This window comes from Populus alba, chromosome 7 (assembly GCF_005239225.2).
Source record: "Populus alba chromosome 7, ASM523922v2, whole genome shotgun sequence".
Lineage (NCBI taxonomy): Eukaryota > Viridiplantae > Streptophyta > Magnoliopsida > Malpighiales > Salicaceae > Populus > Populus alba.
The window spans coordinates 3,991,604-4,060,979 of NC_133290.1; the positions used below are offsets into that span (position 1 = coordinate 3,991,604).

Sequence of the window (69,376 nt, forward strand, 5' to 3'; positions counted from 1 at the left end):
CATCATCGTAATATTTGATTAACATCTCACTACAGTACCGTATCAGAGTACGGTATATTAATATTTTTTCAAAAACTACATTCTTTTTTATGATATACGAGTGAAATTTTGAGGGGTAAATGGAGAAAAGCAAAGAAAAGAAGCAAAATAAAAGTCTGAATAATTGAAATCATGATGGGGCCCATTCTAACAAGAGCCTGGAACCAATTACCAATGCCAGAAGAAGAGCAGAGAGGGGAGCCATTCTGGGCCCCAAGTGTTCGCCACTTTATCAAAAAAGTCATCATTCCTGGACATAATTTTGCATAATCAATATGTTTGTTGAATAATTAAATACATTTTTTCTGGGTATGATAACGAACGCATACCCTTACTGTATCAGTAAAGCTAGGTCTTCAAGGTTTGAAAATCTTCATAAAATGGGTTAATCAAGGCTGTGGCTCACGCTTCTGCAAAATCTTGATCTTATAGTATAGTATTAATATAATAGAAGATGATGCTTCTTGCTCTGTACAATGTGCTAATGGTCGGCATGCTTAGTGGGGGGCACAGCGCAGCATAAACTTGGACATTGAGGCTCATTTAATCATAAAAACACCAGACTTGTATTATATTAGCACCACTGTGTCGTGGAATTTAGTAAAGAATTGGGTGGCCATGAACAAGTGGGTGTACGTCCGTGTACAACTTGGCCTGCAATTTTGTGAGCGGGAGAGCATATTCAAGCTGGATGTTTCAAACCTGTGGGCACCAAGCTTCATGTGTGAAACCAAATCCCGACGGCAACTGTAGATATAAAACCGGCTCGGCCTGTCGTTGAATTCAAATCTCGAGTCACAAGTTGGATAGATTAAATCAAATTGACCAAGATTAATTCAAGAGGATGTTATTTCAATATTTGTTAAAAGATTAAAACAATTTTGTTTTTTTTTTCAAAAAATATTTATTTAAAATCAAACCAGGTTTTATTTGGATTTTGATTGAAGCGACCGAGCCGCGTGACTTACCATATCAATCATGTTTGATTGGATCAACTTGCACCTTATTGGATACAAAACTTGGTTTGGGTCAGGTGTTGGATTGGCGGGTTGTACCGGTTTTAATAGCAATATTCCAGCTTTGCAGGGGTAACTATTGACTGAAGAAGATTGCTTCCAGTTTTTTCAATTTTTTGAACTGGCTAAGGTGAGCTAATCATGACTTAAGATCTAAACAATGTTTGGAAATACAATTACAGTTAATTTTTTAAAAATTATAAACGTATCAAAATAACATTTTTTTTATTTTTTAAAAAATTATTTTTGAAATTAATACCTCAAAATAATTTAAAAATATCAAAAAATATTGATTTGAAGTGAAGAAAAAATTAAAAAAAAATAATTTTTTTTTAAAAAATATTTTTAAAATACAAAAAAAATATAGTAAACAAATAGTTTCTAGTTAAGACACCTAGCCCGACTGCGTTTGTGAGCTGAACCTGGGGTGACCCAACAGATAGAAACGCCCACCCTTAGGCTGTCATGCCACTGTCAACCAGGGAAATCATGGTCTGACTTGGGCATTGATGATAAATTATTCTCAGTTGAATTTTAAAAAATTATCTATGATCTAGACTCCAACAAAATACATTGATGATTTTTTTTTTTCTCTGGCCCCTTTCTTTGGTAGAAGTTAGAACACAGACGATTCGAACTGGTGAAGGGCTTCAGTACTTGGGTGCTTACTTTTTTGCAGGAGAGAACAAAATAATGGGCGGAATGAATCCACATGCAAAAGCAATATTGTAAAAAGAAGTAGAAAACAAGTTTGCCCCACCGTCTACAGGTGTTGTTTTATGACCGCCACTACACGTTTGCTTGCTCGTTTCAGTACCGTATGAATTAATCAAAGAAATACGGCAACCGTTCGATTAGCTAGCATGATGAAAATGTGTGAGCTGCCGGCAATAGATGAGCCATTGACTTTCCGACTACGCTTGTCCATTTTTATCACACTGCTAAGGTCACCGGTGACCGGACTGCATACATGGATACCGACCATCATAACATATCCACGCATTCTATACAAAGTTCTCGAGTAAGAGGTTATGGACAAAGGCGATCAACTGCATATGCAGACATGATCACTTGTGTTCATATACTGCAACAAAAACTATAATTCTTTCCATTCTAGTAGGAAAATCTCTTTGATTTGCCCCAGCTAACTGTTTAATTTCACAGCACATTCATCTCCGTTGCCAGTCACTACAAATACGAATGCTTAGTTGAATCATTAGCTATATATAGTATTCCTATAATAGAAAATGGGAAAAAATCACTCTATGAACCAAGACCCTGTTGAAATGATATATATTTTGTTCCAGAAGCTGCAACGAGCATCTGGTATTTCTATTGATTAGATATAAGCATAGTATCAAACACAAGCATGGGTGACCCATGAACTCCGGTGAATATTAGAAGCACTGCAAACAGGCATTTATCAAGAAGTCTAGCCTTTGCATGATTGACACTAAGTGGTGCCTCATCTATCAGCCATTCACCTAACTAATCTTCAGTCACTGCCTCAGACCTTCAACAATGTAAGATGCATACAGATCCCTGGAAAAGAATACAAAAATCACAAGTAAGAATAGTCTATTATACAAACCAGAAATCCATCATAGACTTTAAGTCTGACAAAAAACACGCCACAATTTTTTACAGAAGAAAGGAAATAACTCACATGGAATACTTGATGGCATCAATTGCAGAGGCAGCTGGCAAGAAGTCTTCAACATCAACTTTCTTGTTCTCATTCTTCTTATCTATTATTCATCATAAGTAAAGGATAGACAGTATTGCAGTGGAGATGTTGTAAATGGATAATTAGCGTACATTGTATGTAGTGGATTCAATAAGTTTTGCCCGCTTATTCAATGGAGGAACTAGTTACTCTTTCTAACTTATGACTACAAGTAAACCAAATTATGAACTTGTATGAATATGGATACAGTCCTCGAAAAAGCGGCGAATTTCAGCCAGGCGATGCGGAGGAAGTTCCTTGATGTCCTTGTAATGGACGAACTCAGGGTCATCAGCACACACTGCAATGATTTTATCATCCTTTTCACCCTGCAATGCAATTCTAGTTAGTGATTGCTAATCCCTATCCAGCGCTTGAATCAGGTACAGATGAGGAGAAAAAATATGCAGTAAATTTCATGTAATCAAATTTCTTGTAGAATATCAGGGAGTAGCGAACAAAATTCCTTTGTTTTTTACAAAACCACCTGCCAATGCACCACTTAAAAATATGGCTGCATATCTATACAGTGATGCCAGGATGATGCATAATATGAAAATAGTTTTGTATACCAGTTTCTGTTCAGACTCAATAGAGATAGCCAGAGCAGCAGAATAATTCATAGACTGAAATGTTCTCCAGGTACAATATTCAATAATCTAATGCAATATGAGAAAAAAGGTGGAATCATTCGACAGCCCTTTCTTTTGTATCCCCAATGGCCCCAAAATCTGTTATAGTAAGAAGACCGAAGCAATTATGGGTAAAATTAAAAGTTGTACCTGATCAATCATGGGCATTAAACCAATTGCACGAGCACGAAGGAAAGAACCGGGTAGCACAGGCTCCTATGGCAAGGAATAATCAAACAACTTGTTAAAGTAGTGGAGCTTTGAAATTGAAGTCAATATTTTTTAATGGACAGATTTTTTTAAGGCCAAAAGGGCACTACCTGCATCAGTACCAGAACATCCATAGGATCACTGTCCTCACAGAGAGTTCGTGGGATGAAACCATAGTTGTGTGGGTAAACAACTGATGAGTAGAGAACACGATCAACCTGTTCTTAAGATGAGGAATAAGTTTTTTCTTCATGTAACATAACAGGGAGTAAAAACATACTTATGGCAAAGCAGGAGCGGATGTTCGTCTTAATAAAGGACATAAAACAAAGGAAAACATGACACATGCAGAAGTTGACTTTGCAGTGTTAATTGCACTTGAAGAATTCACCATAATGCAGCCTAAGAGGTGAATCCCAGAATTTTAGACCCTTGCAGAAGACCTATAGTTTACAGGTTCATCTTTCTCTCTGTGTTTTCTTTGCCTAACAGGACAACATATTCAATGTACATGACATTATTCAGTTGGATTTCTAGTCTATTCCCCATTAGGCATGGCATCATGCAGAATGGAAAGATGAAAGAGTAAAACCACATGGTTCTTGTTTTTCACTACCAATGTATTAACAACCCTTCTTTCTATCATGAACGACAAGGTTAAAAAAAATTCATCATCAGAGAGAATACATTTAAAGTTACATTTTCTGTTAAGGGAAAAAACATAGATTAATTATCTAAAAGGGTAAAAAAAAATAACAGAAAAAATGAAGAACAAGATCATACCTTTATAAGGCCACTTGCCTTGTCAAGCTCATACTTAACCTTACTGCCCTTGCTGATCTCAATCACCTGTCATGCAAATCCACTATAAGATCTAATTCAAAGTATCTTAATGTAACAAGAGCAATAAATTATAAGTCCGGACTTCATGGTCAAGAATCCTGTTTCGATTAGCATCGGGGGATAACATTCCATAAATGCAACTATATTCCAATTTTCTGCATCATCTCATAAGGTATATATTTCTTGAATGTACTTCCTTATCCAATGCACCCATTGCCAAACATAGTCTCAAACCTCACTAATTCTCTTGAATGAAGTTGAGAGTTACTCATGAAGAAAAGAGATAAATGCATGCATTCTCCATGACCATGCAACAAAATGAGAGAAAAAGAACTTACACAATTGAAAACACTTGGAGCACCAGGTCCTGCATAAATTGAAACATATAGCATGATCAATGGAAAATGTAAGAAATGCAATAACACAATGGGACCATGCCAAGAGAGAAGTATCTGTATAAACATACTCTACTAATACAACTGTGGCATGTTAAGCAACGAGAGTTACTGTTGGATAAGCTTCAACATTACGGAAAGCCCAAGATATCCTAAACAAGAGTGGTTAGGATAAGATAGGCTTGATGTAATCCTAATAGAATTAGGAGTTATCTAGTTCTAATAGAAATAGGAAAGCTGTGCTAGTAAGATATAAATATCATTGTTGAGTTGTAACAATGATCACAACGAAAGCTTGTGGTGTTTAGTTTTGAGTTATTTTCTAAACATAATAAGAGAGCTATTCTTATACACAAGCAAAGGGTCTTTATTTCTCAGAAACTAGAGTTACCAATCTCCAAGTCATGCCAGGGATGCGCAGCAATAGATCTCCGGGACATTGAAGAAAGGATCCTTTCATTGAGAGCAGGAGGCCATCCTGGATGTTTCCCGGTCACTTCCCCATCGTTGTTAGCCATGTTTTAAGTGTTGCTGCGGAAAACAAAACACGCCCATAATCATAACACAACCGTAATCATCCGCCATAAAACACAATCATTTTGATTAGGAGGAGCTAGGGAAGACAAACAAAGGCATAAATACAATTACTCAATTAAGAAAATAAATTTTTCATAATGAATGAAATGAATAAATAAACAGGTCAGATAAGAATCAGCAAGATGTTGACTAGGACAAATTGTACACACACATACATAACAAAGTTCAAATTGATACGAATTCAAACACCAAATATTAAAGCAAACCAAGAAATCACAGAAGAGAGACGGAGCATTTTCTTTTTCAGAGGAAAAGAAAAACCTAGTACAAAAAAACGTATATTTTTTTTGCTCTATTTTTCAGCTACATAACTCTGAATCATGCAAAAAATCACAACAAATAAAGAAGCCACAAAACATATTAGTTTATAATCACCAGATGATTAAAGCAAATCACTCGACAAAAAAAAAATCGTAAAAATGAACAAAAACACAAAACAAAACCTCAGTCTACATGCGTACCAAAATCAAACAAAGAACCAAGAAAAACACAAAAGATAGTTCTTGCAAACTCAAAAAGAAAAAAAAAAAAAACAAAAGAGAAAGATAATACCCACGCGCAAGACTAGAATGATGAAACAAAATCCTGAAACCACATGCAGCATACACTAAAATATAAATGCTAAAAAAAAACCCATTTGAAAATCTAACAAATACCCTTTATTTTTTATCAAAAAAAAAAAATCAAGATTCCATTAAGAAAAGCATCAACAAAATAAAACCAGCTATTCAAACCAAACTTGAAATAAAAGAAAAAAAAAACGGAATGTTTAAAACCATTAAAAGAAGAGAAAAAGATAAGAGGCTCACAGAGAGATAGAAGAACTGACGTTACACTCTGAAAAGCTTGAAATCAAGAGAGCATATAATACTGCGTACGTTAATGCGTGTGTGTATATAAATGCAGAGAGAGAGAGAACTTGGCTTTATTGAAGGAAGGTGATAGAAGACGCTACTGTGACTGTCACTTCCCTTTTTTCAACAGCCAGTCTACGGTGAATCTGGACCGTTCGATATTGCATTAATTTAATCTTACGGCTTATGGGAGGAGTCAGTGCTTGATTTTCTAATTCTCTAATTAATCTCCCTTGACATTAGCATTCTAACAGAAAGCGAAGTGTGAAGGTAATAATAAAGGAGTAATTGAGCAGTTAATTAAATTAAATCACGGATTATAGGGTTAAACTCCCAATATTAATGCCACACGTAGTTAGATAACATGATTGTCTTAAATTTAAAGATGTTTAGTATTATTAATTATAGTTAGGACGGTGTGATGTTAGAAAATCTTTCATAATTAAAACGCATCCCACGTGTCTCGAGATCGTTGGACGAGTTGATTTGATTGAGCTTAATTTTAAGTTTTAAATTTAAGAAAAAAATTAAAACGATTTAATCTTGATAAAATAAGAAATATTAGATTCTTTTACTAACTTCATCTTGAATTGACAGGTCACTGTATCGAATATTATAGCATTATATAACATTGTCCGAGTTTAGATTTGAATTCTTGTTGTCTTTTCGGAGAAAATGATTAGTGATGTTTTGATTTTCGTGAAATTTGATTATTTAAATTAGAGAAAAGAAAAGATATAATAAATGTAAAATTGTTTTTATTTTTATCACGCACTGAATTATTCAATTTAAATTCAATAGTTTATATTCAGTAAATACAAGATTCGTGCTTATTAAGGAAAATGATGATGAGAACATTTTAATCCATTATATGCTGTTAGTTTTTGTATGTATAAGTCCTAATTTATAATAATGATAATAAAGAAAATAAAATCATACGTGGTGTATTACGTAGTTGAGCTTGCCACGTCATCTGTGGACTCTCCTTTATGTGTACATTACTGAAGGAATATGCTCTCAGCTTGTGCTAAATTCTTTTTTCTTCTTTCGATAAAAAGAAAAGCGTTCTCAACCTTTATTTGAAGATTCTTCCCATATTCTCTTTCTTAGATATATATCCTTCTGGGTTTTATTTGTATGATTTGTAAATTTCATAATTATAATCTTCCAAGAGAAATTCTAGTAAAATCAGTATTGATCATTTTATTTGCATATGTTGGCTGGAAATCATAAGGCTACGATCATGTTTGGAAATGCGTGTTGGATCATATTCTAAAAATTTTAAATTTTTTTTGTTTAAAATTAATATTTTTTAGTATTTACAAATCATTTTGATGCACTGATATCAAAAATAACTTTTTAAAAATAAAAAAAAATATTTCTAAATAAAAAATACTTAAATCACAACTGATATTCCAACCTTAAACAAATCCTATAACTTGATTTTCTATGGCTATCATAGCTTTTTACGTGTTCAAGAATGAGATTTGGTTTTTTGCCTAGTGTATTTGCATCTTTATTAATGTAATTAACGTGAAAAATAATGTTTGCTATATATAGAAAAAATTATCATAGCTTTTTGAAATTCGAAAAAATACATTAAAAAATATGCCAAAGCAGGATTGAATATACCGAGATCAATGTCGAGCTGAAATTCTAGCTGATTGGGTCTGGACAAATGGCCGGTGGTTGAATTTTTGTTTTTGAAATATGTCTATTAATTATTACAATGGGAAAAGTATTACATAAATCTCATCTCACTTCTTTGTTAATATCTATATCGCCATAAATATAATTATGAAGAATATTAATTATATCGTATATATGATTATGAGTTGAGATTTTTTTTTATGGTATCTAAAAAGTGAGAGTTGAAATGGCTTATAAGCTAAAATTATAATTATTCTTTCAGAAAATATTTTTATGGGCTCGACACCTCAAAGTTTAAGGGCTTATACAGGGTTCGAGACAAAATTTTGGAAATGTGAAATCGATGAGTTAAGAGCCAACCTGTATAGATTATTTGATATAAGGGCTGTTTGGGTAAATATTATAGTTTTTTTTTAGTTTTTTTTATTAACATAAATGTTCGAGTCAATTTATATACACTTTAACTAATCATACAAACTCTAAAATTAATAATTATAGAAGCTTTTAGTGATCATAAGAAAATTTCAACTCATAACCATTAAAAAAATAACTTAAAATTTAATTATTTAAGTTATTTTTATGTTAATATTATAGTTTTTGTTATGGTTGTAGCTGCGATTATGACTGCTGTTATAATTATATATAAAAAAAGTTATTAGCTTGTGAAATTATATATATATATGCGCATCAATCAAGACTTGACGACTGTTTTTGGTCGAAAATGTGGTAAGAGAGATTGGGGCCACGGCGGTCCGGCGCATTAAAAAAACAAGAAAAGGGGCAATTTGCCGAAGTCAGTATCGAACTTCCATTGATGGAAATAGCCAATCCTCGTCAACCCTCCACCCACACCAATGTGAGTGTGTTCCTCCTCCTCCTCCTCCACCACCTTCATTGAGTGGCCACCATAACTCCATGAAAGGAAATGCATCCTGTGGAATTACACCAAGCTGGCAAATTCTACATGGAGCAAAACACTTTGGCTGGCTTATTTTGGGTTCTGCTTCAATCCATGTGGCCATTATGACTTGAAGATCACATTTGAGCGGCCATCCCTTGTGAACAATGAACTGTGGATGGAATTCATTTACACAGAAACATCGCCATCTTGCACCTGTTGAAAGCTTCGCCACTGTGCGTTGACTGGTGGTTCGTGCAAGCATTGGCTAGCTAGTTGGAGTGCAAGGACTCTGTCCTTGGAAGGCATCCGTATGAACAATTACTTCTTGTATCTTGGTTTACTTACAATAGGGTCCAGAAATTGGGTGCCTGTCAACGTCACTGTCTGCGAAGCATCTAATTTGGTTCAATGAATTTAAGACTCTAGCAAACATGGGAGCACTGCTGCTGCAAAAGAGATGGACGGGAGTCTCGGATTCTCCATTATAGAGGAAAGGGAATCGCATTCTCTTGAAAAATGATTCATGAGAATGCTCAGATTCATGACGATCTGATATTTCCTTAGAAAGTTGGAATTTGAGACCCAGATTTTCCATGGTAATTAATCTTAAGTTTTCTAGAACAAATGCCTCCTGATCTTGCAATTTGAGTTTTGCTTAGTGACTGCTTGGCTAAGCCCTTGAAACTGTGTTTCCACCAATGAAAGATATTGAATGAATGCTTTTCATGCAGCTGAAATGGACATAGCCAAACAAAGCTTATGCTCTTCTAAAAAAGTGGTGCAAACCGCGTTACTATTAATTTTGATTTTTTTTTTTATTTTGTTAAAATTGAGTGTGATTTGTATTTTTTGGATCGTTTTGATGTGCTGATATCAAAAATAATTTTTTAAAAATAAAAAAAATATTATTAACATATATTTCAGTATGAAAAATTATTTAAAAAGTAACCATTATTACACTGTAAAATACGCTAATCTCTAATGGCTTAAGAGTATTTAACATGAGTGGCAGGAATTATTGGAGAATAAAATAATGTGGAAAGTGATTCTTTTTTTCTGCCTTTTCTTTGAAAAGACAAGCAAATAAAGAAGTCTTGGTTTATGCTAGGATTGATGGCGACGCTGTGTCGTGGCCAGATTAATTATTTTGAACGTAAAAATAAAAAATTTAAGATTAAGCTCATTAACTATCGATTTTTGATAAGTTCAACTAATTTAATAATATAAATAAAAAGTACAACAACAATAAATAATTAATTAATTAAAAAAATAAATATTTATCAATACTATAGAAATATATCCACCATAAAAACATGTTACATGAGTGAGAAGAATTATTGGAGAATAAAATAACGTGGAAAGTAGAATTTTTTTTGCTTTTTCTTGGAAGAGACACACAAATAAAGAAGTCTGGGTATATACTAGATTGGTGACCATACTAAAAAGATGTTTATGCATCACAATCATTTTGAAAGAAGCAAAAAATAATAGGATTTGGGTTATTAACTTGATTGAGTTTAAGAAACTTAATTAATTTAATAATATAAATAAAAAATATAACAACAATAAATAAATAAAACAAAAAAATAATAGTGATCAATTAAAAAAAATAAACATTTGCTAATATCATAGAAAGATATTCCCCAAATATTCTTAAAAAGTCTCAATGATTGTATTTGATAATGAAGCAAAATAAAATAAGAACATTATAACTTCATAGAAAGCAAAATGAAAAAAAAAAAAAAAACTTTAAAACTCAATCCCTAACAAATTAAATATTTAAAGATAAAATTGAAAAAAATAATAAAATTAAGAAAAAATAAAAACCTCGACTTAAGCTTATTCGAGCTAGCATGTCAACTTCACGACTTGATCATGAAACCAAGATAACCATATAGAAAGCAAATTGAATAAAATTATCAAATTCAATTATCAATCAACTTAATATTGAAAACCGAAACTAAAAAAAATCAATTTTAAAAAAGCAACGAGAAAAAACCTCTGGTTAATGTAGGTTAACCTACCAAACTCGTGTTTCAGGACATGAGATTGAGATAACTCCATAGAAAAAAATTTGAAAAAAAGCATGAAGAATAATTCCCAACTAACTTTATGTTAAAGGATAAATTGAAAAAAAAAATCAATTTAAAAAAACAACATAAAAGAAAACCGACGACAACTCAGGTTAATCTTCACATTATTCTTCATGACGATCATCATTTAGATTACCCATCAAGTTTTTTACTTGTTTTTTTAGTCATGATCAACATGATCGTTAAAGTATTAGAACACATTCCTTTCCTTTTCATTATCATATCCATCCATTTTTTTATAAAGTAGTATTGATAACTATCTCCTTAGTTACTGTTATTACAGTAAACCAAGTATTAAACATCTTTTGAGTTTTTTAAAATTATCAATCAACAGTGATTATCATTTTCTTGCTACCATCATCATAACATACCAAGTATTGAATATTCTTTGAGCACGTCAATATTATCGACCAACATCGATGACATATTAAGTGTCGAACATAAATCTAGTCCATTAATATTATTGACCAACATTGATAATCATTTTCTTAGCAACCGTTGTCATGGCATACTAAGCATTGCACATCCTTCGAGTTCATCATTATTATTGATTAACATCGGTCATCTAACCGGAGGAATCGCCGTCCGTCCACGGGACCCTTTTCACCGCAATAGGAAATGCAATCGATCTGCAACACATGCAGTGCTTCAAGATGGTAACGACAGTGCATGTGCTAAGATGGGATTTGTTCAAGACAGGGCCAAGGTTCGCTTCTGCTAGGAGATGCTTACATTGTCTCCTTCGTAGATTTTAGTTGTTTTTTATTCATCCTTTATAGATAAAAGAAATCTTCTTAATCCCTTGCCTGTACTTGATTAAACCACGCAAATTTATAATCTGAACAAAAAAAAATTGTTAGAAATTGTTATTAATTATTAGATCAAAGAAAAATCAACCTTTCACAAACCATGTACATATTAATTCTTATATCTATAGAAATATTATTTGTTTCTTATTCCTCTTGCTTATACTTCAGAGTTTGTCATCGTTTTCCAAATGTATTAGTGTATAAGATAAATGGAATGGAAAGAAGAAGAAGAGATTTTGGCAGAAAACATTCTACTTTTGTTGTTGGTTTTTATATTAGATGTAATGTGTGTGTATTGTTTTAACACTTGAAAAATATATCTCCAACTATGACATGAAAAATGCAGAAGAATATATGTTTCTTTTAAGGTTAACAAGTCTAGGGATGATTGCTGCATGATTATCAAGCAGTTCTTCTGGATCATCTTTCGTCAAACCAACACACACAACAGCACATTATGTACAGAATTTTGCCTTCTTTCATGTTATAATCAACAAAACGATGTATTTCAAGGAAAAATCAGAAGTACTTCGAGTAGCTTTAGCATCCATAGAAGCAACACCTTAGTGTGGACATACAAGTATGTGGCTAAGGGATTATATAAAGACCAGCTCCACTATACATACTGACGAGTGCCAGAACTCTTCCTGTACGTGCTCATGAATTTGGCCACAAATTCTGCAGAATAAGTGCATGATTTAGGCTATGAACTGTCCAAGTGCTTAGAACAAAAATTTCCATTTGGATATTGAGTTATATATGATGCTAAACATTGTTGCTTCAATGAATTGCAGAATCTTTAAGTATGTGTAACTATAAATGATTGTCCTGTTAGAGTTTTTATCCATTTTACCTTCTAATTTGAGTAGAGCAGTTGTTCCTGTTGGGAGCCTCTTATCCTGTAAACAAAAACCTCGTTTATTTTCAGTTTGTTGACAAGTCGGCATTACAACTTAGACTTGGTCTTGCAGCACCGGAGCTAGCCTGAAGACACCACTTGGCCGGAAAACCAAAAGAAAGAGACCAACAAAATGGTAAAAGAGAACTTACATAATAAGCATGCCAATAATAAAGCTCCCTTCTTGAATTAGCCTCTACTCCCTTCAGGAATTGCTCCACCAATTTCTGTTGGAGATGCAGCTCTATCAGAAATGTATATTTCTAGAAGTTACATAAAAAAAAAAAAAAAACTATTGGTAGTGATAGTGAATTGAATTATTTCAGCCTAGAGATATCAAATGCATCACCAGGAGAATCAGTTTGGGGAGAACAAAATCCACAAGAAGCCTTTTCAACTTTCCCCGTGCAGAAAACAATCTGCGAAATCCATAGAAGCAGAAAAGGATAGTTAGCATTCATCAGGAAAACGGAGTATGGTAAATTCTGATTGCTACCCAGTTGGATAAATTATACTTATTAGGTGATGGATCAATCAGGATTTCTGTTGCGAGCTCTACCAAAACCTCTTCCCATCCAAATGGAATTGGCTGATCATCGGAAAAAGGATAGCTGCAGAAGAAGATTGCCACAAACATTATTTATTGGAAGTTGATTATGTTCATTAGTTCAAGTCCTTACTTGTGTGCTTTGCAGGCTTCAAGAGCCATGATTGCTTTTCTCAGGTTCTGCTTCGATTTGGCAGCGATCTTAGCTGCAAAGTTCATCGGTAGATCAAACTCTTCTTTCCTTGCTATCTGAATGAGAACCTCCATGATCTGGGAATGAGGTTGAATCAAGAAATGAGAGTTAATACATATTTTTTTTTGCAAGGTCTAATTTGAGCAAGACTAATTCAGTAGGACAAAGGTATTCAAGTATTGACGAGGGTCATGATTAAGGGGCTTGGAAATCTTAATTTTGGACTTTGTACTGAACAAACTGGATAGAGTAGACCAGAAAAACTGTCATTATATATCATCAGTTCATTCAAGCAGTGACTGCACTGATTTTAATTGGAACATTCTTACCTCATGGGTCACAGGAGCATCAACTTTTAAAACCTTGAACCAATTTTTTACGGTTTCCAGAATGTCTGGATCATCTGCACAGCAGAGAATGAGTTTACAAGCATCTGTGTAACAGTCCATGATCCATTTTATCAAGGGCTGGATGTTCTCTGGTGCTTAATTTGTCAACGTCATAAAGAACTAATACTGAAATAAAGAAGACAAAAGAGTTAGCTTCAAGTGGATGAATGAAACTGTTGAGCAGGAAGGCAATCGTGCTCATGTTTAAAGAGTTCATCTTTATAATCTGGCTTAAAATTGACATTGCTAACATCAGGGGTAATAGCGTAAGAGTTACTTATTTCCTCCACTAAACCCATTAATGCAGTTTTAGCATTTAGCTCCGAATTTACATTGATCTCTGCATGATGAGCACTGGATGTTATTGGAACCACTACCTATGATGCTCCCCTTTGTTCCTGTCCTCAAGAAAGTATAAAACACGGAAACCCTAAGTTCTCCAGAAGACTAAAAACGAGTTAAATGTAATTGATGAATCTTCAACTTTCCACCAACTTCATTTTAAAATATAAATAATAAAGAGATATCGAGCTTTTAGAAATTTCAGTTCTGCTGATATGAGATGACAAATCTATAAGAGTGCTCATATAACCGAACCTGGAAATATCTCAAATCATGTGTTTTCTGCAAGAAAAACAGTGAATTAAGTTAACTTAAGCATCCGAAAATACTGTTCAAGAGAGAAAGATCTTTAATGGTATTGTGGATAACCAAGGACATACATTCCAACATGCATCGCCAAATATTTCGCCTATCAGAGCCATTGCTAGCGCTTTTTTTCCAGAACCGGTTGGTCCCTTGAGCAAAATGTGAGGAATGCTGTCATGTGATACCTATGGTAATACATAAAATGATTTAACAAAGCCTGCTGGTAAAACAGACTACCCAAATGTGTTTTTATTATATGTCTTCACTTGAGAAACCAGGTAGCAAAAAAGTGTAATTTTGCTTCATCCCTCAAATTGCCAGAGCATACACTGTTGTAGCTGGTGAGAAATGGAAACCCAATGTTTCTGGTTTTTGCTGCAACATGATTCCTGTGTGATGTTTGAGCATAATTTGAATTGTCAAAGATTTATAGTAACTAAGAACTACACGCTGTAAAACTTCTTCAGAGGCTTCAGTACAACTTCCTGCAAGATTGATTCTTCAGATTCATTCGTTTTTTCATTTGGATTTCCAGACTGACCAGCAGAATTTAGCAGTGCAAGTCTAACAACTTGCCCAGAAAAACCCACTGCTGCAGACAAAGCAGTAAGGCTTCCGATGCTGAAAAATTACCATGATTCATATAACTCCATAAGCAAAGAGAAATCATAAATATTCTTCAAACAATTATCACCTTATTATCGATTTTCAAATGCCATGTTTAACACCTTGCAATGATTCCTCATTCTCTACCCCTTCTCATGAAACATTGCCTGTCATTCCTGTTGTTGCCATTAATAGGCAACAACTTTGCAACATATCCTAACAAATAGGGTTATTATTATTAAAAAGCTATAATGAAAATTGCACCAATTATTGATAAAAATAGCACAACCCATGTGTTGTCATCATTAGTGTCATAATCTATGGCTAAATTGTCTTACCATTGATACTTATAAATAGAGGTATTATTTGAGAGCAAAATGAGAGAGTGTAGAGAGTGAAGTAAAGAGAAGAAGAGAGAAATAGGAGTTGTTTCCATGGGCACCTGCTGTAATGTGCATCAATGTGTGAGAAAAATGAAAGTGAGTTTGAGTGAAGTGATTCTTTTTCTTTATGTGTGTTGTAATTATTTTTTTATATTTCAAATAATATTGGCTCTTCTCCTATAGATATAGATATAGGCGATTCACCAAACCATGTTAAATATTATATTAATGTGCTTAGCCTTCATTAGCAACTATCAGTATATCACTGATATGATCGGATTCCCCAACAATTCCTCTTAGCCGCTCATCAGAGCATCCAAAACAGTCTGTGGCCTACCTTTGTTAGTGCTCTTATTCAATGCCATCCCTTGCTGAATCAACACATTTCATCATTGAATCGTCAATCAAACTTGCATCGGTGCTGTTTATTTGCAATGAATCATTTCTACATCATGTTTTTACAAAGCCAGCATTTCTACATCAGAGTTAATATTATTGATATGTTTTCTAGTATTATAAAATTTATGTAATTGAAGAATAGAAAAATGATGTCTGCGTTTAAGATAATAAATCTAAAAAATATATAAAATGATAAATCTTAAAACACAATTATGAATATAATTAAAGACTAAAATAGGAAATTAATCTTTATAATAAAAAACAAAAGTTAGATGTACATACAAATATTTTACTTTGATTGTTCTTTTTATTTTATATATTTTTTTTATTTAGCTTGGAGGTTTATTGTGGTTGTTAAATACATATGATTGTTGTTTTTATAAATGCATCATACAAATATAACTCATCCATTTAAAACTTAAGAGAAAGAAACTTTAAATATAAATTAGAATTATCTCTTTGATATGTTATAAAATTTTAAAAACTATAAATAAAAATAATTGCTCTTGAAAAATAGTGTTAAGCCCAATAGTTTAAAAATGAGAGATGATATTAATTAAAATTTGAATTAAAAAAATAAAAATAAAATTATGAAAAAAAACAAGTATTGCTGGACCTGAAAAGACAAGCTTGGATGCCCAACCTAAAATGAAAAAGTTCATGTACGTCCTAGGAAGCCTAGGTCTGCATGCTTGATTTTCTTCAAAATAAAAACATGTTTTAGTTTATTTTTAATGTTTAATAATATGCCAGTGGTTGCTTTTTAAATAATTTTTTATGCTGAAATACATGTTAATAATATTTTTTTATTTTTTTAAAAATTATTTTTAATATTAACACATCAAAACGATCCAAAAAATACAAATTATATTAAATTTTAACAAAAACAAAAAACTTTTTGAATTTTTTAAGAACATTGAACATAAAACAACCCAAAACATCCTATGAACTTCGTAGATTCATTCTCCACAAACTAATTACATCAAGATTTGATTTTTTTATGGTTGATAAAACATCTTTTCTTTTCCATCCATTTTTCGATGACATTCTCTCCCCTCCCTCTCTCAGGATTGAAACAATATAAAATGAAATTTAAAACCAGAATGTAAAAACCTAAAATAACAGAGATTAAATATAAAAAATTAAAAATTAAAAAACTAAACTAAAGTTCTTTATAAAAATAAAAAGCAATTATATTTTTCTTGTTGCTTATTGTTTTATTTTTTAACCATGTCTAGAAACTCTATTTTGTAATATCAATTTTTAATTTAATATCAGAATATTCTATGACAGAGCATATAGATTGAAACATCCTAAAACATAAAAAATAAAATTAAAAATAAAATAATCAAATATAAAATATAAAAAATTTATGGTCTTTAAGAAAAACAATTGACTATAAACAGTGGCATGAACAATGAATTCAGTACGAATAAATAATGTAGCTGCACTAAAACACATGCACCCATGTGTTTTGGTTTATTTTGTAATTGTAATTATAATGAATAATTAAAAGCTCGTTTGGGTCATTGTGCTCTGTCAGGTTAAAAGCTTGACTAATTCAACTAGCTACTTAACGGTGAATAAAAAATATTAAAATAAATAAAAGTTGGGGTAGATATGGTTTGTTTTTTAAAGTAATTTTTATTTTAAAATATATTAAAATATTTTTTTTTACTTTTTAAAAATTATTTTTGATATTAATATGTTAAAATGATTTGAAAATATATATAAAAAATATTAATTTAAAATAAAAAATAAAAAATTTAATTTTTTTTAAAATATTTTTAAAATACAATGACAAACACACTCTAATATATCTATAAGAACACATGTAAGCTTTTAAAGTAGTGTGTTTATTTTAACAAAATATTAACTTGATATTATTTTTAGTAATGGTTAATTATTTTAATATATTGATATTAAAAATAAAAAATTTTTTAAATTTTTTTTTATACATTTTCAAATAAAAATAACTTTAAAAAATATTTTTCATTATAATATAAATCAAATAATGTTAATTTAAATGTTGTTTGGAACAAGGTCAAATAACGATTTCACAAAAAATTAAAATTTTTTTCTTTAATTTTGTTTTATATTTAAATTACTTTAATGTACTAATATTAATAATAAAATTTTTAAAAATAAAAAATATTATTTTATTATCAAGATAAAAAAAAATTTTAAATCATAATTTAAATATTTAAATGTTGTTTCAGAATCTGGTTGTTTTTTGAAATTTAAGAATTTATGAAAATAATATTTATTTTTTTAAAAAATTATTTTTAATATTAATATATTAAAATTATTTAAAAAATTATTTTTAATATGAGTACGTTTTTAAAATAAGTTAAAAAAACGGTTTAAGAGACATCTAAAATGTTCCGTACAAATAAATGTCTTTAACAGTTAGGAAAACAATGACAAAGCCCCCATTCTTTTTCAAAAATCCACCCCTCACCCACACCAGATTTTCCGCCATGGAAGCTCCTGCAAGGGTCATCAATCGCAGTCTCTTCACTAAACCAACATCAACGACTTCAAATTTTCTAAAACCCATTCCAATAATCCATCGATCGATACACTCACAACGACAAAATCTCCAGACCCACATCATATCAACACCCAAATTGTCTCATTCTCGCATTCATTCTTCATTTTCACCGTTCTCTCACTCACCCGTTACTCCTAATCCAAACCCCATTAAATTCCTCCTCTCGCTTTCCTCTTCTCATCTCTCAAACCCCACCAAGAACTCTGATTTTAACTTCAAATCTCATCAAAATGAGAGGCCTTTTACGTGGAACAAAGCACCAGAGAGTGTTGTTAGCGGTAAAGGTAGTGTCTTTAGTGATAAAAAACCAGTTGCGACTGTGGTTCTGCTTGGCTGGCTTGGAGCTAGAGAGAAACATCTCAAAAAGTACGTGGAATGGTATAATTCAAGAGGGATTCATGCTGTTACGTTTGTCGTTGATATGAGAGAGTTGCTTTATTTTGATTTTGGGAAGAGAGTGGAGAAGAGGATCACTGAATTGGCTAATGAGCTTGTTTCGTGGGTTTCTGAGAGAGAAGATGATGGTAGAGAGAGGTGTTTGTTTTTTCACACCTTTAGTAACACTGGTTGGCTTGTGTAGGTTGATTTATTGCAATTTTTTTGTGTGTAATTTGTTGTGCCTTTTTGGGTTTGTAACTGGATTGGTAATTGTTGTGGTGTGTTGTTGTTTACAGGTATGGTTATATCCTTGGGGTTATGCAAGAGAGGGAGGGACTAATGGAGAAGATTAAAGGGTGCGTTTCTGATTCTGGAGGTGGCAATCAATTAAATCCTAAGGTTTGTAGAGTTATGGTCTTGTTGAAGTCAATGATTGTTGTGATAAATTTGTGCACATTTTTTTTGTTTGGTGTGGAAGTTTATGAATGTTGCTGAATGAATTAGTGAATGTGTAGTGGTGCAAATTCTTGTTTTCCCATAATGAATGTCTTAGTTGATGATAAATTGTTTTTCTTAGCTTTGGTCTTTCAGGAGAAATTAAATGTTAGCTTTTGACATCTATGGATCATGATTGGCTATGTCTCGAATGGAACCATTTTCATGCTTTAATTGAGTTGCAGTCTTCCTAGTTGTTCTACTCTGCTAGACTCCCCTATCTTCTTATTTCATGGTCCTGGTATTACTGCTTTTCAATTTCGTTACTTAAGTGTCTTAATGATTTAAGTAGGATCCAATGATTTGAAGCAAATTTGAATGGCTTCTAGATCCTTTCTCATTAAAGCTGATTCAACTGGGTCAGATACTCCAAGGTTGATAACATAGATCATACATGAGCTAGATGTTGAGTGAAGAGCTCAGTGTGAACCTAGGCTTTGCAGAATAATATACAATTTGAATTAACATAGTAACCTCATTGTGTAGTTGCATTAAAACTGCAATTTATGTTACATTTTGTTTAATTTATTTTGGCCTCATTGCTTCTCAGACAACCATTATAGTCACTAGAAGAAATGAAAACAAAGTTAAACTTTGGAAGGATGCTTAGCTTTATGAACCTAACAATGAATGGACTTGAACTGTTTGTGGAACAAGTTTCTCAGTTTCAAAACAGAAATAAGGAAGTGCTTATCTGTGGCGTGGTATGAACAGGGTGACTGATGGAAAGTTTTGAGCATGTTGCTATTAAACTTTTCTTAATTATTTGCTCATTTATGGTGGAATTCGGCAGTAGTGTAGAACAGTGATTCTTGTAAGGTTTCAAATAGGCATATAATCATGGTTTGGAGTGCTAATGTCATCTTGAATTGAAGATTTTGCTCAAATTGGCATCTGGCTGTTATTGATGTTTGTTGTCAATTTTTAGATATTTTTTTGTATATATATATATCTAGTGGTGCTTGTGTATCTGTTTGAAATGCTGCTCATTCTGAAGGGGTGCTAATGGCTGATTTTCTTCCATCTTGGCAGGTCTGGGCTGGTGGGTTCTCCACTGCCTTGCTGAAGAAACGCAGCTCTTCTGTGCAAGTTATTGAGACTAAAGAAATAAATGGATTAAAAAATCAAGCTAGTGAATCAAAAGAGCAAGAAAATGAACCTTCAATGATCGAAGCCATGGTGCTATATGTATTTGAAATGCTATTCTCTGTAATTCTGAAGTTGCCAGAAGTGGATCAGTAAGTGCTCTGTTTGTGTCTTGCTCCTTAGAGTGTTATATTACACCTTGGTGGGAACTAATTTTCTGTTCTAAATAATGGCCAGCACATGTATCATCTGTCAAAAATTTATCCATGATAGTGTTTCTTGCTACTTTTGCAGGAAGTTAATGAAAATTGTGTCCACGCTCTCAGAAAAGCAGCCTTCCTGTCCCCACCTTTTTCTATATAGCACAGAAGATAAACTTGTTCCATTTCAATTAATAGAGTTGGAGATCCAGGATCAGAGGAGAATGGGGAGAAAGGTAATGTCCTATAATTTTGAGTCATCCCCCCATGTGGACCACTTCAGAACTTTCCCCGATATGTATTCATTACTGCTTCATAATTTCTTGAAGGAGTGTTTTCCAGTAGCTAAACAGATTTGAATTCTGAAAATGCATGTTATTTCCATAAAAAAAAGTCATGTGTTCCTTAGCCACCATTGATGTTGTTGTACTGGAAGCTTATTGATAAGTAAAAATCATAAGGGAGGGTGTGGGTGTCTCTCGAATAGACAACAAAAATGCATGTTATTTCTTTCAAACAGTCGTGTGCTCCTTAGCCACCATTGATGTTGTTGTACTGGACTCTTATTGATAAATAAAAATCATAACGGAGGGTGTCTCTCCATTAGACAACACACTTCAATTTTGTGATTTTTCTTCAAGGTTCAGAATTCCAAGTGTGTTTTCTTTGATGAAAAGAGATGACTAGTGCATACATTCTGAAGCTCAACATATTTATTCTTTTTTTGCCAAACCTGTTTGGTGAAGGAATGCTGTTGAGGGCCCTTTTTTTTTTTTTTTTTTTTTTCCCTGTATTTGATGATGCTTTGTTATTTATCCTTGTTTGAATTAGCATGAAGTAGTTTTGACAGGAAGGCAGGATCTTGCTTGTGATGGAATCCTCACGTATTATTTTATTGCTTCAAAGTTAAAAATTAGCTTTACAAGGAATGGACTGCTGATGTTGTTGATGTTCTTACTTCTTAATTGTTAGGCCAACCCATGAGACTGGTTGTTAGGTATTTTAAATATAGAAAACAACCACTCAGTAGGTCAAGGATTCCCTCTGATTTGGTGAGTGAGTAGGCATTTAAAAGAATTTATATTTCTAAATGTATCTTTAAAAAAATTTAATTTTCGATACTTGAGATTAGCTCTCTATTGAATCAATGGAATCAAAAGTAGTATATATTTTTGTATTGATTGCCTATTATACTGGGATTATTTAATCTGATTAGTTTAAACTAGACTAGGTGTGCTTAACTGTAGGGCTGAATTTATATATATATATATATATATATATATATTAAAAAATGATGCTCAAATACTTGAATTTTTTTTTAAAATGTGATTCTAGTTATAAATTTAATTGGGTTGAATAAGTTTGAATAAATTGATTTTAATTCAATTAAATAAAAAAAGAAAACTATAACAAATTTAAAAAGAAATGTGATTAGAATAATTTAAGGAAAAAATGTTTTTTTTAGGGGACAAATGGAATATTTTAATTTATAGCTCATTAAATATGAAAGAATAAATGGGGTAAAAAAAATCGGTTTGATTAATCAAAGTTAATATGACAAGCTTGTAATCTTGGTAATTAGAGCCAAACTAACTTGAAATATCTTGCTAAACTTATGGTTTAAATCATGAGATTAGAATAACTTGATAAAAAATTAAAGAGAATTATAAAGCTTTAAAAAAAAAATCATATTAACTTTTCAAATTCATGATTTTGGTTATAAGATCTGAAGTATTATATTTAAAAAAAATCATGAAATTTAATTTTTAATAAAAAAAAATATTAAAAAATAAAATAAAAAAGAAGTTTAATTATACAAAAGATTAAAAAAAAAGTATAGTTAAAAAAATAAGGATCAAATTTCAAATACTAAAAAAAAAATTACATTTAATTGAATTAAGAAATTCAAAAGAAAAATAAATTTAGCAAAAGGATAAAAAAAATAAAAAGCATAAGGATCAAACTTGTCATGAAAAATAAAAATAAATTTATAATTGAAGGATGAAATTGAAAAAAAAATAATTTTTTTAAAAGAACTAAGAAAAAAAATAAAAATAAAAACAATTAGGATTAAATTAGAAAACATAATACTATCAATTTAAATTGAATGATGAAATTAAAAACCAATAAATTTTTTATAAAACATCTAAGGAAAAAAAAATTAAAAATCAAAAGAATGAGAACCAAACTGAAAAATATATTATTTATAAATTGAAATGAAATGATAAAGTTGAAAACAAATAAATCTTTTATAAAAGCGTTAAGAATAAAAATCAAAAATAAAAAATCAAAATAATAAGGACAGGGGTTGAAATACCAACAATATAAGGAGTCAAGCTGTGATTTTTTGGGAAAGAGAGAGAGAAGAAAAAGAAAGTCTATTGACAACAAACTGAATTGTCAATGCCAACACGCGTCATTTCAAATGAAAGAGGACAAGATATTGTTTTCAATGATGTGATAGAAAAGCATTTTCAGAAGGCGTCGCACATACAGCCCGAAGTGCGAGGGCGCCTCCCACGCTCCTCCTGGTGATGTACACTCGCACCCACCTTTTTTATATTATTTAGCTGAATGCAAAATTATCCATGAACTGACTTAATAATAAAGATAAAATCATTTTAAAAAGACAGAAATATTCCTTGACTCAGTTTTAATTTTTTTTATTAAGAGTATTTGAGTTATTTCATTGTGTATTTTAATAGTTTATATTTTTATATTTAGTAAATATCAAATTATCTCTTAGTTGATATTGTAATAAAAAAAAATCATTGTAAAAATATAAAAATATTATAATAAAAATATCGCTTCATGATAGGTCTAGATTTTTTACTTTATATTTTGGTTATTTAACTTGCAATTAATATGAAAAAAATTTATTTTTTAGTTTTTAATTTGACAATGAGAAACAAATCATGTGTAAAATCTTCAATAACCTTAATAATTAATGTTAAGTTTTCTGGATTGAATAAATAAAATTAAAATTACAGTAAATAATATTTTTAAATGCGAGACTAGGGTGATTTTTCCAAGGAGTCGTAGCTTCTTTTAATTGGTTGTGGTGGTAGTTTCCATCGATGTAGCTGACATGGATAGTGATCTTACGTGGATAACATGGATTGATTGAGGAAAATTATTACGTAATACTTTTAAGAAATGTCGATTAGCAATAATAATAATAATAAAAAACAAATAATTTACACCTTTTAAAAAAATCAAAATAACCCCATAAAAAATAAATAAATAAAATTATAAAACTCAATTTATAAATTAACTCAAATCAATTTTTTAAAGGTATGGCTAAAGTCATGAGATTGATATTATTTTATACAAATAAAATTAAAAAAAGTACAAAATTCAATCTCTAATTAATACAAAATCAAAGGATAAAATTAAAAAAAAAATTAGCAATATCAATAATCTTCTTTCTTTCTTCCCGAGTCTTTAAATTTTGGGTTTTGTTTTGTTTTTGGAACGAAATTATTTGTCTTCAGGCAGCAACTGAATTGATCACAGAGTCTGTGACGGTTTTATAAGAGAATCATGGTTCCTGATCTGTGGGACGTTCTGAAATTAATGGCTTCGAGCTATCACTCTGCGAAGCTCGAGAAACAACAGGTTTCATGGAAGACTGCTTGGAAGATACAGGACAAAAGACAGAGAGACTGGCTGTAAAAATGATGTGATTTGATCGATACTGTCTGTCTCCAAAATGTTAATAAAATTGATGTCTTACACAGACGCTAAAACAATCTAAATGATAATAGACACGCGATCATTTTGATCTTGCACCATGGCAAGATGTTTGCCTGAGCATGTTTCCACAGGTTTAGGCCTTTTGAATGTAGTCGGTTTGATTATTCAACTGCCATTTCATGACCTTAGGAAGGAATTGCACCGTCTCAGCAATATTAACGGCTACTATTTCCATACAACTGATTTTTGAAAATTTTGTAACTGTATAAAGAGGAGTTAAAATATTGAAAGATCACAATCCCCCCTCTTCTCTATCTCCCTCATTATCTTTACAAAAAAAACTATTTCAAGTGTTTCTTGATCTTCACTTCACAACTCCAAGAAATACGTATCAGAAGTGAAAGAGCGATAGAAGGAGAAAGAGAGATAGTGAAAGGATGCATTGGTCTCTTTTGTAGAAAGCAGAGAGAGCCATACGTTTCTCCAAGGTTTTAACCAGACCCACTTTTGTTTTCTTTCTATTCTTCTTGATTCTCGTGGTTTCTTTTAGTTTTAGTAGAACTTTTGGGGGATTCTTGAATTGCCTTGACTTCCCAAACCATTTCTTTAGGTTAGTTTTTTTTCTTCTTTGCCAAAACGCTTTCTGTTAAAATCGGAGAATTTTCACGGCTTTGTAGAATTTGATAGCCGTTGTATAACTTTTATGTACTGTTCATGATGGGTTTGACATGAACTGTTGAGGGTTTCTTTGCCATGGTTTCTCAAAATTGTTTCTTTGATGGTTTCTTCAAGATTGTTTCTTTTCTCCTTTTCTGAAATCAGTGAATTTTCCTAGTTTTGTAGAATTTCATACCCATGAATATCTCGTGTACTGTTCTTGATGGGTGTACTTTTTGCGCGCGTCTAACTTTGTCACTGTCATTATCTATTTCTTTAGATTTCTTGGAGAAAATGATAAATTTATCTAAAAGTAGTTAATTTTCTATGTCATTTAGATCTGTTGGAGGAAGAATTCTTCAGAATCTCAAGATTTTTTTAAGTGCTCAATCGAATACTGAATCCATTTAGGAGGTATACAGCCTTTTCTTTTGCCATTCTTGATCAGTAGATATTCAGATTCCTGCATTACTTATATTTGTCTAAAAAATAAGTTTATTGCAGGTGGTTTTTGCAAAATTCTTGCAAAGATGAATGATCTAATGACAAGATCGTTCTTAAGTTATGTGGAACTGAAGAAACAATCCCAAAAAGACCTTGAAGCTGAACTCGACGTCGAATCAGGCCATCTAAACCCCACAGATGAACCTAACCTCTCTCAGTTCTTCCGTGAAGTCAATGAAATCAAGATCGAAATGGAAGACATTACCAATCTCTTGTTTGATCTTCAAACACTTAATGAAGAGTCAAAGTCTACTCACAGTGCCAAAGTTCTTCGTGGCATAAGAGACAGAATGGAATCAGACATAGTGGCGGTTCTTAGAAAGGCCAAGATTGTGAAGGCGAGACTAGAATCATTAGACAGATCCAATATATCGAATTGCAAAGTCTCAGAATTGTATAGAGAAGGGAGTCCTGTTGATAGGACAAGGATATCAGTCACCAATGGCTTGAGAGTTAAACTTAGGGAGATTATGAATAAGTTTCAGATCCTGAGAGAGAAATTTTTTTCAGATTACAAAGATGATCTGAAAAGAAGATACTACACTGCAGCTGGAAAGGAACCAAGTGCAGAAGTGATCGAAGAGATGATTTCAGGAGGAGGGGGAGTTCAGATGTTCGAAGGGAAAGGAGTGATGGACTTGAAGAGTAAAGAGAAACATGAGGCTGTAATGGATATACAGAGAAGCTTGAAAAGGCTGCATCAGGTGTTTCTTGATATGGCTGTTCTTATTGAAACTCAGGGAGAGAAGATGAACGATATTGAAGAGAACGTCGCCAAAGCAAGTAATTTTGTAAGTGGTGGAACAAACAGTCTTTACTATGCCGATCAGATGAAGAAGAAAAGGAAGACATGGTGTTTATGGGTTTTGGCTGTGGTGGTGATCATAATTTTGGTTTGCATTGTATCTACTTTGGCTACTTGAGAGAGCAGGGAGGGGAACTATTTGAGGACTGTGAAGTGATAGTTGTTTTTGTTTCTAGTTGCTTGCCTGTAAATTCATGTCTAGTAGATTTTTTAATAGTTCAGAAGGGATCTCTGACTACTTTACAGCTTTAGATGGCTTTCTGAGTAGTTGAATCGTGAATGTGGTTGTCATTTAGCTAGATAGATTTTGAGGCTCTGTTAATTTGTCACTAATGTTTCATTAAGCAAAATTTAGGAGAAACATTTTATGAATGGCGTGTCTAATTATTCCTGTGTTGTTCTTCCCTTGATTGTCGATTTAAGGCATTTCTACCTTAGAGTGCTTTGAGCGATGAGCAATGGATTCTGAACTTATTTCTTGAGAAATGCTGAATTTAGCATCTCATGAATGTAACAGATCAATGCTTCCGATACTTTTTAGCCTTCTAAATCAAATTCTTTCGGCATGCTGTGATGCTAATCATTTTATGCCTCTGGACGAGTCTGGACTCTTTTAAAAGGTAAAAACCAAGGTTACCAGCAAGCAATGAATAGAGAAAAACCTGAAGAATATTATACCAGTACCTACCATATGTAACGATCAAGAACAAAATGATTAGCCATATGCTACTGTTGAGCTGCGAAATCTTCATCTGAAAATTATGCTTGGTTGTATTTATAGCAAAAGCCATAAAAGCTGCCAGTAAAATGCATGTTTGACAGCAACAGCTCCTGAGCGGGCTGAAAACTTGATTTTGATGAAATAGCTAGTTAAGATTGATAATCAAAATGGCAACCAGCCAAAAGCATGGCATCCACTGGAGGCACATAAACAAATATTTCCATCATGCGTTACGAACCTTGTCCAGATTGTTAGAAGGCAATCTAGAGCTAAGCAATACAAGAAATATCATCGCTGGAAAGTTCATTAGCTTTCTATAACTAGGACAGCAATTCAATGGCGTCTTGCTTGCTTTAGCATACCAATTCATTCAGAGTCAAATGTGGCAAAAACTATCTCTGCACAGTACATGTTCAAGCATAGAATAAATTAAGTAAATCCAAGCCTAAATGTCAAGCAATCCTCGTGCTTGATACCATCCCAAAGATCAGGCTCCTAGCTTCCTCTTGCTCTCCGAATCATAGCAAACATAACTAAATGCCTCTGTGGTTCTGAAAAAATAAGCTGACTAAACAAGAACATTATCACAGGATATGCTAATGGAAGTGAACGATGGAATGCCCACATCATGTACCAGGCATTTAGTTATGTTGCTATAATTTGGAGAGCTAGAGGAAGCCAGGAGCATTATCACAGGATATGTTAATGGAGGTGAACGATGGAATGCCCATATCGTGTACCATTGCATTAAGATGTGATGTATGTATTACTGACAAGGAAAGAGTGAGGGGCAATGACTACAACAGCCGCTGCGCTTAGGCCTTTCATTTACATAACCTTATGACGACATTGCAAAGAAAATTAAACACCGTTGTTGCTTTATAGTGGAAAGTTTGGCAAAACTGGAAACAGGAATCAAATGAAAAAAAAGTAGGACGATGGTATTATTCTACAAAAGCTGAAAACAAAAGGCAGCTATCCTTCAGTCAATGCTAAGAAGCTGCTTAGCTGTCCAGGACTGCTGAGGCTCTAGCTGGACATTTCCAATCTGCAGTTAACAAGTGAAAAACACAATCCCCTTTTTAGAAAATTCATCACACCACACAAATATTCATCAGGAAAGGCAACTAGAAGTTGTTTGGTATATCGCATTGCTAGATAGAGGGATTTAGTACGCAGTTAATCATAGCTGCCCAGAACTAGGAATCAGAAAGATAAAACTCCACTTTCATGATGCTTGGCAATTATGGAAGTTGGCAATTATATTACAAGAAGGTAATATCTCAGTACCTGTGCATTTTCAACACAAACAAAATCTTTGTAGCATGCTTCCATCTGCAGATGTGGGTTCCACAAAACAGCATCTGACCAACTGCAGGGGTCAAAAGGACAGCAGTGTAAAACATTTGAATCCGCAAGTGAAATGAGAGAAATCATGGGGATAGCAAAACAAGAAAATCAAATGAGCTTCCAACTCATACTTTGTATTCTTGATAGTTATTACACTGCCCAAGCCATTATCCAGCTGCAACTCACTTGGAGCATCAAGATAAACTCGGTCTACAAATCCAGGGAAAATCACCACATCCCTGCATTATTTACAGGACAATTAGAAAGTGTAGATATATCTCCTTATATTGAACAAATCACAGAAGAGGAGCCACTCACCTCCAACAGCCCAAAGACAACCATATGTTATTTTCAAAGAGAAACCAAAATCAATTTGATATAGGTTTTCTATATGAAAGGTGTGTTTAGAATGTTACTGACCTTTCTTCCTTGCCCTCCACTGGATTGGCAGGATCCAGCTCTTTATCCAGGGTTTTGCAACCTTTCAAACCTTTCACAGATGCTCCTGTTACAGATGCCTGCATGATATCATCTTATCATTTACAATAAAGTCCTGTATAGATCACCAGGCCATCGGATTTTGCATAATTTTCAGTTTACAAGCATCTTTCTCTCATTGAACAACCAGTAATCTCCTTTCAACAACAGATAAAACTAACAATACTATCATCCAGGGTCCCACATTTTCATTATGAGCAATGAAATTTACTAATTTGGTCAGACCAGCAGAATGGCAGCTTGCTAGGCATGGAAAAAACAACACTTACACTGAAGTATGTGTGCAAAGCACTATTGAATGAAAATGGCTTGTTATCGGTATTTGTGATTATCAGTTCTGTGGAAATGCTCTTTGAATTTAGAATGACCTGAAAAAAATAAATGAAAAGTAGATGTTCAGTTGCAAATACATAAACCATAATTATTTTCCACGACGCTATCCAAACGCTTATTAAAATTTCTGGACAACACCAAATGCCTGCTAGCACTACTATATACTTGAATATATCTGTTATAATTGAGGTGCATGAATCAGGATCAATTTATGTATTTGCTGTAGCCAAGCTTATTAATGTTTACGCTAAAGGAAAACAATTGGCTACCTTGTATAGAGCTTGAAAACCGAAGTCCCACATGGAACGACTATAAGGACCATCCTTGAGCAAAAGGGTTACCACCGGATTGCCATCGGCATTATCAGAATCAACAACTGACCAATCCAAATTCCTAGCAAATCCATGCTATTAAGCACAGGCAACACATCCCCAAAGTTCAACAATATAGTTAAAGAACATAAACATAAAGTTAGAAACATGAATTTCAGAAAACAAAAGGGCATCGTACCTGCTGAATAGCACCGGGGCCAAACTGTGGGAAGCAATGTGGCACACCTCCACTGACCCAATAGCAAAGTAACAGTCAATACATATTGAATGTAAAGCCAACTAGGTCCTTTAAATGCTTAAAAAGAATACAGAATTATGAACCTGATTGGTTTTTTCTTGTTAAACACAGCATCTGGCCTAACAAAAAGGAGGTCTTTTCCACTGGGAACTTTCCAAGATGTAATGCAACCTCCAAATAGATATATCTCTGCCTCACTAAAATAACCCAATAAACAAAAACAATAAATTCACAAACTTTATAACACAAATTCACAATATGTATTGAGAATGGTGTGTAGCTATATGTACTTACCTTCCATGAGGAGAAGTGAGGACAACCTTGGGCAAGTTACCTTCACCTTCTGTGACTCTCACACCTACAGTTGTACTGGTTTCTTTATTTACACTTGCAAATGCCATTCCAGAGTATCTGTGTCACATGAATTTAACAAAAAACCCATCAGAACTTGATTAATAAATCAAACAAATAAACACAAAAATCAAGAAAATTAAGCTACCCTTCAAGTATGAAGCCAAAGTGGATTAATTAATTTTGCAAGAAGTGAAAAGATTGATGAGAGATTTAGGGAGAAGAGGGAGGAATAGAGAGAGAAATTACTCACCGGTTGACTCGGCGTAGGTTAAGGTTAGGAAGAGAAAATGACATGGAGGCCATCGCCATTGTTTCTTTTTTCTCAATCGGTTAAAGCTGTGATGCAATGCAGTGCTACCACTTAAAACTTTTAGCCACACAGATAGGAAACAGAACAGTGTCAGTTACTGGTTGTCTCTTCAACTGTCGAATGAGTTATGTTTGGCTAAGCAATTATCAGCATGCGTCATGTGATCGTTTATGCCGTCATCCGTGCTCTTCTTCTACATTCGGATATTCCTTTTTCATTTTCATTTTTACATTCGGATATTCCTTTTATCATAATATTGGTGGTATTTAATTATTTTATTTTATTTATTTTTATTTTGCCAATTTTTAACGATATGTTGATATTTTAGGCTAATTCGTACAAATATCCACTTGAATCATAAGCGATTTTGATAGACCTCCATAGATTATTATTGTTTTTTTTTAATTTCTAAATATAGAGTTTTTTGATTGATACCTATTCTTTTATATTTCATTAATTTTTTTTAATAATTTATGAGTTACTCATGTTTTTTTTTTACAAAATATCAAAAAATTAAAAAATGGTCAAAAGATATTTAAAAAACCAACCTCCATCGGTTATTAAAAAAATAAAAAATTCAAAGTGAAATTACTGTTGATATGAATAGTAAACCACCTTAAATTTTCATTTTCATTCACATCCTTTCTTTTATTTGTTTTTTTTATTTGCATCAATTTTTTATTAAGTCATTTTACTTCATACTTAATAATTTTAATTTTATTTTATAAAATTAAAGGTTATTAAACTATGAAATGATATTTGGATTTTAAACAGTAAATCACTTTTAAAAAAATTTCATTTACATCATTCTTTTTTTATTAGGATTTTTTTTCTTTCATATCTCTTTCTTTTTTTATTGATATCTTTTTTTCTCATTTAATAATTGTAGTTTAATTTTCTAAAGTTAATGCTTAGTAAATTATGAAATGGTGTTTGAAATCATGAAAATAAAAGATAATGCAAGAAAAAAGAAATTTTAACAAAATAATGAAAATACAACACAAAATAAAAACACAATTCATTGTGGGTTGTAATAGTTACTTATAATTTTTTTTATAACTTGATTTTTTTATTCCCAATATAATTCGTTCATATTAAAAGCCTGTTTATTTTTACATTTTAAAAGCATTTAAAAAAAATAATTTTTTATTATATTTTTTTCTTTGCTTCAAATTAATTTTTTAATGGTGTTTTCAAATTGTTTTGATGTGCTGATAACAAAAATAAATTTTAAAAAATAAAAAATATATTATTTTGATATATTTCCAAATAAAAATTATTTTAAAAAGCAACTGCTATTACAATACCAAACATGTTCTAAATTGATTTGGGATTAAATTTGGTGTTTTGATTCAATTAACTTTATATTGAACTCTTATGGTGTTAAAAATAAATTTTATCATTGAGTTAATTCTTAATTTAAATAAATAAAACTCAATTTTACTGATTTAAATTAATTAAAACTTTAGAAATCCAATCTTAAATTAAAACAAGTATTTAATTTTTTTAAAGAAAATAATATCTTTATCTTAGTTTTTCGACTTAATTTTTGGTTGCAATCAACATATTTATTATTATTTCTTAGCATATATAATTTCTAATTTATTTTATTAAATAGACATATAAAATTTTTAGTTTATAATTAAAAAAATTCTTAATAATAAACAACCCGTTAACAATATCTGCATTATTTTTTTTGCTTTGGAAAAAAAAATAAAAAAAAAAACACTCCATCCTACAGCGTAGGAATCAAACTAGTACTACGGTAAAAACTTTATTTGTGATAAGACGAAGCAATTGTCATAAAAAAATTTAACCCTTAATAGTTGTGATTTTTTAATGATATTTTAGTAGTTCTTTTTTTAAGAAAAACATGTGAGACTTTCATTTAAATCGATCAAAATGGCGTATAATTTAAGGGTGTTGTTTGTACGTTTTAGTCGATATTTTATATAAAAAAAATATACTACTCACATATTATTTAACAGAAAATTAGATAAAATATAATAAAAAATATTTTTAAAATTAACACATCAAAATAATTTAAAAAATATAAAAAATAATTAATTTTTAATAAAAAAATTAAAATTTTTAAAAAGATGAAATAATCCGTGTTTCTAAACACTTTCATATTCCTTTAATGTAAATTTAATTTTCACTTCTATAAATTAATTCTATCAACTTCCCCCAAAAACACGACGAGCTAGACAAAAGAAAGGCACACATGGTTTCTTCAACTTTGAAGTGAAATTAAGAACATTACAAATAGCATATAGAACATTTACTATTAATAATAATAAGACAAGAGGGCGTGCAAGATTGATAAGAGTTTAAAGAATATTGGGATTTCCCAGATATCATACATTTGTGGAGTTTCTTACAATTACATAAATTTGTGTCTCAAGTAGATCAGATCTTACATTTATTAGTCAATCTTTTTCCTCAAGAAACATCCTGCAGTTTTTGCAGGAAGCAGCATAAGGGGATTAATTACATCTTCAACTGGCTTGTCAGGTTTTACTGTAGCTTCAAAATGTCTAGCAAGGTGGAAGATCCTTTGGAGGAGGCAGAATAGATTGATCAGATCCAGGCCCTTCTTCTACCACAAATGCTGTTTTTAATCCCCACCCAGTATGCAGTTCCAAATGACAATGCATAAACCAAACACCTACACACAATCAAACATTAAAAAAAAAAAAAGCATCAGTTGACACTATAATGTAAACTATGTTCTACTTTATGCATTTTGCTTAAGATGTTAGATCATACCTGGATTATCTGCTCTAAACCGAATAGCAGTCCAGCCCCCAGTAGGGACACCAACTGTATTTCTCTCCACGGGATCAACCAGATTATATTTAGCTGGATCTTTAGCAGGATCGAAGTTTCCGATTCCTGTGCCAACAACAAAGAAGTTATAGCCGTGAAGATGGAATGGATGTGACTCGACTGTTAGCAAGTTGGTGTCTTGAAGAACAAGTTCCACAGTAGAATTAAAAGCAATCTTGCTAAGCCTTGTCCCATGGACTGTTCCCAGACTTGCTGTAAGTGGTGCGCCAGTGTAGTTGAAAGGGGTGGGAGGCCTGTCGGGAAAATTGGTCTTAAATACTCCACTAATGTTGAAGTAATGAGCTTGAAGAAGTCCAATTTGAGGCATAACAAAAGAGATATTGTTCAAAGAAGCTAGGAGTCGTGTTCCGTTTACGCATGTGGAGCATGAATCTTTTCCGAAACCAACCGTGTAGAAGAGATTTCTGTCAACTTTAAGGGGTACATTTGCTGGAAACTGTGGAGTGTTCAAGCTTCTAAGCTTTCGGTTGTAGCCTAACGCGAATTCCGTATCATTAGATGCAGGCAATTGAGGGAAGGACGGGAGGACAGTGTTCGGGATTCCTTTGTATTGCAGAATTGCCGTGGCTGTTTTGTTGTCTACAGGGAGTGGAACATCCAAGAAAGCCCTACTAGCCATGAAATATCTGCCTGGAACTTGGTTGGCTAGGACCAGAACATTTGTGGTCTGGCCAGGTGCAATTAGTATAGTTTGAGTGGTGAATGGCTTCGTATAAACTGCATCAACCTCCACTACTGTCATGTTGTGACCAGCTATGCCAAAGAAAAGCTCGTCGTTGAGGGCAGCATTGATGATTCTCAGGAGGTATGTCTTCCCCGATTCAATCTCCATTGCAAAAGTATCTAGAACAAGCATCAAATGAAATGAATGTCTTGTAATTAGCACTTCATGAATAGAAACCAACTTTGGCTTTAAGCATTCCCTAGTCATACTGTTATATTATACTATGGCTTTAAGCATTCTTTAGCTTATTTTGCTTACGTTTCTCAGAACACGGAAAGAGAGGTCCTGGCTTCCCGTTAATGGTGTGTGCATCTGACATATTTGGTGGCAAACCCATTTCAGTCCCTTGCTTTTCAACCTCTTCCACATCAGTGTTCCACCATTCCCCTGGAGCACAGTACACCAGCAAAAACATTTGTAATCAACGATGCGACTATACATTACGGGAAGCGTAAAGAAAATAATTTTGATACGAAATAAAGTGCACATAGACTCCTACCTAAGAGAATAGGGACTTCCATATTTGGTTGTGGGAAAGGATATGGAGTTCCTTGTTGAGGCATAATGACAATTGCACCATAAACTGTAGCCCTTAACCAAAGAATATGTGCATGCCACCATAAGGTTCCTCTTTGTCCTGTTACATTGAAGTCATAAGTGTAGCTGCTTCCGGTTTGGATTGGACATTGTGTTATATAAGCTGGTCCATCTGCCCAGCCATTGCGATATTGCTTCAGTCCATGCCTGCAATGACAACCAATAATCATACTTATTCAACTTCTTTCAAAAAAAAAATCCATAGAAAGTTTCTCGTTAGTTCTGTATACAGTTAACAGTATGGATATCAGCAAGTCCTACCAGTGAATAGACATGTTATATTGTGCATAATTAGTAACATTGACCATAACTCTATCTCCTTCTCTAACGTAAATAGTTGGCCCTGGAAACCTCCCATTTACAGTTACAATAGGTTTTGCATGGCACAATCTGCTCACATTCTTCACTTGAATCTGAGGGGAAAAAAACACCAAATTGTATAAAAATCGAATTTAATTATCATCCAAAGAAGTGTGTGTATGTGCATGTGCATAATCTAATTTAACTCACATCGAACTGATATTTCTTTATAGCAGCTTCTGCGGGAAAAGGAATGAATCCTAGAATCCCAATGAAAAGAAAGATTAACCATGACACGAAACCTCGACTGCTAGCCATTTTTTCCCAGGATTTTTCTTGTATTCTTTCAAGGATGATGTTAGGAAATGAAGTATTCCTGTATATAGAATAGCAGAGTTGTATAAAATAGAAGATATGTATTAATTCACTTTCCATATGTAATTCCTAACGTGTAGCTAATGAAGCTACAATGCAGCAACTGATTCCTGACTTGTAGGAATCAGTTGCAGCCTCCTTCTGTATAAGAATGTGATTCAGAATCAAATACAATCACTTCCGCAAATTCAATCTTTTTCTTCATTCTTTTCATGGTATCAGAGCTGGCTTAAAATCCCGATCCTCCACTGCAAATTAAATCTCTAGCCTAGCAATTTTTCTTTAGTCACCATGGCCAACAATGAAATATCATCAGATCTAGAAACTCATACAGATTTTTCAAAAGGGACTCTGTCAAATCCCTATTTCACTCACCATTCAGATCATCCAGGTTTGGTTTTGATTTCCAAACCCTTGAATGGAGACAACTATTCTACTTGGAAAAGGGCTATGACCCTGGCGTTGAATTCTAAAAACAAACTCAGCTTTGTTAATGGCTCAATCAAAGCCCCTTCAGAAGAAACTGATCCTGAAGGATATGCAGCTTGGTCTCGATGCAATGATATGGTCCATTCATGGATTATTAACACTCTCAATCCAGAAATTTCAGATAGCGTGATATACTACTCTACTGCTCATGAAGTTTGGGAAGACCTTCATGACCGATTTTCTCAAAGCAATGCACCCCGTATGTTTGAAATTCAGCGAGATATCGCTTGTTTCAGGCAGGAACAACTCTCTGTTTCAATTTATTACACAAAATTGAAGGGACTGTGGGATGAACTGGCTTCCTACAGTGAATCATTACATGGGGCGCAACAGGATCAACAAAGATTAATGCAATTTTTGATGGGTTTAAATGAGTCTTACAGTGCTGTTCGTGGACAAGTCCTCTTGATGAATCCCCTTCCTTCGGTTCGGCAAGCTTATTCTTTTGTCTCTCAAGAAGAAAAGCAACGTCTTCTAAGTTCAACACACACCATCAATGATTCAGTCAACAGCGCAGCTATGGCGGTTCAAGGCAATCACAACAAATTTAATGACAGAGGTGAGCGTTCTTACCATTCTTTTAGATCGCAAGACAGATTGACAGATAATATCAATGGAGGGCGCAGATCTGAACAGCAAGACAGAGATCATTTCAGTGGACGCCGGTTTGAACAGGACAGACGCCGTTTTGGACCTCGACGGGGACGACCTCATTGTTCCCACTGTGGAGAACCGGGACATTGGGTCCAAACCTGTTATGAGCTCCACGGGTATCCAGCAGGGCACCCCAAGGCAAGGCACAATTCAGCAAGAAGATTTAACCACAGCAACAAATCGGAGACAATTTTTAATGGCAAGCCTGCAGCCAACCATGTGTCGGAGAATTTTGCTAAAGATAATGGCAAGTCTGTTGTGGGCATTTCGGAGGCACAATTGAAACAGCTCTTATCTTTGCTTAATGATAAAGGAGCCGAATCCAGTTCTCAAGCCCATGCTGTGACAAAACCAGGTTTGCCTAAAATTGCTTCACGCAATTGGATTATTGACAGCGGGGCAACAGACCATATTTCTTCATCATCTCAATTATTTTTTTCACAAGATAATAATTGCTCATTGCCTCCTGTGTTACTGCCTAGTGGGGAAACAGCCGATATTGTTAAAAAGGGATCATTGCCTCTGAATTCAACTTATTATTTGCATGATGTGCTATGTGTACCCACATTTAAAGTTGACTTGATGTCAGTCAGTCGTTTGACAAGAGGATTGAATTGTTCGGTAACTTTTTTCCCTTATTGGTGTATTTTGCAGGATCTGGCTACGAGGAGGATGATTGGTTTGGGTAAACAACGTGATGGGCTATACTACTTGGTGGCAATTGCAACAAAGAAACCTGTGGTACGACCTACCCCACCAAAACATCGACCAGCCTGTAACCTGGCCATCTCATCTACCGACCTCTGGCATCAACGCTTAGGCCATATTTCCCCTCATCGTTTGAGTTTCATTGCCCAACAATTTTTAAATTTTTCTGTTCAATCCAGTCATGTTTGTTCTATTTGTCCTTTGGCTAAGCAAAGTCGCTTGCCTTTCAATTCTAGTGTCATTTCATCTATAAAACCTTTTGAAATAATTCATTGTGACATTTGGGGTCGTTATCGACATCCTTCCATTTCGGGTGCTTATTATTTCCTTACTATCGTTGATGATTATACCCGTTTCACATGGATATTTTTGATGCGACACAAATCTGAAGCTCAATCTCTTATCAAACGCTTTTTTAGTTATGTTCTCACACAATTTGAATCTTCAATTAAAATTTTCCGAAGTGATAATGGTGGTGAATTTATATCACTTCGTTCCTTTTTTCAAGATAATGGTGTTATTTTTCAGCATTCCTGCGTTTACACGCCTCAACAAAATGGGGTTGTGGAACGCAAACATCGTCATATTTTACAAGTTGCTCGAGCGTTGAAATTTCAAGCTCAACTTCCAACCCAGTTTTGGGGAGACTGTGCTCTCACTGCTGTTCACATCATCAATCGACTCCCTTCCTCCGTACTCTCGTTCAAAACTCCATTTGAACTTCTCTACTCAAAGCCACCTTCTTTTTCTCATATTCGGGTTTTTGGATGCTTGGCTTATGCTACAAATGTACGTCCTACTCACAAATTTGATTTTCGCTCCATGCCCTCAATTTTTATTGGTTATCCTGTTGGTCAAAAGGCTTATAAACTATTTGATTTATCTTCTAAAAAAATTTTCACTAGTCGCGATGTGCGATTTCATGAAAATATTTTTCCTTATGCCTCGGTCAAACCCGATTTCCTTCCATCTCCACCCGTTGAATTTGGTCCTATTCCCCTGTTAAACCCTGCCACAACTTCACTTTATTCCATTCCCGACACTTCTCCACAACTTCCATCTGCAACTTCATGTTCCCCTCCACCCGCCCCTACAAATTCCCCATCAACCCAACATCCACCCATCCTTCGCACCTATACCCGTCGCCCCAGGCCCTCCGACCCAATCCCTCCAGCTGCCCCATCTCCATCATGCACTTCCCCAACTCTTTTGCCATTATCTCCTGCTGTTGAAAATCCACAGCCCCCCGAACCCACCCCACTTCGTCGCTCCAGTCGCCATGTTGCTCCACCCGCCAGGCTCAATGATTTTATCTGCTCCACTGTTTCCTCCAACCAATCAGCCACCTTGCTGCCAGGTCCAACCAAAGGTACGCGTTATCCCATGGCAAACTTTGTTTCCTATCATCGTTACACTCCTGCATATCATGCTTATGTTGCTCAGCTCAGCACCGTTCCAGAGCCTAAGTCTTATGCAGAGGCTGTTGTCTATCCTGAGTGGCAGCAGGCCATGCGCATCGAACTGAATGCTCTTGAAACTAATGGCACCTGGTCTCTCACGCCACTTCCATCAGGCAAGAAGCCAATTGGCTGCAGATGGGTTTACAAAGTTAAACATCATTCGGATGGTTCTGTCGAGCGCTACAAAGCTCGTTTAGTCGCCCAAGGCTTCACTCAAATGCAAGGGGTCGACTACCATGATACCTTTTCTCCTACTGCCAAAATAATCTCTGTTCGTTGTTTACTTGCTTTAACAGCAGCTCACAGTTGGTCCCTGCACCAGATGGACGTCCACAATGCGTTCCTTCATGGCAGCTTAGATGAGGAGATATACATGTCTCTGCCACCAGGTCTTCGGCGCCAGGGGGAGGATCATCTAGTTTGTCGCCTCCACAAGTCACTTTACGGTTTAAAGCAGGCATCCCGCCAGTGGTTTGCCAAATTTTCCGAAGCTATGCATTCTGCTGGTTTTATACAATCAAGAGCAGATTATTCTTTATTCACCAGGAAGCAGGGTATGTCTTTTACTGTCCTCTTGATATACGTTGATGATATATTGATAACTGGAAATGATCCGGGTAACATTGCTGCAACTAAACAATTCCTGCATAAACATTTTCATATCAAAGATCTTGGTGACTTAAAGTACTTTCTTGGAATTGAGGTGTCTACTTCAAAGAATGGAATTTTTATTTCACAACGTAAGTATGCACTGGAAGTCATTGAGGATGCAGGTTTATCAGGTGCTGCTCCTATTAATACTCCTATGGAACGAGGCTTAAAATTATCGGACAAGGGCATCCTGCTCAAGGATACAAACCGATATAGAAGATTGGTGGGTCGGTTGATTTATTTGACTGTATCTAGACCGGACATAACATATGCTGTACATGTCTTGAGTAGATTTATGCAGCAGCCCCGAAAACTTCATATGGAAGCAGCTCTTCGAGTTGTTCGATATCTAAAAGGAGCACCCGGCAGAGGCCTATTTTTCTCTTCCAAGAGTGACTTAAGGTTGAGAGCTTATTGTGACTCAGATTGGGCTGGTTGTCCGCTCACTAGGAGATCTACAACGGGCTATTGTGTTTTTCTTGGACCTTCACTGATATCCTGGAGGTCGAAGCGGCAGAAAACGGTTTCGCTTTCTTCTGCTGAAGCAGAATACCGAGCAATGACAGGAGCCTGTTGTGAGTTGACATGGTTGCGATGTCTACTGAAAGACTTGGAAATTCCACACCATGAATCTGCCTTACTATATTGTGACAATAAAGCTGCGTTACATATTGCAGCCAATCCAGTATTTCATGAGAGAACTAGGCACATTGAAATGGACTGTCATTACATCCGCGACAAGATTCAAGATGGTTCTATCACTACAAAGCATGTCGATTCTGCACATCAACTAGCAGATGTCTTGACTAAGCCCTTGGGAAAAGAGATCTTTGTTCCTATGGTTCGCAAGTTAGGAGTGCAGGATATCCACTCTCCAACTTGAGGGGGAGTGTTAGGAAATGAAGTATTCCTGTATATAGAATAGCAGAGTTGTATAAAATAGAAGATATGTATTAATTCACTTTCCATATGTAATTCCTAACGTGTAGCTAATGAAGCTACAATGCAGCAACTGATTCCTGACTTGTAGGAATCAGTTGCAGCCTCCTTCTGTATAAGAATGTGATTCAGAATCAAATACAATCACTTCCGCAAATTCAATCTTTTTCTTCATTCTTTTCAGATGAGGCATACATAGAAGTGACAATATGAAGAGTTTATATGGACTCATGAAGGCAAGGAAATCGACTCGGTCTCTTACAGAACAGGCTGTAGATCGATGAGTAGGTAGAAACTAAGAAGAGGTTGGACTCCAAAGCTTGTAAGCAAAATACTGAAAAAGACTTCAAGAGCCATTGACTGACGTAGAGGCTGGGATTCTTAACCCGTGTAGGAGATTATAGCAGAAGCATCAAATCAATGAGATTATTAATACTTATTTTTCTTTTTAGTTTTTCTCTTTTCTTTTCAGTTCGTGTAGCAATGGAGCTTGAGAGGTACATAAGGCCAACCGAATCCCAAAATGCTCTTATGCTTTAGAGTCAAGGAAAAGGAATAGCTTTCGTGGTGATAAGTTTGCCAGAAATTCCTTTTAGCATTCAACGATTTATTTACAAGGTGATTTTCTCCCATGGAAATACTCCATTGTTATACTTCTTTAATGCAAGCAGGTCAGATATCGTTCTCTACAGCCCATAAAGTGCAGGTATGATGAAGGTGGTTTTGCTCAGTCATTTGCACGTGGATAGCATTGCAACCATATTTATGGACCGATTTAAATCTGGGTTATGTGGAGTATTTAATCTATGAAAAAGATCCATGATTAGATCGTGCTCAAATCTTGTACGGGACTTTACAGATTCAGGATATTATTTGAATTAATTTTGTTGTTTCTGTCATCATTTTCAGATTTTTTATTTTATTTAGTTTTTTTTGTTACTTTTCTTTTATTTTTAGATTTTCTACTTTATTTATATTGATTTAAAGAGTTAAAAATATTTTTGAGAGATGGACTACTTAAAAAGAAAATATTTAATAATAAAATTTTAAATTAAGATTTTAATATAATATTCTATTATGTAGAATTGTGTGCTTATTGTTTCTCTTATATTGTTTTTGTTCTTGTCATGGTCAGAATCTTTCTACTTTTTTGCATAATCTTATATTATTTCTTTATCATGTGATTTTCTATTTTTTGTTTCTATTTGAAATATATTAGAAACACATCAACTCCGATCACAAAACTATCAGTAACATTAAAAATATTTTGACAAAATAAATTTAATAACACTAAAAAAAAATCACAAATAATAATATGAGTATGTCACACTTACCATTCAAGGAAGATTGGTGTATTATCAAGTGTGGCCAACTTCATTTATTATTGGTAACATTTTTTGATGTTATTCAATTTGATCAAATTTGTTTTATCAAGATCTTTTCAATAATATTGTAGTGTCGCAATCATGGCTTCGGTATACCTCTAGGGTTTTTTTTTTTCTCTCTCTCCACTCTCTTAACAAATAACCTAACCCTAATTGCAATTCAAACCTCAAACTTTAACCCTAACTCCATCCTTAACATGCTAGTTATATAACCATTAAAAACTAACACTAATCCAAACACTAAACATTAACCCTAATCCAAACCGCAAACCCTAACTATAAACCCCAAGAAAAAAAAATAAAGGTTGCGTAAATTACAAACCAACTACATGGGAAATAAAAGTGAAGAAATTCATAAAATTGGTCTAGGTAAGGCCAAAACACCTGATTTATCAAGTCCATAAACACAGCTGGAACATTGGTTAACCCGAAAGGCATCACTAAAATCTCGTAATGCCCATAATGAGTTCTAAAAGCAGTATTTTATATGTCTTGTTCCTTGATTCTCAGCTGATGGCACTCAAATCTCAAATCTATCTTAGAGAACACTCTAATACCTTTCAACTGATTAAACAAATCATTTATTCGTGGGAGCGGATACTTATTCTTCACCATCACTTTATTTAATTGATAATAATCAATGCATAAACAAAGTGTGTCATCCTTCTTCTTTAAATGTGGTGGTATTTATTGATGATATCTTGGTGTATTCAAACTCTCATTTGAAGCATGAACAACATCTAAAGGTTATGCTATAGACTTTAAGGGAGAATCGACTATATGCAAAGCTGGATAACTGTGAGTTCTGACTCATGAGATAGTATTTTTGGGCCATGTAATTTCAGCAAAAGAAATATTTATGTATCCAAGAAAGGTTGAAGTAGTGTTAAAATGGGAGAGACCTACCAACGTGACAGAAATTCAGAATTTCTTGGGTCTTTTATGGAGGGATTCTCCACTATATATATATATATATATATATCACTCTATTTATTAATTAACATGAGATCGTTACTTTATCCTGAATATGGGAATGTTAACTAACTAATCTCTAACCCCAAACATTTAGCCACAAAACTAACCATAATCAAAAACCTATAACTAAAGAAATAACCCTAACTAATTCTAATTATAATCCAAACATCAAACATTAACCTAAAATACAAACTCCAAACCTCTAACTCTAAATCTAAATTCCAAACCCCTAAGCTTAAAATATCAAATCTCCTTTTGATGTGAAATTAAAAACTACTAACCTTGTTTAAAAAATCAATTCAAGCACATTATCATCAAAATTTCTTGGAGGGTGAAATATGTAATAACCGTGATTTTTTTTTTTCATAATTTAGAGTGAAGAGCATAAAAACAATATTTTTTATAATGTTTCTTTTTTATAATTTATGTGGTTCTCAAGTAGCTTATAATCAAAATTTCTTTTGAATTTTTGGTGAATTACATAATAACTATTATTTTTGTCCCCTTTTCATTTAATTATTTTTTTGGCTTCAAAGCTTATGTGGTCACAATATCCAGGCTGGTTTTTGGCTTAAATCGGAACTGCCAAAACTAGATGCTTAGTAAAGAAACTTCCTTTTGCTTCAAAGACAACCCCCCCGATCTTAATTTGGATAAAAATAACGGCAGAGTATTTCAATCTTAAAGTAAAGAAATAAAGAAATAAAGCTTATTCTATAACCTTTGGTCCCTAACGTTTCTTATGTTCCAAATATTGGTTACCCTGTCATCGAAACCCTCCCATACCTTAGCCTTCTCTCTCTCTCTCTCTCTCTACCAATAGTGATATAGAAAGAAAACAAAACATTAAACAAAACAAATAGTGGTTACAAGCTTAGTTTATAATCCCGGTGATAATAATAAGAATTTGGGATTAATAGATTTTTTTTTTTATATTTTTAAATTCGAGTTTTATGGTTATTAATATAATCGTTACTAAAAACTTATATGGTTATTAATTTTAGAACCTGTAAAATTAGTCGAGATGCGTGCAAATTAACCCGTACACCTATGTTAATAAAATTAAAAAACAAAAAGAAAACATTAAAATATATATAGCAAGAAAAAGGTCAAAATTGATAGTGAAAAGGAATATCACCTGCATAACAACCCTAATATGTATTTTATTTCTGATTATTTTTTTTATTTGATCAATAGGTTTATCATTCTTTACATAGGCCAAAAACTAATGTAGAAACATTAAAATACATAAAATGAAATTAGATTAATGAAAAGTGCTTTTAAATCAATCCAGCAAGAATCGCCAATTATAAAGTGCCCGTGCTTCTCCTTTTTTCTGCCTTGTCCGAGGAGTAAATTGCTTGGAACTGGAATTTTATGTATTATATTTTTTTTCACTTGTCACTTGTTTTTTGCCTTTGTTCAAGAAAATGCAATTCGTTTTTTTCAATTAATCATATATAAATCCACTGTTTGTCGGTATTATATATGTTTTTGTATTTAAAAATTCTTTTAAAAAAATTCAAATTTTTTTTTTACTTTAAATTAATATTTTTTTTAGTGTTTTCAAATCATTTTAATATGCGGATATCAAAAATAATTTTTAAAAAATAAAAATAAAATATTATTTTAATATATTTTTAAATAAAAAATAATTACAAACGCAGCAGTGGGTTCATTTGATTTTCATGCCTTATAAATTAAAGAGATTGAGAGGCTATGGAAGCAGCTGAGGGCCTCGCCATAGCAGAGGTGCAAATTAAAAACTTGAAGGCCCTGGCCAGTTGAGGCTTGGCCCAATAGTATCTGATCTTGCTTTTTGGTTTTTACACCAGAATAGAAAAGATGCTTATGAAAACAGAATCTTTTTCTTTAGGATATATTAATTTATTTGATAGATTCTTTATATTTTTTTTCCTCTTTAAGAGATATTGATGTGTTTTTCTCGTAAGTGATAAGAAAGAGCGGCCTGCATTTTAATTAGAATTTCATTAAAATTTAAATTGTTTTATTTTAAAATAATTTTTTAATATTTTTATATCATTTTAATATTCTGATATTAAAAATAAATTTTAAAAAATAAAATAAAAATATTTTTTAAATATATTTTTAAATAAAATATATTTTAAAAAATAATATTTATTATTATTTTAATTACCCCTAAATCTAAAACTTAAAGATATTTCTTATTAATACATGGTAGTGATGAGTATCACTTGATCGAACGAGATAATAGATATGTATATTATTTTAAAAAAAAAATTAAAAAATTATTTTTTTTTATTTTAAATTAATATTTTATTGGCATTTTTAAATCATTTTGAGGCACTAATTTTAAAAAATAAAAAAAATTATTTTAATATATTTTACTACATAAAAAGATTTTAAAAATAACTATAACTACAGTTTCAAACAAATTCAAAATCTATCATATCAAAATTTTTCCAAGAAGTTGAAAAAAAAAACAAATGTAATAGTTTTAATAGTTCAATAATTGATTAACGTAATAAATTATGTCATCATAATTTTTTTATTACATTAATTAATATTTTAATATAATTTCTTTTTGTCATAGATAGAACTTCATCGTAATGAGAATTTTAATAGAGTTATATAATAATTTCTAGAGTTCAATAAAAAAGATTTGTCTCTAAAAACAATGGCATGTGAGTTTTTGTTTTAATTATTGCTGAAAATATTAAACACATAGTTATAAAATTCAACTAACTAACGTGGTAACTCGTTGAATTAGAATATGATTTGTATCAAATTTATTTCAAATTAATCCTTTAATATTTACAAAAACAATATTTTATTTCAAATCAATCCTCTATTTGTAGATGATTTCTTGAAATAAAACAACTTTGAAGATGTGTCTTATAACTATTTTTAACTGCAACCTGCCAAAAAAAATATAAGACGAGCACGAATAAACCAAGAAAATGCGAACAAAAACTAAATTAGTTCAAAACAAAAATGTTTTGCTTTTTTTCAGTCACTATTTTATTCTTGCGGTAGTAAAGTATTTTCATAAAACAATAAATTTGACAATCACTCAGCTCAGGCCCTAGCTAGTCTTGTACAAACAAACAAAAAAAAAAGCACACAGATAGGACGGCTATTGCCTATTTTCAAAAGTGGCGACTCCATTGTCTATAAATTATTGAGAAATATAATAATATGAATTCCTTTGTTTTTCTTTAGAGAGATGAGTCTTTATTAATTAAATAGATCTGTTACTAGACGATTAAGTTTTAGCGTCAATGGCTTAAATAAGGTAATTTTCTAATATGTTTAAAATGTCTAATATAGTCTACTTAATTTAACATTGAATACATATATATATATATATATATATGTATATATACATACAACATTTTCAGAGAAGAAAACTATCGAAATTAGTTATATGATTACTTTTTGATTTATAGAATTACCATGCAAGCTAGACAGACAAATAAGAGGGTTTTACACGAAAGCCATGCGATTAATCTTGATGGTTTAATTTAAAATCTTTCTAATCTACTCTTGGTAGATTAGAAACTTAACTTGTATTCAAAATTAAGATTTGGTCAATTAAAAATATTAAATTTAAAAGGTAGTTTAATTAATAAAATTTTAAATTTATTTTTTATAATTATGATTTCGAGTTTTTTTAAAATTATTAAAAATTTATAAAATTAATTAAAATATATGCAAATCAACATCTATAATAATTTTAAAAATATAAATATATTATATCAACGCTAAGATTTGCTCAAAAGGAATCTTGATCCTAGATCGATATATCCTTCTCAAGCCTGCACTAAGCGGCCAAAAAGATTGACACTTGAGAAGAGAGAGTGATGTTATAATAATGTCTTATCAGAACAGATAACAGGAGAGAAAAGGACCTGAGAGATGGGATTGTTCACAGAATCATGACTGCATAAAATGCACAGAAGGGTTTGGCAATGGTCGCGCGAGGGGCCTCGTGCCATGATCACTAGCCAGGGAAGCATCTTGAGAGAATTAGGGCTAGCCCGGTCTTATCGTCAATGGCAGCCAAGTGTTTTGACTTTTGCGCACACAGAGAAAACTCAGAAGCCTTGAGTTGTCTCCATCCTCCACCTCATACAAGTCTAAAAGGACTTGAACAAAATAAGAACACAAAATTAACGTAGTGATGGGTTCCACAGCCAACCAGGCAAGGAGGCAAGTAAGCGTGGCAGCTAATGATTCCTTAACATGCAACTAACCAGATTCAAGTGAATGGCATGGCATTTTGACAACCTTTTTCTCTTTCTTTTGTCTTCTGTCCCTTCATCGCCTAAACTAAGCAAACGTAGGAAAGATAATCAGCATTATTGCCTTAGCTTTGCATCCACTTTAAATTATTAGTGTGCTCTAACGAGTGAGAGACATCACCTAACACCAACGGCCCTGGGGGGAGGTAACCTAAAATTCTGCTTTTCATTATTAGTTGCTTTTTTATATCGCAACCCTCAGGCCGTGCATGGAGCATTATGTGTTATCACATCCACCATGGGACCAAGTTGTGGATTTCACTGTTTCAACGATTCAATCTCCTTTCCGGTGAGATTTGAAGGGCTTGGTCGAGAGAACAGATTTTTCTGTTAATCCCATGACTTTTCTGGGAAATGATATATAGGAAAGAGAAGGAGAGTGAAGAACATATAGTTTTTCTATGAATTTATTTTTTCTATATTGTATGAGGTATTTATATATCTCAATTACATGAAATTATCTCTTAGAAAGTGAAAAAATGAGAAAATAATTGATTTTTTTAAAATAACCTAAAAAGATGAGTTGTTAGTTGTTGTGTCTTACTTTATCATTTGGAGGAAAGGTTAGTGCTCGCAAGTGATTGGCGAGAAATATTGGGATTCATTGAGAAGACAAGTTGGTGAGAGATAATCATTGACAAGAAAGGTATGCATCACACTAAAGATTCATTTGTTAGCATTTAAGAGAGTAGCGTTGTGTTTTCTTAAAAATAGTAACTTTGTATTATGATGTATATCGGTTGCTATGCTTCCTAAAAATTTGCATGAGAGATTCGGTTTCTAAGAAATTAAATGCTTCTCCTTATGAGGTATGAAATAGTAGAAAATCAAATTTAAATTATTTTAAAGTGTGGGGGTATATAACTTTTTATAAAGTTTTTTATCCTTATTAGAACTAGAGGTTTTAAGAATGTTTTTATTGGTTATGCATAAAAATCAAAAGCATATATGCTTGTGGATTTAAAAACTGATGTGATAGTTGAATTTGTATATGTTGAATTTTGGATCCTATTTTAATAGTATTTAGTGTATTTTATTACATAAAAAATGATGAGCGTAGGCTCTTAATAGAATTTAAAATTCATGTTTAATATAATAAGGACATGTATAATTTCATCTGTATGAATATAGAAGTGGTCTCATTTTCATACAAGAGTTTGGGTCTTCTCTTGTAAATATTCATGAAAATGAGATTTTAGAATATGACCATAATAAATGCTAAACATTTGTAAATCTCTCTTAAAAGTTTGAATAGTATTTTGTGTGTAGTATATTTGATTCTACAACAAAAATTTTGGTTTATTCCACAAACACCAATAACTTTAGTAAGATTCAAGTTCTAACACTAATTGGAGGTTTAAATTGCAAAATACCTTCTTGTAAGCATTATTATATCAAGTGAAAATATAATCATTACAAACTAGTAGGAGATTGTTGGTGTAGTTTCGTAAATGAATAAAGAAATAAATATTTTTATCCTGCATTGGGAAGAAACACTCTCTTCTAAGTGTTTATAAGTGTGGGTTTATAAGTAGGCTTTCTAATGCTATTATATGGATATTTATAATATCAAAAGATAACACTTGGTATTTAGACACTTGGAACTTAATTTGTTAGTGAGATTAATTTTTTTATAGTTTATTTATTTTAGTTTTTAAAATTAATTTTGATATTTATGACTGTTAGGATAAAACAAAATAACAATTATTCAATTTAATTCAAAATATAATTATTTTATTAGTAGTGATATAGTCATTATAATTTCAAGTCTATATAAACATGTTAATTACACATGTTATAGAATTTCATCATTTTGTTATAAAACAATACCAAATGATCCTTCAAGAGAAATAGAGCATAAGGGAACCACTTAATTCCTAATAATATATAGTAATATCAGTCTAACAAATTGATTTAATAATTAATTGATTCAAGATTTAGATTGGTAAAATAACTTGATTTTTTTATTAAAACTATACTGTTTCAAGTTTTTTTTTTAAAAAAAAAAAACAAATCTTGAATTTTACCCGTTGAGAACCCAGTTGAAATCCTATAACTATGATATTTATGAGAGAAAAAAATAGAAGGAGCAAATCTTGACAAGTATAATAATAGAAATCCTCTTATGAGATTTGAGGACTGAATATACACACGGAGGAGAGATAAAACTCTGTGCCCTTATGCGGTCCACCTGGAATAAAATGTGGGTAATGGTAGTATCCAGGTGGCCTGCGTGTCATCCAGAAACCCTTGCAGTCCACGTGCAGCTGTGACCCATGCCGCATGCTGGCACTAACATTACGTACAATCCCTATTTATTTTTATATTTTAAAAATATTTTTTATTTTAAATTAATTTTTTTTTTTAAAAAAAGAAAGATTGTGGGTTAGTGTAATCACGTGGCTGACTCGTATTGTATGGTCCCTCGTGCTCGCCGTGTCTGTATGGAGAAGTAGACAGGACTGGTCCTTCATTGGTTTTTGTATTTAGCATACGAACATGGGATATTATCATATACGGAAAAGTAAGAGTGTATGGTGACTTGTGGTTTCCTTTGTTAATATCTCAAGATAGAATAAACAAATACATAAGAGAAAGAATACAAATAAAAATATAAACTTGTTTATAAAATAAATTTATATACTTTTAAAAAATATATATATATATATATAGTATTTGTTTTTATTAATTTCATCTCTTTTATTTTGAGATAACGAGCTAGCGCTATTTAAATAACTTTATATATATACACACACACATTGAGGGATGAGTTTAGTCATTACATTATTATTTGGAATTCAAATTGAAAGGAAAACATAAAAATGGAATCTATGCAGAACCTGACAAGGAAAGAATTGAATTTGAATATGCTACAAAACCGATTCAATTTCCAAAAAACCTGAAGTTCATTGTACGGATGTCGAGCTCACGATCTGGGAGTCGTTCCTCTATATTTGGAGGCTCCATCTCTAGTAAAAAAAAAAAAAAAAATGAAGGAATATCAGTGATGATTCAATGATAAAAACTTTAAATTAAAAAATTTATTTTACTGTAATTTTAGGTTTTATTTTTATAATTAGTTAATATGATAATCACTGAAAGTTTATATAATTATTAATTTTATAGCTCATAAAATTAGTTAAGATAGGTATAAATTAACCTAAATATTTATATTAATAAAAAAATAAATAATAAATATAGATGGTGATGGAAAGACAGACAGCTAGTGGGAACTATGTTTGAGCCCACCAGCTCATCAGATTCATCAAACACATCTTCCATTTTTTCAACCCTGTGGTGCTCTCTTTCGGAGCTCGTTGCTGCAAGCCAATTAGAAACGATCGTGTCATTCGGCGGTCACGAGAGCATATACATGTTTTGATTTTAATATCCCAACGCGTAAGAGAAAAAAAAAAAAAAAAAAAAAAAAACCAATATTGAGAGGGAGGTCCTCTTGCTATTATTCTCATGCATGGATTAGAACCCGGACAAATCTGGTGAGTTGACTTGAAACATAGATTAATTCCGGTTTTAAATAATAAAAATAATAAGAATCTTGGTTGAATCGGTTAAAAATCCTAGTTAATTTATTAACTTAATTGACATGGTTTTGATTCGGTTAAAATTCAACTGTTAACTAATTGATTTTTTTTATCAAACCAACATAATTTTAATTTTTTTAATAAAAAAAAGTTAATTTAGGTTAACTCTCCTAACCTATAACTTGAATTTTGTCTTGTATAACATTAGATAGAATTTTTACAATTATGATATCATGTATTCAAATACCCATTGACATCTAAAAGATTATTCAAAACAATACCTCAAAAACTAAATCTTTTTATTATTGACATTAAAAAAATTTATCATAATCATTACCACATATCATATGGTGATAAAAATGGATTGGAATTTTATTTTTTTTTTGAAAAAAAAGAGAGAATAAAAGAAAACAAGATATATTAAATTTTTTAACAATGTTAGTGGAATAACATTATCCTAACATAAAACATTGAAAGATTACTTGTGATTTTTTCCAAAAAGCTTAAAATGTTAGCTTGGCAATAAATATAATTATTTCTTATTTTATTTTATTTTTACACTAAAAAAAAATATTTCACATGTTGATTATATAAAAATATTAATTGTTCACAATCAAATAAAAAAAATTAAAATTAATCACGAATAATAAAATTAACCATGCTTAAAAAGTTCTAATTTATAAAGAGTCAAGGCCGACTAAACAAAAATAATTGACTATTAGATTTTGAGCTTGCATAATAATTAAAAAGTTAAATCCTACTTAAAATAGAAGTCCTCAACATATTAAACTAATCAAATAAAGTGGATTGGTTAAGATTCATGTAATCTTCGGTAAAGAAAAGTTTGAATTTTATTAAGATTTAATGAGTAAACTCCTCTTTTCATATAAACAATTTATATAGAATTATAATTAGATGTTTATATGAAACTCAAACATTATACAAAAATAAATAGGATATTAAGTTACTAGACAAAAACAATCAATCTCACATATGCTACTTATCTCTAGAATTTTATTAATCTATGTTTTTTATTATTGTTTTATTTACTTTCTTTTACCTTCCTAGTTTTTTACTTTCTTGTTTTTATTTACTTTCTTTTACCTTCCTAGTTTTTTACTTTCTTGTTTTTTTTTTTCACCTATTCTTGTTTTGTTTGGCATTAAATGAGAGAAATTTATCCTTTTAAAAATATTCAAATCTTAAGACACCAGTACTCTTTTTGGTTTTGTAAGGCTGCTATTTTAGATTAAGTTTATAAGTGTAAGCGTCTTCTTGAATTGAAAGGGGAAAAAAAACAAAGAACAAATAGGATAATTGATTTTTAATTTAATTTCTTAAATATAAGGATGATATGTTCAATTCATGATACTTTTTCTTACTTAAATATGACTTATTTTGGGTCTTTTTTTTAATTATTTTTTTATTTTACTTTGACATTCAATATTTGATTGATTAGAATTAAACTCCTTATTTTGTTTCAATATGGGTTCCATTGGGTATCACAATATCATGCCCCGAATTATGGGTTTCGCGGGCTAATCACGAATGGCTTGGATTGATTAAATATATCGTTGTCTAAATATATTTTTTAAAACATATATCGTTTAATAAGTCACCATCTTAATATTTTAAAATGACTCAAAATAAGCTATATTTAAGCAAACAAAAATTATCATAAAAGTAAGCAAAACATGCTTATATTTAAACAATTGATTTAATTTAATTTTAAACAAATTTTATTTTAAAAAAGAGCAACAAAAAAAAAGGACCTTAGATAACTAGGGTCTTCAAAATTAATGAAAAATCATATAGAAAAAAAATAAAATAAATAACTGTGAGCTCAAACTTCAATCAAATCAAATAAAATTGAAAACAAATAAGCTTAAAAAAATGAAAAAAGACACAAATGAACTTAAATTAATCTTCTAAACTTGAGTTAATATCCAAAATTTACAGCATATTAAATCATGAATCCTGACTCAATCAAGAAACCCGATTCAATGTTGAAAAATAAAATTATAAGAAAATAATTTAAAAAATTTATCAAAGTAAAAAATAGCAATAAAAATGAAGGAGTATAAAATTGTAAAAAAATTAATTTTAAAAATGATCTCAAATAAAATAAATTGCAATAAAAAAATAGGAACCAAATATAACAAATTAAAAAATTAAAGGAGGATGAAATTAAAAATAAACATTAAATCTATTAAATAATTCATATAAAATAACCAAATCTGAAGGAAAACAAATTAAAAGGTTGTTGTGAAGTTTTGGAAGGTCTTGCACATAAATCAAGGAGAGAGAGAGAGAAAAACAAATTGACACCAAATTATAGGAAAATTACATCACACATGTTGCCCAGTGAGTCAAGTCTCATCGTAACGAATCAAAAAACATCAAAAAAAGTTGTTGTTGGCCATTATAAGTCGTTGCTTAAACATTGTAAGACGACTTACTTGCTAATGCGTTCCACGTATGAACCAACAACTTTGTTTACATATATTAAACTATGAAATTGCCTCTCTTTAAAAGCCAAGATGAAATTATATAAAAAAGCCCATAATGTTCAGTTAATTTTTTTTAAGTTAATTTAATCTTTTTATTATATTATAAACAAAATAAAAATTCAAAATATTTTTAATGTTAGTTGTTTGAGTTTTTTTAAAAGACAACAATACCATTACACCCTGAAAAAAAAAAAAAGAGTTGTCTCTAATTATTTTATAATAATAAATCAAGCATGGAAAAAGACAGTTTTAATCCAAAGAAAATAAATTTTCTTGAGAAGGACAATTTAGTCAAACGTGTTGTTTTAATGAATAATGTTTTCTCCTGTGCTGTGCTGTGGTGTTTTTGCCACATGAATTAGTTTTTGTTAATATTGTTAAATAAATAAAAAATACTTGCTGAAAAGTTCTATCATCCATGACACGTGTGCAAAGTTTAAAGCATGGGCAGTTTATTAGTAAGCAGACAGTACATAATCCATATAATACTTTTATATTCCTTGTTTTTTTAACGGATTATTAATTATGTCTTTTTTTCTTTCTTTATTATTAAACCAAGCAAAAATGTGAAAACAAAAGGATGAGCTAGCTAGCTGGATCCGTGTTAAGGGAGCAAATTTCGGTGCTCTATTTTGAAACGTTGCTCTAAACCACCAAGCCGCTCTTCCTGGTGGCGGTGGTGGTTGTGCCGGTGGCTCCCTCCTTCAACGGTGGCGGTGTTACTGCAAATGGCAAAGTAATCAAAACATGGTCTTTGTTGCTCATCTTGGATTTTGAAAGCTCAAAGTTTTGATTTTTATGAAATTTGAGCTTGGTTCATTTGAACCCATTTCTGGATTACCTGTTTAAGGTTTGTTGGTTGTCTTTTGGTATAGAAAATGTGGTTTTGATGAAATTTTGATGTCCTTTTGGATCTGAAACTTGCCATTTTGCCTTCATTTGTTGTTGGACTCTTTTACTAGACGTTGTGATGTGGGTGTTTTGGTGAAAAAGTGAGGTCTTGGATGAATGCTTGATGCAAATCAAGAAAGTTATGATTTTTCTGTGTAATTGGGTCCTTTTGTGTTGCCATAACTTGTTATATCTTCCTTGATTTGGAGTTTCAGATGGGTTTGTGTATATTTGATTAGGACTCCTGTTAAGCATTATGGTTTTTAGGTCTGGGATAAAAGATTCTACTAATAACAGGCAAAAATTGGAACTGCAGTCTCAAATTTGCATACCCATTAAACAAGTTGGGTTCTTTTGTTTTGTTTCGTCTTTGTTTATTTGAAGTGAAGGAATTATGTTTTGATTTTATTGATTTTTCCTTGTTTTTATGTTGTTATAGTTGAATATTGAATGAACAGATCGATGAACTTTTTGTAAGCTAAGATGTCTATCAAAAGCATCGTGCGTGAGTTGAAAGAGATGAAAGATGGGATTGGAAACATATCAAGGCGAGGACTTGAAGGGAAACATTGGCGTGGCAGGGCAAGGTCACATATTGCACCAGATGAAACACCAGCTGAAACTGATCAGATTGAGCAGGGTCGGTGGGCAAATCTACCGCCAGAATTGCTTTTGGATATCATTAGGAGGGTAGAAGAGAGTGAAACCTCGTGGCCTGCTCGGGCAGTTGTTGTTCATTGTGCTTCAGTCTGTAGGTCATGGAGAGAAATTACTAAGGAGATTGTAAAAACTCCTGAGCAATGTGGGCGTCTGACATTTCCCATATCATTGAAGCAGGTACTGGTATTTTCCTTCTTTCTTCAAGTGCCTTTTGGTTTAGTTTTTATCCTGGATGCCTCTTCTTTACTTTGTCTTTCTTGCCTGAAAATAGCCGGGTCATCGCGAGTCTCCCATACAGTGCTTTATTAAGAGGGATACTGCAACTTCTACATTTCTGTTGTACTATGGTCTGGTGCCTTGTAAGTTGTTTTCTTCTCTTGCTCTTAAAAAAGAAGACGTATTTACCTCTGTGGCTTGGGATGAAATGCTTAAGGAAATCTTCAGTAATTATTTCTCATTGCATCTGGACTAAGTCAGAAACCCCCGACCCCTCTTCATTGATCATAGTAAGAACGACATTGCAATGGTTGGAAATTTGGGAGCATAATGTAGCATTGCTTTTAATAGGAAGTAAAGTACTGAACTTTCCAATGATATAATTTTAGGCAACAAGCTGATTGAATTATACTGCTCCCAAATCTTTCTGGCCTGTAGAAATCTCAGCTTAGAGAGCTCCATGGAGGGCTTATTGACTTGAAATGTTGTTAGTTACTACATTTCTTTTTTTAATTTACATTACTATCAATTGACAGCTGAGGGTGAGAATGATAAGTTGCTTTTAGCGGCCAGAAAGATCAGAAGGGCAACATGCTCAGATTTCATAGTATCTTTGGTTTCAGATGATTTTTCTCGGGCTAGCAACACATATGTTGGTAAATTGAGGCAAGTCTTGGATGTGAGCAGTCTTTATTTAATTTTGCCTAAATTGTTTTCTATTCTTGTTCCTAACAACTCATTGTTATGCCAGGTCCAACTTCTTGGGAACCAAGTTCACTATGTATGATTGTGAACCTACATTTGAAGTGCCAACGCAAACACAACATGCTAACCGGATAAGTCGCAGATTCCATTCTAGGCAGGTGTCTCCAAGATTACCTGCATGTAACTATAGTATAGGCACTATCACCTATGAGCTCAATGTTCTTCGCTCAAGAGGACCGAGGAGAATGCATTGCATGATGCACTCTATTCCAATGTCTTCCATTGAGGAGGGGGGCACAGTCCCAACACTAACTTCATTAACAGAGACATTTGGTGGCCGGTTTCCTCACTTGTCAACTTCAAAAGGGAAGGAATCAGTCTCAGATATTAGTTCCCCAAGCCCCTCTCAATCACCAGTACTAACCCAAGGTTCAGAAGAGCCCCTGGTTCTTAAAAACAAGGCCCCTAGATGGCATGAGCAGCTACAGTGCTGGTGCTTAAATTTCAGAGGTCGTGTCACTGTTGCTTCTGTTAAGAACTTCCAACTTGTCGCCGCTGTTGAATCGTTTCACAATGTGTCTTCTGCAGATCAAGAAAGGGTAATTTTACAATTTGGGAAAATTGGAAAAGACATCTTCACCATGGATTATCGCTATCCACTTTCAGCCTTCCAAGCTTTTGCAATCTGCCTGAGCAGCTTTGATACCAAACCAGCTTGTGAATGACAACTATGGCGCTTGGAGATAGTTACTGTGTAATCTAAAATGTTTCCCCAAATTTGGAAGTGTATCTTCACTACATACTGAGCTCATCATGCAAGGCCATCACAGCTGATCTTCGTGGTGCAATCAGTGCCTTTTTGTGATCATGGAATTTGACTCGTTTCTTGTTATATCATCCCAACACCATGGAAGTATGAGAAGTTACAGTGCATTGTATCTAAACAGCTCTGTAGTATTCCCTTGAACAATTGTGTAATTGGCGAGAGCCTGCTTTTTAATTCTAACTGTTAGAACCACTTGTTTAGCTGTTAAAATTTCCATCTAGTGTGATCTTTAGGCTTATATGCCTGATATCATTATCTGGTCCAGCAAGTTCCATGGTTGCACTGCAGTTTGCCTTCGGGGATTTTACTTGTTTGGGTCATCTCTGCTACATGATAGGTTCCCCACCTGCCTTAATATTTACGATGTCTTACGGTCTTCCCTGGATTACATTTGCCGGATAATAAGTTTACCTTTTGTCTATGCATGTCTTGAACTAGTATTCCTTCACTTGAAATTTGAAACTGATTCTCTCATAGCTTGCCTAAGGTCTTTTTACCTGTTCTTACAAGTTTGATGTTCCTAGTTTCGGCTGCCACGAGGTGGGTCATCGCGCTTCTTGTTACCCTTTAACCTTTTACCTTGTTGGTTGAGCAAGAAATCCTCGAAATTGGCTGTTTCTTTGGGAGTATAGATTGCTGCATTAGGCTTGTGCTTGCTTAAGGTGAAGAAGATTGTCGCCCTAACCAGCAATGGGACCACCAAAAAGGGTACAGTAAATTGTGAGCGTAGAAGATACGGTTACTTTATAGTATAAACTATTGATATCTGAAATTATTCTCAAGAGATTTCAGGTCCAAGAATCTAATTTAATATACAAGATACAGCATCAACTAAAAGATTTGGATGTTTGTTTGCAAGAAAGAAATATGCTAGGCACGCACTTTAGGCGGCATAAAGTGCTTTTAGAAAAGCAATGTGATTCCAGCCCATTTTTTAGGTGTGGCATCTTTTATCAATAATTTTGGTCCAAGTCAGGTTCCATTAGGGTTACCAAAATTGGGGAATAAACTGAATTTTAGTTGCCAAATGTTTGGTGCAAACTCTAGCTCTGTTTCCACCTGCTCTTCTATTCCTGAAAAATGATTGAAATCCAACATTTCCAAGGATGAGGTCGCCTGGATTGTTAAGGAAAGCAGAGTAACTACATTTTGTACCCATGAGATCCTCAAAATGCCAAAATCCTCGTTAGGCTTACAGAACATCATCTAAGATATGGTTCCCCTATTTCTAGCTGCCTCGGATCAATACTCGCAAGACAATACTGGATACTTCTGATCACTAGGAAACCAATTAGTGACATGATCTTAATACCTATGTATCTACTTTCTTCAACAACTGTTGATATATGAACACCATAGTTAACAGGCAATGGATACGAGGAAAAAAACTCTTCATCGTTTTTTGATGATCTGGCTACTTTCAGCTACATGCTTCACCGCTCCGCTTGAGATAGTATCAAAATTCCTCTTTTTTTGGTGGTCATGTTTCTCATCTCACAGAAGAGTATGTAATGAACTCCCTTGAAGTAAATTGAAAAGGCTGATGTGGAAAAGGGTTCCTGAATTGATCATTTACAGGGAAGGCAAAAAGAAATGAAAAGAAAAGCTTCAATCAGAATACTTGTAATTGGAGACTGGTGAACAAAAGATAATGCAAAAGGATTGAAATAGAAGACGCACAGCCGAGGTCCATAAACTTTGATCTGGCGTACATGAGTATCCCTTCCATTAAGATGATTTGATAGCACAGCAATTTGCAACATAAATGTATTGACAAATGTTTCCCTGCAAAAGATAACGGTTCCAAAATTAGGAAATCAAATGTTGTTCAAAAAATATTTGGAAATCAAACTGGTAGTTTCATACAATATCAGACAAGACCAACACATTAATTCAGTCTCCTCCAGCTGGAACAAATCAATTCAGTTTCCTCCAGCTGAATATTACACCAATGTTTAGTAAATATGAGAACAAAACAATCTCAAGGCTCAATCACATGAAAAATCTCTTACAACTTTATATCAACAAATTCCAACAGAAGTATCCATAAAAGATATCAAAATACCAAACATGTTCATGCTTCTCTTTTTTCCAGCACACTTGAACCAAGCCCCAAGTTCAGAAACGAATACAGAACTTAATCCTATAAGATTGAGGACTATCTGCTATTTCCAAATTAGACAAAGGATCATTCAATCATGGCTGTGCCACCAGAGGTTCTGAATTCTAAGTAAAAATAGGAGAGCACTATAAATTTTGGCAGCAGGTTGAATAGATGTAGTTGGACTTAAAACTCAGATCCTTAACTTACTTTAGAACAATTAATTTATGATTTATCATGTCCAGCTACTAGAAAAAACAATAATGCGATATAACTGACACATTTTCATGTTGCATAAGGTTCTCAACATAGTATGATAGGAAGACAATTCCAATGACCCAATACTATCAATCAAGGTTTACCCTCTATTTGAATTGAACCCATAATCTCAGTTGGACAAGACTGGAAAACCTTTCCAACTCAGTTGCACTTCAAAATTCCTCAAAACACTTGATGCCTTGACATCAAGAAGATAAACCAGTAAATAAAAGTTGAAAGAAAATAGTGGTAAAATAAATATTTTATCCTCTGCCTTTCATCTCTCATAAGGAAAAGAAGAGACTCCATCTTTGATTCTTGATTTCTAGTGTTAATAATTACTAACATATATCGATGATCATGGTCAACACATCAGGTACAACAGGCTACGAGCTATGAATTTCACAATGATAATACCTCAATTGTGGAGTAACAATCTAAGTTTATCATCTTCACAAGTATTAGATCTGAACAGGAACGCAATGAAATGATGATGGATTCAGATAATGCCTATTATGCACAATTAAGCAAAGAGAATGAGCACAATCATCACATAGGCAGAAATATAATAGCAGTGCTTACCTGGGATCGTTTCCAGATAAGGAAAGATAAACCCACCCAGTTGGCTTCACAAGTTCCATAGTCTTAATCTCCTAAAACACAATTTTGACCAAACAAAAATGAGTCAACATGAAAAGGATTGTCAATTACAAAAACAAAACAAAGTAAACAGAATTCAACAAAATACCTTCAAATTATGAAACCCATCACCAGCACGAATCGAAATCTTACTAGGTGTATAACTCTCATCAAGCTTAAAATCCACATAAAGAACAACTAACTTCAAAAACACAAAAGTCCCACAAATTAATCCTAATACGCAGAAACAATTAAATAAAAAATAAAAAATTTCAACAGAAGTTACATACTTGCAGCTTCACTTTCTTCTGAAATTGAATATTAACCAAATGGGGCTGTGCTCCATCTGATCTACGACAACAAACAAATGAAAGTGATTCAAACTTCATATTCCAATCAATGAAAAAATCAAAATTCAAGCTTTCATTCCTTTTTCAAAAAAAGATTCAAATTTTAACATATAAACAGAGAGATGGAGGAAAGGGTATGTTTGCTAACTGCCAATAAGTGTCAAGATTGTCATCTCTAAGAGAAGAGACCCCATTTCCAGGTTTGCAAGAACTAACACTCCAAGCAGCTTTTTTTCCCATTTCTCTAAGATCATCTTCGATAACCAAGAGCTTGTTTCCTCCTGTGATCTTCCCTTCTTCTTCTCCTTCTGATGATTCTGTCGCCATTTTTTGTTTACAAGTATACTACACCACCCAAATGTAGCTTAAAGGTCACTAACTTGGTTCAATTTTGACCAAACAAAAACCCTAATTTTGAGTGAATATATTTAGGTAATGCTGTAGGAAAAGTAAACTTTATGTCAAGCCAGAATTTGAAAACTTGGTTTTGGCGTGAATTGAAAAGTTTTTGAACTTGTTAGACGACGTGTCGTTTATTTTATAGACGACGCTTAGGGGGCATATCCGAGACTATTGAATCTTGACATTGCTAAACTACTTGCCGTTGACATTTCTAGATGACTTGTCGTTTCCTACATGTGATTGTATCAAGTATCAACTTGTGTATGGTTTATTTATTTATTATTATTATCGTAAGGGTATCTTTAAATTAACTTGTAAGTTCATCCCCGAATGATTTTACAATTACATCCTCACTTGCTCTGATACATGTAGAAAAAATTTAATAAATTATTTTATATAATTATATTGGTTACTGCTTAGATAAGAAAAGTAATGAAAATTCATAAATGACAAGTTTAAATTTAAAAAATCAAGAAAATGAATAAAGTTTTTTTTAGCCATAGAACAATTTATTAAACTTTTTAAACAATTCTCTAATCATGCAAAAATATGAATATAAATAAAATAGATCCAAAAAAGTTCATAAAACTCTCATGGGCTTGGACACATGTTCGGAGCCCAACTCTTGCAAAGAATTTTTTTTAAAAAACTCTACGTGATTCCCTTAATGTTTTATATTAATCAAATATGTATTATTTTAAGTAGAATACAACTTAAAATATAATAAATATGAAATTACACTTCAACCTTTCTTTTCCACAAAAAAAAACATTCATGATTTATAAATACACCATAAATCCTTCAAGACAAAGGTTCATAATCTCTTCATTTTCAACATTTTTAGCATATATATTTTTAGATTTATCTCTCTAAAATATCATTGCATTCTTTCTCTTTATAAAGTTAATAATTTTACCATTGGAGAGTCTCCACATCCATCAAATACGACTTTTTACAGGTGCCAACTATCGATTTTTTGGCTTACCAAGCACCACTAGCTACTGTCACAGTTACCGATTACTTGGTTTACTGATACTATTTGCTATTATCAAAGTTACAGTCGTCTTGATTTACCAGGCACTATCTGTTAATACCACAACTACCAGTCATTTTAGCCAACCAAGTATTATCTGTTACCGATTACAATCTCACTGAGTTTTTCATATCAAATCACCAAACATTTTAACTAAAAAAGAATAAATCAGATTGATTAAACTAAAAAAATTAGTAAATTATCTAATACATCAACCCATCAAAAAAGATTTCCAGATTTTTGATGTGGAAATCATTCAGGACCATTACTGTAATATGATAGTACCAGCAGTATAAACAAAAGAATCTAACGCACGATTGTGATGTTTTGCCACAAAAGAAGACGTTATTATAACAGCATCTACCAGATGGTCATCAAGAATCTCAGCTACGTACAGACACATTCTCAAGCCAGTGGGTTTGTGGTCCTATAATCAAATGGCTTCCTTTTGCTTTCTTCTGCTAAGCAAGGCTAGCTTATCCAATCCGACAACAAGCTCCTTCCCTTTTCTTTCACCTTTCCTTGCCCCCACTTTGCTTCAATTATCCAACCATGGGGTCCTTCTCTGTCATTTTCAATTCCTATCAGCCTTTCTTTTAGTACCAATCATGGGGTCCTATTTTTCTCTCGACATACAAAGGCACAAAAAGCATATCTGCAGACATCACCAAGTGCGTAGGTACAGACATAAAGGATATCTTTAGTCTTGCAATGCAAGAAATTTGATTGTTTGATTGGTAAGAATTAATGATGGTTTTTGCAACATCCATCTATACATGTGGAAGCAAATATTTCCAGTGCTCGAAATTATTAGAATTGCTGAATTATTGAAAGTGGATTCTTGGGATGGTGATTAGTTCCCTAAATTATATCTCTGATCTGAGACTGGTAGATTCCTCGGAGGGTACTCATTGCCTGCAAAAACCATTAATGAAATATGAGAATGTAGTATAATTGGGAAATGGAAATTAAGTAAATATAGGGAGAAGCACATTGATCTACCTCCAGTTATCGATGAAGAAAAGAAAGGTTGATCAGCTTTAATGGAATCCCAAATTTTGAAGGTTTTGTGAGTCAGCATCCCAAAAAGGTTGGATTTGCTGCAATTCATTTATTATATGTTAGGATCAATGGCATGGCATGATATAATTGCCAAGAAAGCAATAAGTTGTAGAAACCACCAAGTATAGAAGCAATTACAGCTAGTGAATGATCAAGGCATAGGTCATGGATCAAAGCTGAGCTTGTAGCTTTTTCAGGCACAAGTTGAAAAGTATCTGTCAAAGCTTTCGGTCTACTGCTTGTTGCCTGTTGTTGCACTAGATTCAGTTGAAGGTGGGGCAAATTGGCAATTGTTGATGACATGGTGGCTGCTGGAAAACTTGCGATGTAAGCAGGTGACTTCATCGCATAATTATTTACAAGAACAAGTCAGTTCTAGAAGAAATCTAACAATCTGAATTCCCATTTATAACATTACAAAAATTTGCTGAAACCTTACCTCTTTCCCGGAAACGTTGTCGGTATCTGGTCTTCGATTTACAGCAGCAAGTTTCATGGATATGAACTGTAAGTAAATTAAAACCTGATTATTTGAATGTTACAAAGAAAAATCTGATAGAACAGATTAACTAGGATGGTTACCTCTACTTGTCTTTGAAGAGATTGGACATAATTGATGATTTCGTCAAGCATTCCGGCCCTGCCTGTTATCTTGTTGCATCCAGGGACTAGATCTTGCAGACATTTCATTTTCTTACTAATCTTTTCCCTCCTGGCCTTATATATATCAAGGACATTTAACAAAACTCAGTGGAGGTTACAATAATAACTTTGATGTATAACTAAATATAACTTGTATGAATTATATGAGGAAATATTCTCCTGCTTACTCTTTCTGCTAAGCTGTGACTGTCAGTAGCCTGGCCGCGACGTGCCCGCACATGAATATAGTCTGTCTTAGGTAAGGCTGAAGTCTTCTGATTTTCCTTCGAAGAATCTGTTGAAATTTCTGGACTGCCTTTCTCTTTAACCTTGGGCTCATCTTCTAATAAATTAATCTTATCGCCACTCTCTTCTGCTGCAATAAACTGAACATACAGACAAGAAAAATGCATAGAAGTTGAAACTTGTCAACGATCATGACTTAGCTGACCAAGTTCATCAACCTGATAAAGTAAAGATTATGTTTGAAAGATAAATGACTCTGATTACTCAAAGGTCTTCAAGTACAGGATTGACATGTTTTTCCTAGAAGCACGAAGGAAAGCTTATTCTCTCTTGAATTACACTAGCTGAAGATCCATTTTGTACTCCTATTCTTATACTGATGATAAGCTCAGATACTATTCCTGAGAAGATTTGATTTCTTATTGAGGTCATAATCATAAAATATTCCTGAGAAAACCCCACTTCCGAATAATACTAGTCAATTCGACTTCTACTTCTTTTTTGTTGCAGTGCTTAATTTTTTTGTATGGAATGTGTGAGGTCATGCACCAAATTTGAGAATTGAATTGAATGAACTTGGAGTGAAGGAAAAGAAACATACCTCTGCTTTCCTCTTATTTGAATTGTCTCTCCTACCATGGTTGGACTGCTTACTCTCCATCAAGGTCACATCTTCACATGCCACATTTACTGCTACCACCTCCTCTATTTTTGCAGCCTCCACCACCCCAATTTGGCAACTAGAAGTCCTTGAAAGACGATGATCAATCTCGAGAGACCGTGTCGTTACCTCTGCTTCTCCAAAATCCATCTTATTATTAGCTACGAACTCTGTGTCATTCAATGAAAAACCACCATATTTTGGCAAATCATTGTTCCCCAGATAGATTTCGGGTTGCTCCTTCCAATCAATCCTATCTCCATTCACTGACTCATGATCAAAGAAGCCATGAAACAGATCAGTAGGCATTGAACACGATTCAATGGAATTGTGTTGGTTTACATAGTTGTTCTCCTGCTGTAGCAGCAGCAGCCATTTGAACCTCGCTTGCTGTCTTTCTAACACACTCATATCCATGCAAAAGATGTGTTTTGGAGACAGCGTAAGTTTAAGGTTATACTATCAAATGATTTCCCAACTACAAGCTAAAAAATCTCAACTACTCCCCCATGTTAGTAGCCTTAAAGAATACATGCTAGCAAAGCAATGGTGGGTATATTTTGGTATTTGTGATAGAATTGGCTAATCAGCTTAAAAGGGAGATGAAATGATAAGTCTCAATCAAAAATAAATGTGGAGACATAGAAGAAGATATATATAGGGAATGGAAAGATAAGAGAAATGAAGCCGAGAAAGAAGAGAGATAGCTCTCAAAGGAATGTACACCATAAATAAGAGCAGTGGGCTACGGTCCCCTAGTGACATACAACCACCATGTGGGGATGTCCGTTGAACAGGAAACGGGGATGGTTTGAACGGGGTTTTTGTTGAGATTTTGGCTTTCAATCCTTGGTGAGGGGATCTTTGTTGTTAGGTATTGCAGTTGACAAACAAAGAAAATTCTCAGGCCTTCCAATTCTCAAGTATATGCCTTAGCTTCTAGCGAAGGACCACAATCTTTAATCAATGGAGATATACTCATTGTATGCTAGTTTGATACGAGGAGCATTCACACCAAAATTAATGTATTCATGAGATGCTTTTTACTCAAATACAATATGATAAACATGATGAGTAAATCCATTTACTATCCCCGAAAGAGCCTACGTTTTAAGGATTATAAATCGAAAAATATCTTTAAAAATTTCTGTTCTTAAAAAACATGACTTATATGTCATCATGTAAATTTTAAATTAAGTAACATTAAAGCTCAGAAATCATTGTCAGCTAAGTTCACTGAAAGTGATAAATTATGTGGAGACAGGAGAATCAATCAAGCCCTTTAAAAAACACATGGTTTAATATCATTGTCATGCATTATATAGAAAAACCCTCCTCTGCTATTGGAAACGACAAAAGGCCATTTAAATAATTAGTTCTTTAATGTGTATTAATGGTAATGAGACACTAAGATAAACAATTAGGAAGAGAGAAAAAAATTGTTCCTTAGGGAGGAACAGTCCATTATACTTGACTAGGGAAATGAAGATCTCTCATGAATTTCATTAAAAAAAAATCCAGACAGAACATTTGTCTCCTGTGGAGGTGTAATAATTATGTTAACAACCCATCATTTGAAAATGCATCTTGATCATCAAAACAGAACATTGGCCTAGAACATCGTGGAGGATAAGGACTAAGGAGAGACATGAATCACAATGGATATTTGTTTTCCATAATAAAGATACGTGCATGGATAAGATTATGAGAAAATTACAGGTTGACCCACCGACAATATGTGCCAAACTAGGCCACCACAGAACAAATGACACCAGACCTCTGTTGCCAATTACCAGTAACTCAAGTCATCCTGTCCAGAGATGACAGCATGGCTTCGAGAAAATGTTACCACTAAGTATCAACACAAAAAGCTTACAAATTTCTTGCAGACTGTTCCATGCCAAACACATAGGAGCAGGTGATAGTCACGTATAGGTGATAGTCACAAGGAGAGCACCATGCTAGAATATGCAGGCAGGTGCGATCGGTTTAGCTATTCAAGCGATTTGACATCGTATGAAAAGACTTGGAGCTAAATCCAACTCACATTTGTATAACAGGAGGTTAAAGAAAGAGGTAATCTTGAGGGTTGGCCTAGCTGGCAGGAGTTTCTTTCTGGTTCCTGTTGTGTAGAATTCAAAATGTAAGGAAAAAATATAGCGGGCGATGACAAAAGAAGACCGAATTAGTTGCATGTGGAAGATGAAAGTTAGCCATTGTCATACAGCTTTCCTGCTGGCCAAGAGGAAATTGTTTAAACCAAGTTGGTGATAAACGAAGTCATTAAAATATATCTCACAAGACAAGATCACATTACCTTGATGGAGAAAGATATGCAATGAGATCTAAGGGCCCAGTATGTAATTCATATTATTGTGATAAATATAACATGAGGCATCTTTAAAATGATGGGTATCGAGATAAGTGATAGGGGGTTGGGAGACCAAGGGCTGGCAAAGCGATGCTCCCTTGGAGGAGCCCCACCCAACTTCATATGCTTGTGTCTCCAATGGCTTCGGCTATCAAAGCCGCTCATTTTCCAAATGTTCAAATCAAATTCAAGCCTGAGCTCGAATCCCAGGTTCAAATTTAAGATTTAGCACAGTACTCCAAATTATTATCCATTTCCCTTTCCCTGCTTAGCTTTAGGATTTAACCATATCAGTTTGGCCGGAAAAAATAAAAACAACTCCATCACTGATGCACCGCCATCAACTAGACACCACGGCAAACTCATTAATCTTACCAATGCAGGATGCAAGTGGAAAATAATGTTTACAATTCAGATCCCAAATTTCAACTGACTTCAGCTTTTTGTCACTCCTAATAATTCCATCATAGGTCGATCGCCTTCAAAAAAGACAGCAACAGACCTACCAATGAACTCCATTCAGATTCGGTCAATGCAGAAGGCATAGAAATGAAGGCAGCAAATGGGCATGATATGACAGGAACAAAGATTCATGAAGTGAATTTATAACAATATTTGCAGAGTCGTGAAGAGAACTGGAAAAACAAAACATAATGCAGTCATTAGAAATGGCAAAAACACAATTTCAAACCAACAATTGTTAAAAAATAAATCTGTTTGCAGTGAGATAGCAGCAAGAAGCCCCTCACCAAAGAGAAAGCAAATCAGTTGCAGGGACAATAACAAGAAGCAGCGGCTTAACACAACTTCTCGGACATACAAAGCTAGTGGCTGTAATGGACAGCATGCATGCACTGACAGGGATGAAACTGTATGCATTCTGTTGGAATTTGCAGCTTTAGGATATTGTATGGGATATGTTAGCATTAAAGCCAGAGCCCAAACTAATTGTGCAGCACTAACAATCACGTTAATAGCTACTGTAATAATCAACAGATATTTCAAATGCAATCAAGAAACTAATAAAAATTCTTCCGATTTAAAGTTGCTCTAAATAAAAACACCAGTTTCTGTTGATTTTTACAGCTATTTGTTTGCGCAAGATAATGCCAATGATGGATCAAAACTAGAAGAACAAAACATGAAAGAAATCCAGTCTGCTAATAATTATTGGGATACGGTCATGTTGGACTGAAATTAAGACAAAACTTCATGAAATTGTAGAATAGAAAGAAAAGCATATATGCAGTATGCAAGAATAACCATTATCGTGCACGGATAAATGCAGCTTAACTTTCAGACAATCAAAATCAACTTCCAAACAACATATCAATCAAGACTAAAGAATAAGCATCACAATACATGGATAATTGCAGCCTAAATTCCACACAATCAAAATCGATTTCCTAACAACACACCAAGCAGAACTATACACTGTTATTAAATATACAGGTGGAACATGGCAGCAGATACATCATAAGAAATCAAACCTAAAAAATTCTATATGTTGGGGATTACTATTAGAGAGAAACAAAACCCTTACCAATTAAACAATATTTAGCTATAGTTTGATGATATCGCTGCCCTATTCCTGGCAAGAAAGGGTAGCTCCCCAACGTAGGAGAAACAGATAACTGCCAACCTCATTCTATATTTTTTACATGAAAAAAGGTTCTGAGTCACCAAAGGTTGAAAACGAGAGCAAATTGAAGTGTCATCTCTTCTTTTTTGGGGAGTTTGATGCAACAGAACTGCGTCTAGAGAACACTGATAAATTCTTGAAAACTCCATATGTCTTGGGGGATGATTTCTTTTTTATTGTTTCGTGGCTGGCATCTCTATCAGCATCAACAACAGATTTCTTTTCTATTGTTTGGTGGCTGGCATCTCTATCAGCATCAATATCAGAAACAAAACATTCATGCTCATTATCATATTCAATTATGTCTCTTAACTGCCGGAGCAATTCCAAAGCAATCGCTCTCCCTTTGTCAGTTCCATTGATAGATATATCAACAAGGGAAGGGATAACACCTTCTTCCATGACCAGCTGACAATAATGAAGACGCTGAGAGCACAAGGAAAGCAGAATAGCTGCTGCATGTTCTTGTTCCTCACGACTGCCACTCTCAAGGAGCTCAGCAATGGAGGCAATGCATCCATTTGTTTCAGCAACAGAAACCCTAGCCTCTTCAATATCACACAAATTTCTTAGTAGAACTACAGAATAACTTGAAAGATTGCCATTCTTAAGCAAAGGAACCAATTTTGGGATGCACTCCATCGATACAATTTGGGAACAGATATCATTGTTTGAGGACAAATTATGCAGAATTTTAATGGCTTGTTTCTGGAATTCTGTGCTGTGGGAGTCAAGGATCTTTTGGATAGAAACAAGAGCACCGGATGCGGTGATTTTAGATTGGCAATATGGGTGTCCAGACAGCACTTCAAATATGGCAAGAACCTCTTCAATTACTTCAGAATCAGGGAACGATGACAACAGAACAAAAACGTCTTCATGTAAGTATGATATTCCACTTCTGCAATAAACAGCACCTAGAAATGAAACTGCTAGCCATAGATCCACATATAAGAGAAACAACAACTAAACTTTTATCAACTAACAGAAGTAAAAGAAACAATCATAGGGTTTAGCTTGTCAAATTTCATGCAATGCTTTGGTGGAAACAACTATCAATTTTATGCGCATGAGCAAAGGGCCCAATTTAAAATGAAGTTTTCAAATGCACCCTAGAGCAGATAATTTGTAAATTCAGCTGAAACATAGGATAAAATAGACCAAGAAGTGACTCTTCTCAGCAATTGTCCTGCCATCCCTCAGCTCAGGCTTGGGACATTATAGGGCACCACTTACACAGTGTAAAGGTAGATATCGCATAAACAGGCAAAACACTGTAAGCAATTGAAGTATTCCTATAAATTATAGAAAACATATTACCTGTTTTTGCTGGCAAATGAAAGCAACAATTGATATCCAAATCTCTGAGCTCCTATATCTTGTTGGTCATGTGCATCCCTCAAGAATCTAAATAGAGGTTCAACAAAATTCTCAGATGATAAAGAATGACAAAGTTGATCATTACACTGCAAACAACTCTTGACATCTTCAACGATCTTGCATTGAGATTCCCAGGGAAGCTCAGCGAGTCCAGACAGAAACTTCAAGTCTTGCTGATTGATATTTACATATGAATGGTGTCTATAGGAATCATCATTATTCTGTATCGGCATCAAATTTGACTTAGATCGTGCAGACTCTGAACTGTAACTACCATCCATAGACCCAAGTGATATATTACTAATATCCAGTGGAAGGTGTAGATCACTCATGGAACTGCCTAAACTTGCAATGGAATTAACAGAGATGTCCAATAACTTCGATGCTCGAATACATGGATCAGGAATGGTAATTCCATACTTCACACACCACTTTGATATCAAGTCTTTCATGCATGTGTTTGGAGTCAATGCACGATGAGTTAGTTTCACTTTGGTTTGTGGGCAT

General features: G+C 33.2%; 9 protein-coding genes across 16 annotated transcripts in view; 3 read left to right on the forward strand and 6 right to left on the reverse strand.

Moving 5' to 3' along the window:
- Positions 1-2,336: 2,336 nt before the first annotated feature.
- LOC118063303 (soluble inorganic pyrophosphatase) lies at positions 2,337-6,419 on the reverse strand. Its single transcript, XM_035077317.2, has 9 exons — positions 6,268-6,419; positions 5,253-5,392; positions 4,805-4,833; positions 4,407-4,472; positions 3,734-3,841; positions 3,564-3,629; positions 2,990-3,110; positions 2,722-2,803; positions 2,337-2,597 (listed from the first exon to the last, which is right to left on the reverse strand). Exons 2-9 carry the CDS (start codon positions 5,377-5,379, stop codon positions 2,555-2,557), a joined length of 642 nt encoding a protein of 213 aa, XP_034933208.1. The 5' UTR covers positions 5,380-5,392; positions 6,268-6,419; the 3' UTR covers positions 2,337-2,554.
- Positions 6,420-18,220: 11,801 nt separating this feature from the next.
- Positions 18,221-21,154, forward strand: LOC118063339 (uncharacterized). Of its 2 annotated transcripts, none has more exons than XM_035077359.2 (4): positions 18,221-18,958; positions 19,057-19,159; positions 20,288-20,493; positions 20,636-21,154. In XM_035077359.2, the coding sequence occupies exons 1-4, from the start codon at positions 18,225-18,227 to the stop codon at positions 20,898-20,900; spliced, it is 1,308 nt and encodes a 435-aa protein (XP_034933250.1). In that variant the 5' UTR covers positions 18,221-18,224; the 3' UTR covers positions 20,901-21,154. The 2 variants fall into 2 exon arrangements, with proteins under 2 accessions (XP_034933250.1, XP_034933252.1); XM_035077361.2 differs by having other exon boundaries at positions 18,221-18,748.
- A 2,814-nt stretch (positions 21,155-23,968) lies between these two features.
- Positions 23,969-27,096, forward strand: LOC118063338 (syntaxin-112). Its single transcript, XM_035077357.2, has 2 exons — positions 23,969-25,308; positions 25,399-27,096. The coding sequence occupies exon 2, from the start codon at positions 25,425-25,427 to the stop codon at positions 26,319-26,321; it is 897 nt and encodes a 298-aa protein (XP_034933248.1). The 5' UTR covers positions 23,969-25,308; positions 25,399-25,424; the 3' UTR covers positions 26,322-27,096.
- Positions 27,097-27,718: 622 nt separating this feature from the next.
- Positions 27,719-30,500, reverse strand: LOC118063337 (putative glucose-6-phosphate 1-epimerase). Its single transcript, XM_035077356.2, has 10 exons — positions 30,280-30,500; positions 29,970-30,086; positions 29,759-29,872; positions 29,616-29,667; positions 29,375-29,512; positions 29,042-29,140; positions 28,695-28,792; positions 28,406-28,513; positions 28,215-28,296; positions 27,719-27,972 (listed from the first exon to the last, which is right to left on the reverse strand). Exons 1-10 carry the CDS (start codon positions 30,336-30,338, stop codon positions 27,907-27,909), a joined length of 933 nt encoding a protein of 310 aa, XP_034933247.1. The 5' UTR covers positions 30,339-30,500; the 3' UTR covers positions 27,719-27,906.
- Positions 30,501-32,668: 2,168 nt separating this feature from the next.
- LOC118063336 (laccase-11) lies at positions 32,669-35,160 on the reverse strand. The gene is made up of 6 exons (XM_035077355.2): positions 35,021-35,160; positions 34,772-34,923; positions 34,413-34,657; positions 34,172-34,300; positions 33,109-34,032; positions 32,669-33,007 (listed from the first exon to the last, which is right to left on the reverse strand). Exons 1-6 carry the CDS (start codon positions 35,126-35,128, stop codon positions 32,877-32,879), a joined length of 1,689 nt encoding a protein of 562 aa, XP_034933246.1. The 5' UTR covers positions 35,129-35,160; the 3' UTR covers positions 32,669-32,876.
- An 18,141-nt stretch (positions 35,161-53,301) lies between these two features.
- On the forward strand, positions 53,302-56,334 carry LOC118063334 (tubby-like F-box protein 5). Of its 5 annotated transcripts, none has more exons than XM_035077351.2 (5): positions 53,302-53,634; positions 54,115-54,512; positions 54,607-54,694; positions 55,088-55,217; positions 55,303-56,334. In XM_035077351.2, exons 2-5 carry the CDS (start codon positions 54,159-54,161, stop codon positions 55,979-55,981), a joined length of 1,251 nt encoding a protein of 416 aa, XP_034933242.1. In that variant the 5' UTR covers positions 53,302-53,634; positions 54,115-54,158; the 3' UTR covers positions 55,982-56,334. The 5 variants fall into 5 exon arrangements, with proteins under 5 accessions (XP_034933242.1, XP_034933245.1, XP_034933243.1 ...); XM_035077354.2 differs by having other exon boundaries at positions 54,134-54,512; XM_035077352.2 differs by having other exon boundaries at positions 53,302-53,520; positions 54,134-54,512.
- An 845-nt stretch (positions 56,335-57,179) lies between these two features.
- LOC118063333 (anaphase-promoting complex subunit 10) lies at positions 57,180-59,897 on the reverse strand. 2 transcript variants are annotated; one of them, XM_073410452.1, is made up of 6 exons: positions 59,579-59,897; positions 59,371-59,431; positions 59,190-59,255; positions 59,024-59,094; positions 57,763-57,867; positions 57,180-57,641 (listed from the first exon to the last, which is right to left on the reverse strand). In XM_073410452.1, exons 1-6 carry the CDS (start codon positions 59,755-59,757, stop codon positions 57,572-57,574), a joined length of 552 nt encoding a protein of 183 aa, XP_073266553.1. In that variant the 5' UTR covers positions 59,758-59,897; the 3' UTR covers positions 57,180-57,571. The 2 variants fall into 2 exon arrangements, with proteins under 2 accessions (XP_073266553.1, XP_034933239.1); XM_035077348.2 differs by having other exon boundaries at positions 59,190-59,282; positions 59,579-59,896.
- A 1,663-nt stretch (positions 59,898-61,560) lies between these two features.
- Positions 61,561-64,498, reverse strand: LOC118063332 (transcription factor HBI1). 2 transcript variants are annotated; one of them, XM_035077347.2, is made up of 7 exons: positions 63,417-64,488; positions 62,758-62,955; positions 62,510-62,644; positions 62,367-62,432; positions 62,066-62,266; positions 61,868-61,965; positions 61,561-61,780 (listed from the first exon to the last, which is right to left on the reverse strand). In XM_035077347.2, the coding sequence occupies exons 1-6, from the start codon at positions 63,891-63,893 to the stop codon at positions 61,906-61,908; spliced, it is 1,137 nt and encodes a 378-aa protein (XP_034933238.1). In that variant the 5' UTR covers positions 63,894-64,488; the 3' UTR covers positions 61,561-61,780; positions 61,868-61,905. The 2 variants fall into 2 exon arrangements, with proteins under 2 accessions (XP_034933238.1, XP_073266486.1); XM_073410385.1 differs by lacking the exons at positions 61,561-61,780; positions 61,868-61,965 and having other exon boundaries at positions 62,099-62,235; positions 63,417-64,498.
- A 2,731-nt stretch (positions 64,499-67,229) lies between these two features.
- Positions 67,230-69,376, reverse strand: part of LOC118063331 (U-box domain-containing protein 5) — a 6,577-nt gene continuing 4,430 nt past the window's right edge. The window contains exons 5-6 of the mRNA XM_035077345.2: positions 68,810-69,376; positions 67,230-68,390 (exon numbers count right to left, since the gene is read on the reverse strand). The exon at positions 68,810-69,376 is cut by the window's right edge and continues 584 nt beyond it. Of these exons, the coding sequence (XP_034933236.1) occupies positions 67,562-68,390; positions 68,810-69,376 (1,396 nt within the window). The 3' untranslated portion in view covers positions 67,230-67,561. The remainder of the gene's footprint in view (positions 68,391-68,809) is intronic.

What these genes read in the sequence shown, in the direction of transcription:
- LOC118063303 (XM_035077317.2), bottom strand. Translation starts at nt 5,379, where the DNA reads ATGGCTAACAACGATGGGGAAGTGACCGGGAAACATCCAGGATGGCCT. An exon ending in CTCCAAGTGTTTTCAATTGT is followed by an intron (nt 4,473 to 4,804) that starts GTAAGTTCTTTT and finishes TTTGCATGACAG; the next exon opens with GTGATTGAGATCAGCAAGGG. An exon ending in ATGTTCTGGTACTGATGCAG is followed by an intron (nt 3,630 to 3,733) that starts GTAGTGCCCTTT and finishes TCCTTGCCATAG; the next exon opens with GAGCCTGTGCTACCCGGTTC.
- LOC118063339 (XM_035077359.2), top strand. Translation starts at nt 18,225, where the DNA reads ATGTCTTTAACAGTTAGGAAAACAATGACAAAGCCCCCATTCTTTTTC. An exon ending in AGTAACACTGGTTGGCTTGT is followed by an intron (nt 18,959 to 19,056) that starts GTAGGTTGATTT and finishes TGTTGTTTACAG; the next exon opens with GTATGGTTATATCCTTGGGG. An exon ending in GCAATCAATTAAATCCTAAG is followed by an intron (nt 19,160 to 20,287) that starts GTTTGTAGAGTT and finishes CCATCTTGGCAG; the next exon opens with GTCTGGGCTGGTGGGTTCTC.
- LOC118063338 (XM_035077357.2), top strand. Translation starts at nt 25,425, where the DNA reads ATGAATGATCTAATGACAAGATCGTTCTTAAGTTATGTGGAACTGAAG.
- LOC118063337 (XM_035077356.2), bottom strand. Translation starts at nt 30,338, where the DNA reads ATGGCGATGGCCTCCATGTCATTTTCTCTTCCTAACCTTAACCTACGC. An exon ending in AACAAGAAAAAACCAATCAG is followed by an intron (nt 29,668 to 29,758) that starts GTTCATAATTCT and finishes CTATTGGGTCAG; the next exon opens with TGGAGGTGTGCCACATTGCT. An exon ending in GTTTTCAAGCTCTATACAAG is followed by an intron (nt 29,141 to 29,374) that starts GTAGCCAATTGT and finishes TATTTTTTTCAG; the next exon opens with GTCATTCTAAATTCAAAGAG.
- LOC118063336 (XM_035077355.2), bottom strand. Translation starts at nt 35,128, where the DNA reads ATGGCTAGCAGTCGAGGTTTCGTGTCATGGTTAATCTTTCTTTTCATT. An exon ending in TAAAGAAATATCAGTTCGAT is followed by an intron (nt 34,924 to 35,020) that starts GTGAGTTAAATT and finishes TTTTCCCCTCAG; the next exon opens with ATTCAAGTGAAGAATGTGAG. An exon ending in GGAAGTCCCTATTCTCTTAG is followed by an intron (nt 34,301 to 34,412) that starts GTAGGAGTCTAT and finishes ACTGTGCTCCAG; the next exon opens with GGGAATGGTGGAACACTGAT.
- LOC118063334 (XM_035077351.2), top strand. Translation starts at nt 54,159, where the DNA reads ATGTCTATCAAAAGCATCGTGCGTGAGTTGAAAGAGATGAAAGATGGG. An exon ending in TTCCCATATCATTGAAGCAG is followed by an intron (nt 54,513 to 54,606) that starts GTACTGGTATTT and finishes GCCTGAAAATAG; the next exon opens with CCGGGTCATCGCGAGTCTCC. An exon ending in GTACTATGGTCTGGTGCCTT is followed by an intron (nt 54,695 to 55,087) that starts GTAAGTTGTTTT and finishes ATCAATTGACAG; the next exon opens with CTGAGGGTGAGAATGATAAG.
- LOC118063333 (XM_035077348.2), bottom strand. Translation starts at nt 59,757, where the DNA reads ATGGCGACAGAATCATCAGAAGGAGAAGAAGAAGGGAAGATCACAGGA. An exon ending in ATGGGTTTCATAATTTGAAG is followed by an intron (nt 59,095 to 59,189) that starts GTATTTTGTTGA and finishes ATTGTGTTTTAG; the next exon opens with GAGATTAAGACTATGGAACT. An exon ending in TTATCTGGAAACGATCCCAG is followed by an intron (nt 57,868 to 59,023) that starts GTAAGCACTGCT and finishes TATCTTTTGCAG; the next exon opens with GGAAACATTTGTCAATACAT.
- LOC118063332 (XM_035077347.2), bottom strand. Translation starts at nt 63,893, where the DNA reads ATGGATATGAGTGTGTTAGAAAGACAGCAAGCGAGGTTCAAATGGCTG. An exon ending in GTCACAGCTTAGCAGAAAGA is followed by an intron (nt 62,645 to 62,757) that starts GTAAGCAGGAGA and finishes GATATATATAAG; the next exon opens with GCCAGGAGGGAAAAGATTAG. An exon ending in CTCTTCAAAGACAAGTAGAG is followed by an intron (nt 62,433 to 62,509) that starts GTAACCATCCTA and finishes ATTTACTTACAG; the next exon opens with TTCATATCCATGAAACTTGC.